The sequence below is a fragment of the Fulmarus glacialis genome, unplaced genomic scaffold (assembly GCF_000690835.1).
Source record: "Fulmarus glacialis isolate BGI_N327 unplaced genomic scaffold, ASM69083v1 scaffold2687, whole genome shotgun sequence".
In the NCBI taxonomy this organism is placed as follows: Eukaryota; Metazoa; Chordata; class Aves; order Procellariiformes; family Procellariidae; genus Fulmarus; species Fulmarus glacialis.
In genome coordinates, this window is record NW_009222392.1 from 1 (window position 1) to 58,244 (window position 58,244).

General features: G+C 37.9%; 1 protein-coding gene across 1 annotated transcript; it reads right to left on the minus strand.

The window, feature by feature from the left end:
- Window positions 1–2,841: 2,841 nt before the first annotated feature.
- LOC104079389 (estrogen receptor-like) lies at window positions 2,842–48,000 on the minus strand. Its single transcript, XM_009581420.1, has 3 exons — window positions 47,372–48,000; window positions 17,030–17,220; window positions 2,842–3,101 (listed from the first exon to the last, which is right to left on the minus strand). Exons 1-3 carry the CDS (start codon window positions 47,797–47,799, stop codon window positions 2,842–2,844), a joined length of 879 nt encoding a protein of 292 aa, XP_009579715.1. The 5' UTR covers window positions 47,800–48,000.
- Between the last annotated feature and the right edge of the window lie 10,244 nt (window positions 48,001–58,244).

Consider the following 58,244-nt stretch of genomic DNA (forward strand, 5'->3'; position numbering starts at 1 on the left):
TCAATAATTAATATCAGCTATTGCTCAGAAGTTAAATGACAGATAAAAGTCACAAGTTAGCAGCTTTGACAATTTATTAAGAAACCTCAGCTAATTCAGTGCAGAAGGAAAACTGAGTTTACATTTAGACAAAAGAAAGACTACAGCTGTTTTCCACTATGTCTAAAAGGTATATCGTCATAAGCAAATAGTGGTGATAGATATAGAAGTGAGATATGACACAACAGAATATTTTTCAAATGTATGATAGAATTAATGCCTTTAAACAAGACCAATCCTTCAATATGAACAAAAGGAGATTATTTAAATTAAAAGATTCAATCAAGAGAACTATGAATTATTAGAGAAAAATGTGGACCTTGTGAGTTAAACACAGCACTACATTATTCAAGTATGTTGAAGAAAAGTGTTATTATAAGACACCTATTAAAACAGAACAGCTTAAGAGATCTCCTCAGAGAAGATAAAAAGCCAACCAAAAATATTTTAAAACATTTAAAAATTAACACTAATCAGATGGCATACCCAGAATATTCACTTAACCTTTACTTTCATCTGAGAGAAGTGTGACAATTATCAAGCACTACCTAAAGAAAAGGATTTCTTTCTCCCACAGCTACATGGACAATATGGGATTGGTAATGACTCCAGCAGAACCTTGAAAATTTTACTTCATCCTACATTAACTTTACCTTTCTTGAATACTTCATCTGCAGGCATGCCAGATTTATAAGCTGCAACTGAGGGATGTTGAGAAATTTTTCCCAGACTTCATAAAATAAATATTCTTAAACTCTTGCCTATGAACCAATAATGGACTTCAGTGCATTATTAGTGGTCCTATAGGAGCAAGCAGAATTTAGGCACTAGATGTCCTTGTCTGTAAATTGTGAGCTTAGTATAAAAAAAAAAAAAAACCCCACAACCAAAAAACCACAACATTGACTATTTTTGAACTGACGGTTGCTGTAGTGACTATAGAAACCTTACAGCATTGTAAAAGGAAAAATTGTAAAGTCACAAGACTTTACTCAAGTGAGGGCCACTGTATGAAAAAAAATTTCAGAACATCTATATTACAATGAAAATGTTAACAAAATTGCAGTCTTTTTTTGGACTTCTTTAATCTACAGAATGCTAGTTGAGAAACTTGTGTGCAATTTTTATGTGATTGAAACTATTATGTATGGAACAGTGAAAAACCTATTACAACATGTATCTTAGAGAAGAGATATGAAAAACATCAAACTGGTACAGTGGATCGTTAATTAAATACATATGAGTATAAATGGATGGAAATGTGCCAAATGAAAGATGTAATATCATCAACATAAAACATAATGATATATCTTAACTATGATCTGCCATATGTACAAGGGTCAAAGCTAAAGCTGCATGGCAAATTTATGTATTGGATTTTCTGATTTTAGTTTGCCTTATCTAAATTTTATCTTCTCCAGACTACAGCTGTGATACTAATTATATACATTTTACTTTAAAGAGTTCTAGCTGTATACACCAGGATGTTAAGACAGAAACAAAAAAACCCTGAATCCATAAACTAAATCTTATGAAAAAAATCAGTTACTGTCTTAAGTGTTAGAACTAAAAAGAGATTTGACACCTTCCTCCCGCTTGCATCCCAAAACTGAGATTAACAAAATCAGTCTCAGCTCTTGCCTAATCCTTGAGTTGAGAAAAATGCAGATTCAGCCTCAAAGCGCAGCAACAACTGACTAGTTTTCCTTTACTAAAAAACTCTTTCTCTCAAGATTCCCAGACTTGGCCTACCTTGACCGCACAGACTAGACTTATAAACAAACCTTTGTTGTGGGAAGGATAAACGTGATGAGCTACTCCTCTCTCTTGCCCAAGATTTTTTGTGGAATAAGCGTTAGGTGTGCCAGAGAAAGGGAGAACCAATCTGTAATTTAACAATTAGCTCCTTTCACACATAAGATACGGGTTCTCATCCTTTCTCTTCCGAGCACTCACTAGTTTGCTAAATATTTCTGTAGAAATAGATTTCAATAAAGCCAGTGATTACTCTTTATTAATAAAAGCAATCTGAAATTTTTAGTAGGCTACAACTTTATGATTTCCTGTTCTGAAATAGTCTTAATTCTTAGGAGCTTGGCTTTTTCAAAAGGATTAAAAATAGCTAACTTCTGTCTGCTTTTGACAAACATAAGGTCCTGTAATATAGGGGAGAAAGGCAGGTATCATGACCGATCCAAAACTATGTTACAAAAGAACTCTTCCGTCTAAGAACACACCATAGCAATTGTTCAGTATTGTCACGTATTTCTAATTTTGCCTCCAAAAGTTAAACACTGTGTATATAAATAAAGTAATTTAGTGCTATTCCACTTCAGCCTAAGCATTCAGTGTCTGATTCTATGATTCTCTGACATCATTATTACATAAGTATGTTCCAAGAAATTGGCATTTATCTCAGTTTTTATAAAATGAGTGAGCCTTTAGTATTTTGGGGTTAAATTAATTCACATATAAAATATGTGTACAGTGCTGGAATAGAGGAATTGACTTTCCCTTCCAGAATTCACAGAACAAGTATTACATATTCAGAAGTTTCTTTTAATGAATATGGACTGATCTGAGGCTACCAGTGCTTTTCACGCTGAACTGCAAAATGCTACAAAATCTTGGGTTAAGTTTAACTCATCATGATCTGGAGTCTACCACGAGAGACCAATAAAATAATGAATTAAAAATATTAACAGAAGAATCCTAACTCTATCAAAATCAATGTTCCTATTAATTTTGATGCAAATTTGGGCAAGAATTATAGCATGGTATTTGGGAGTTTTTACTTTTTATTTAATCGTTCTTTGATTTAATCCACTTCAGCTCAATAAAATTAGTTGCCTCCTCCTTTAGGAACCATATCAGCTGTCCAATGAAATTAAAAGACAGGAAGGCAGACACCGATGCTGAGGATTTGTTGATTGCTGTGTACATACCACCTTTCATCATTCCCACTTCATAGCATTTTCTTAGTCGGCAAGCCTGGCAACTCTTTCTTCTGTTCTTGTCGATGGTGCACTGGTTAGTAGCAGGACACATGTAGTCATTGTGCCCTGTAAAACCAGAGGGAAAGTAAGGGTACAGTTATACACAGACATAACAAAACTGCCTACGATATGCTTTCTTACTTTTCGTAAGTAATATGAATACTAAATACTTTTGAGTATTTAGTACGGCATCTAACATCTCCGGAAGAAGGTAGCGTTACTATCATAATCTATCATAAAAGTATTGATACGGATAGTGAATCTAACATCTATTCACAATACATTTATTCACAAGTTCTTTAAAAGTACTATTAAAAACACAAATTACAACATCTGTAGAATAATTAAAATAATGAACAATTAAAGCAGTCACAAAAGAGGATAGGTTAATATGAACAAGTCCCTTGACTTCCTTGCTCTTAACCTGAGAAATACAATGCCATCTGGTGCGTGTGCCTGTGTTGATGTTTAACCGATAGACTGCACAAAACGGTTAGAGGTTTACAGAATTAAAAAGGCTTATGCACAGAACATTTTTTGGTACCTACCACAATCTGGGCAGTTAAGAAACAAATGACAACAACGTAAAATAGAAGCAACAAACTTTAATTAATCGTATCTCAGGGATAAATCAGTCTCTAATTCCAATTGCATGTCTACTGATATATGCAAAAACCTTTTGCATGACAAATTCTTAAATTACCATACCAAACCAAGTTTGGTACTGGTACCTTTTCCTTCAGAGCTCCGCTTCCTCATTTATTACCCTCTACATCTCAATTCTTGTTACAAGCATTTTCAGCGTACCATAATTTGTTACTGCCAACAAGCCTCTATTCCAACATTCTCTTTAAAAATGTGTGCTTAAACCTGCTATAAAACTATTTTCCAACCATAGACAAAGTTTAACAAGGACAAAAAAGACTATCCAAAATGATCTTATTGGTGCTCTGTATTCATCTAAACACAACTAAGGTACAGCACACAACGAAACAATTTTACTGCAGAACTGTTTGTTCTTTCTTTCAGGTCAAGGGATCAGCTTGAGGTAGAGTAGGGTGGAGGTTTGACAGAGGCCTTGGTCTCATCAAATCATCTATCCTTGACTAGAAATTAGAAAATAGAGTAAAAATTACTATCAGATTACACCAAGAACATCTGTTCTTTAATGCTACGTAACTGGGATCCAATCAAAATAAGCAGCCAAACTGTAAACATGTTAATATGGTGACAGCTGACTACACTGCCCCAAATAGACAGAATTATTATTTTTCAGCTCTACTTGACAGAACAGTATAATACTGGAAAAATCTGAATCCACAGGCTTTGCTCCAGGACTGCAGTAAAAAGGTAGAACAGAAACACTACCTCAACCTCAGCATGAAAGACCATTTTAATTTTCAGTTCCTCTGGTAGGATACAGACTGTTCTATATCTGATTCAAAACATTTCACATGTAAGGAAAAAAAAGTCGAGTCAGAAAGAAAACAGCCTCAACCATAACAAAAATGCAATATCTACAGGGAAAAGGAGCAAAAAGGGAAAGCCATGTTTTTAAGAAAATGCACTTTTTTTGGTCACACTAAACAGCAGAAAAAGATTGTAGCACCTGACCTCAATTGCCAGTCTTGTCTTATAAGCCAAGCTCTGAAATAGCATGAGAGAAAGACAGAAAACTATAATTACTCTTGTTAAAAACAAAGACTTTGACAGAGTATCTGATCTTCTTCCTAGTGAAGTTAAAAGGTAAATTCACAAGGGGAACGAGAACAGGCTCTGAATTCAGCAAATAATTCAGAACACCATTTAGCTCTCTGTAAAATAAGCAGATAAACGTTCCCACGTAGGTCAAAGCTGAACACATGAACAAGCTTACCACTTTTGCTGGACTGGCTGATGATCATAAGGTTCAACTCTTAAAAAAAAAAAAATGACAGTATGCAAAACTCAAAAATCAAGTGGAATCAATATCAGCAGGACAGCCATCCTTTTTCACAGTGCTTATGTGGGTGATAACATTTTCTTTTGCTCTGAACCTAGATTTCCTTATGCAAACTGCAAATTTTTGGGAATAGGCATTTGGTTTGTAGAATAATACATAAAATAATCCTATTTGTGATAGAGCTACAGTCCCTATTGAAATTAAAATGATTCATATTATCATATTTTTACATTGAAAAGTTTTACCTTAAATATACACTATAAAGGTTAGCATAATTAGTCTGTTTTCATGCGCATGACCTGCACCTTAGACAATCCACTCTTCTTTCAAAGTGCTTGACAGACTTCACAGAATAAAACCTGTAAAATTTTGAACGCAAAAAAGGAAAGATCTGTGTGTGAGGGGCATGCTTCTTCAGATTACAAGTGCCACAGTAATGTCACTGTTTAGACTTCATATTTGCTGTAAATCTGGGAAGAAGATAATGCATTTAATGTTTCTCATAAGTTTTGGTTTAGTTTAACCAACATACCTTCAGAAGACTGGAAAAGATGTAAGCAACAAGAAGAAATTGTTTGATAATTAGAGTATACAGTAGAAATGATTATCAAATTAGTCAGGGAAGAAGAAAGAAACCATGGGAAGAAGGAAGGCAGGAGCCTCTCCTGCTTCTCCACAATGCCATCTGATTTCAAGTATTCAGTCACAGGAAGTGAGGAAGGAAGTTTCCTTTGCAAGGCACAGATACAGGCTAGGGCAGTCTAGCTTGGGGTGGCATGGAAGGGAAAAAGGTAGAAGAACACAATTAAAGAATAGGTAACATGCAAAGACAATTGTCTTTTAATTATTCTACCTTTTATTTTATCCTTAACGCTCATGTCTCAGCAAAATTGATTCTGAACAATCTGACTTACTAGAAGGGATTTCTCACGGGTAGGAATTATCAACGTAAGAGTGGGACACATCAACAGGTGCCCAGCTGCCCTGCACTTCGTTTTCATGGTATCCAAAGAGTAATACATGCTAGAAGAGAGGCTAATTAGGCCATTTGGATGGTTCATATCACAGGAATACCGAGAGGAAGAAATGTCTTCAGTGATCACTGATACTCGTAAAGGGAAGCACATACCACTTGGACCTTGTGGTCTTATTGGGTTTTTTTAAAATAAATTATCAGATAACCTGCACAAAATTAAAGGCAGTGAGTTTAGTAGGGTAGACCCCCTACTTTTAATCCCCCCATATGTATGACTTGCACTGTCATGAGCCACAAAGGAAGAGTTTAAGGGAGCTATTGGAGGAGCTAGAGGAGGGATAGTCTGTTTCTTATGATATCTCACACATTGTACTTTTTAAAACAGTAAAAATAATATTAAGTACTTTTATAGCACTTTATCATATGCTAAGGTCTTTCCAGAACAGCATGCAAAGATCTGGCTCTTTTCACAAAACACTAATTTTAGATGTGACAATCTGTATGATGACCAACAGTGGAGGGGGGGAAGATGAGGAAGCAAAGTGTCAACAAGAAGATAATGGCTGAAATTAGGATGATTTTGAGTTTATTCCAACCCAGCCTGTCATTGTCAGAGCTTTTTCTTACTGCACATGCAGTCTGACTTTCTCTCGTCACCATGAGTCATGTGGCTAGTATTTATATTCAGACACTCATCGCTATCCATCTAAGGGTTCTCAATATAGCTGTGGTGTACGCAACAGCAGCTCATGCTTGAATCGGAGTGGGCAGATGGTTTATCTGTGGGGGCTTCAGTCAGCAGAACACTTCATATTTCTTTAAAGTTAAGTGTGACTACAATCAGCAGAACATTTAAGCATCTGTGTACTTCTAGGAAGTAGTCCCAGCACAGTATATATGGTTAAAGTTAAGTAAATTCTTGAGTGTTTCACTGAATTGCAGCTTTGAAGAGCGGAGTGCATTTTGTCCTTGAACAGCAGGGATGAAAATTGGGGTCATATTAATACATCAACAGCAATTAACATAACACAGAAACATTTTTTTTCCTTAAGTGTGTAAACAGTTGTCATATTATATTCCAATAACCATCAAGATTAGCCTGTGGGAATGATTAGTTTAAGCGGTACAAAATTTGTACAAAAAAATGAACTAAAGAAACCAACATGGCGGCATGCCAGCTTAAGAATGCTTAATGACAATTCTACAAACCCAACAAAGGAACATTTTTGTCAGGTGAATTTTGTATGACATCTAGACTGACGTAGTTGAATTGACTCATCATACATTTCAAACAAAGCCAGTAATAATTATTAATCTTTTACTAATATGTGCTTTTCCTTTAATTATTTTTTTATTTTCAATCCTCATGTCACACAAATTTCTTAAACTATTCTTTATCTATCTTCATAAGGTATCTGCCAGGTTAGCCATTCCCTGTGGAAGCACCAGGTCCTTCTATGATCTTATTCTGACAGTGAGATTAGCAGAATTTCATACACGTAGATGAAGGGAAGGCTAGAGTATAGACTTTATCCACACCTTAAAGTGCCAAACAAATAATGAGTGGGAAGACTGCAAACAAAAAGCAAAACCTTGGAAAGAATAGCCTCAACAGCAAATTGAAAGTTTTCATAAATGGTAAAAAGAAAAAAAAATAGCACCTGGACATTGCATATGCTAACCCAGTATGAACAAATAAATGCTGAATGTAAAATAAAAACTTATACAAATTTTAAATTAGAGTGCCCCAATAAAACTGCACTGATTGATTTTAAAATCTCAAAAAAAAAAGAAGGTTATGTCTAATTCCTTCATAAGCATAGACACTCAACTTCACAGCTTAATTACCCTCAGACAAGGTCTTTGGATTTGGAACTTATGTTCTCTTAGCAACTACCCAGCACTGCTGAGAAAATTAATCATTTTCTGTTTTTAAACTAGCAAGACATTACCACATGTGACAGTAAGGAAAAGGGCCTATAAGACTGTAAAACATACTTCCTTTGCTTCCAGTGAGGAAGTCCTCCTTCCATGAATACCTTGGAAAGAAAGATCACAGAACCACTGAAGAATGAGAAAGGATGAAAGGTTAAAATCTATATACTCTGTATTATGTCCTTCTGCTGTGTCATGTAGCTCCCACACTGAGTGTTCACCTTCTAGTGGAATCTTCTTGCCTTCATGTACGTACAGCACTGTTCACATGAGCAGTTAATTCAAGCCAAATGATTATGATACTAACTTTTTCTTTAACCTTTCCATATACTATTTCAGCTAACAGGAAAAACGAAGAAAGAAGAATGAGAATGGGCATTGCATGAGGATACCAAACCTGCTGCCATCTCACCAGTTTAATAACGCATGAACATACACATTGAGAAAGGATGACATATAAAGGGTAAAACACTATTTAACTTTATAAATATATAAATAAAAAATTATATTTTCTACTCCAGCAGATAATTTCAAAGTTTTTATTATTGGCCTTAGTCCTAAAATTTCAATTGATGTTTCATCTACTACTTCAGGATTATGATACTATGTGCAAAGTCTACTTCTACCCCAATTCCATTCCCATCTTTTTTAATTTTATACAAGGTAACAAAATAGGAAGTATATTTTTTCCTCATGACAAGGAAAAAAAGATGCCAATCCAGATCCCAATCTCTACAAAATCTGGCAAGGAGTGTGACATCTAGTTTCTGTTTCCCTATCTGATAAATCACAATTGTTTTAAAGCCTTGGCACGTGATTAAACCAACAGCTGTGTTAAAGGAAAAACTCCCACAATGTATTACTCACAAACATCTCAATACGATCCCCCCAGAGAAAAAAAGCATTTTCAGAGAGTCATAGGCACGCCATGGCTATCTGATTCCCATAGACTTTGAATGAAATCTCTTATATTTTTAGCTTCCCAGTTTATTTGAGCTAAAATGGGAAGGGGTGGAATTCTACTACAGAAAACTCCCACAACTAATATAAAGAGGGCAAAAAGTTAAAAATATTGCAAATTACTCTTGTGCACTTAGAATCCAATCAATTGTTAGCAACAAGAAAATTGGTATAACTCTATTTTTATTCCAGGTATAACATCAGGTTTTGGATTGTGATGGGACCTATTGAGTAAGTTTAGCTAGCCTTATTTTATATTTGGATCTTTGGTACCTGAGTGTTTCCTGGTATCATAAAGATTGCAGGGAGCTGTAATGTATTTGTCCTCACTGTACCCCTGTAAAGGAAGTGCTGATATTTGTATTTTATGGAGCCGGGGGGAGATGGGATGGGATTCTCACTGCGCAGAGTGTGCAGTGGACGTGGGCATTTCTAAGCACAGTGAGTTTTCCACATTGAAGTCTGTGAAACTGAAACTGTAAAACAGTCAACTCCTGGTTTGTTAAATTATTATACTAATCCTTAACATCAGTATTTTCTGTCTATGTACTACATTCTCACACAAAGTAAAACCTAGTTATGCTCTTCTTTCATTTACTGATATATATCTGTGCTCCTTGGTTTGCTCGCTTATACCTTAACATTATCCATGCTCTATGGAAGATTCATCCATTTTATAATCAGAAGGGTCAACAAAGATAACAGCCTGTTGTCCTGCATATCTGTAGCCACGTTTTAGAGTGGGGAATAAATGTGTTATTTATAACAAAGGAAGTCCAACTATTTCAATAATTTGTGACTAAATTAAATCAAATCTTTGAGAGAACTATGTAATCTTATTCAAAGAATTCAGACAATGAGATATTTACCACATCTGTTACTAAATTATACCAGCGGTTAATTGCCATGCTAGTTCTTTTACAGTAACTCTGAACTAGTACACATACTTCAATAAAGTTTGTTAATAGTCTCCTATTGGAAATAAATTATGTCAAAGATCACTTCATGCACTTCCATTACATTTATCATTTTAGTCATCTTACACAGTTCTCTCTAGTTTGATTTCCACTTTTCAAAAGTGACTGCAAAGGACAACTTAACCTACAGAAGATCTGAAAGTTCGTGGGAGTGAAACTTATGGAGCCAGTTTAAATCAATAAACCCACCTGAGTTAAATGAGGTTACAAAAACATATTTCCCTTCACACTCTCTAAAACCAAGTGGAACAGTTAAGCACTTTCCTGCTGGACGAACAAACATGTTCTCTCGTAATTTGTAAACATAAAGCTCTTTTTTTCTTTTTTTTTTTCTGTGTGAATATTTTGAACTGCTTACAGGCTCAGCCCTGAGCTAGGAGTAATGTGAGTTTCTAAATGAAATATTCATTAAATACTTGCAACACAAAATACTGTTTAAGTTTTTTTGTCGTTCGATATGGCACAACAATCATATTCCAAAGGAAGTAAAACACCATTAAATCTAATAATACAAGATACGTTAAGTACAGCTTCTAAGGGCTAGGAATTTTGTCTAGGAGGTGGGAAAAGCTTTAGACTTGGCAGAGGAAGAACCAGTGACCATTTATAAAATCAAGTAACAATTGGTAAAGTGTTCTCTACCTTCTGGTAAAGAGTGTTGCCCAACTTCAGAAAGTCTTTCAACATTGCCTGGAGTGACATTTCATATATCAGCTAGGAAAATATAGTTTAGATGATTTCAGAAAACCAGTCTCAGGGAAGAACTATCAAAGTTCATTGTTACAATGGAAGCTGATATTGAATGAGGCTCCATAGTGTCTGTCCTGGATCCAGTTCTATACAGTATTTTCCTCACTGATGGCTAATGGACTGGAGTATTTATTTTATTAAATGTTATTCATTTGTAGATGACATTTATATGTGTTAGAAGGACAGAGACTACTCTGCTATTCAGACAGAAATAAATCTGAAATAAATGTCAGGAGTCTACAGGATAAGAATTCTAAATTATCTTGGCAAACTGGAGATAGCACATGGGAAAAAACAGTACAAAAGTAAGGACCAGTACAAATCACTACATTGAAATGGGAATAATCAGATGCACAAAACAAGATGGGGAAGAAGTGGTTTCTTCTCTAGAAAAGTATGCTTGAGTTTATTCTGCATTACACACTGATTATGACTGGACAGTGTCATGTTTCTGTAAATAAGGCAAACATTACAGTGTGATAGATGTAGACAAATACCGCTGGCTGGGCTTGTAAGGTAATCCTATTGCTCTGTTCGGTACTTGTAAAGCATCACATAGAAGGAAATCATGCTTCAAGAAAAAAAGAAAACAGGACAGGTGGAGAATCTCCAAAGTAGGGCAACTAGAAGATTAGAAGTCTAGAAAACAAAACCTATAACAAAAGGTTGAACAAACCGTGTTTCTTCCGGTTAGGTAAAACAAAATAATTTTTTTTTTTTTAAAGTGTGATAGCAATCTTCCATGCTTTAAAGGTTGTTGCAGAAGGAAAGCAAACAATTTTTTTCTGTGGCATGATAGACGGGAAAATAAGTGATGAGCTTAACCCTCAGGAGGGAAGATTCAAATTTCATAGTAGCCTTCAAAGATAAGGAGAATAAAACATTGGATCAGGCTACATGTTTTTAAGAAGCAGTTCAATAAGCATATATAAGAAATTGGCAACAGTTGATCCTATCACAGGACAGAAAGATGAACTAGAGCTCAAGGTCCACCGCAGCCCTATGAATTGCTTAGACCATGAAAAATAAGGAAGTATCCTGGATGCAAACATCTTAAGTCACTGCCACATCCATGCTGAACGCAGCACTTAAAACTTGCTGGAAAAGTACCACATTCAAAATTGCCTTACCCGGAAAAAAGAGGTATTGACTCTTGCCTTTCAATAACACCCAAGTTCCTGAAACAAGATCACCATCAATTAGACTGCTGATATTAAAAATACACATCAGGGGACAACGATCAGAGATGTGTTTAACTCAAGGGGCTCTAGAGAAAAACTACTAAAAACAAAAAAATAAATCAAAAGCAGTTTCAGAAGAACCTGGCTGACCACAGGCTGTTAGAGCAGTCCCAATGATGTCTAAACCCTGATAGACTTTCCAAACACACATTTTCTAGCCTTCGAACTTCCAACAGTCACCTACCTCTCAAACTGGAACCATGCATTTTCTACCCTGAGACTAGATACCGGTCTGCAGCCCCCTGTTTATTGGCTGTGATTACCTCTGCTAGTCTCACTTAGGTTCATGTTTTGTAGTTTTGCTGGACAACTCATAGAATCAGTGTACAAGCTTAGTCTTATTAGGGAGTTTCTGTCTTCTTGGCTGCAGGATCTGTGCAGCGTTTGCAGCTGTTATCAAACAGATTACAAAAATACCACGAAAACAGAAGACAATAATGGAAAGTTAAAGGGAAGACCTCAGAAACCTCCCAAATTGACAATATTGCAATTGCTGCGCTGCAGCATTACTTAAACACCCACTTGTTAAGCGTGTTTTACCGGTGAAATTCTCTCCAACTCAGACGAAAATATGTATATATTACCACCACTCCTAGAATTAAAGTTTGAACTACATACTTTCAACAAAGTACAGGTCTGTCGCTGTGAAGTTAAAACAATTGATAACACTCAAAGTCTACTGCCAAAACTCTCCTACTTGATGGTTAGGAGGCGTAACTTAAATAAAATCCATGTTCAAGCCACACAACTAAAATACTTCCCAGCTTCAAGAATTCCTGCACTTCGCAGACTACTATATCTCTGTGATCAAGACATTAATGGCAGGCCTCTGGAATCCCTCAGCAAGGCTCTTCATCCATTCTCAGATGCCAACCTGTTCTTGCTGGATTTGTACTGCCCCCCATCATGCAGTAATTCTTAACTGAATATTTGTGAAATATCCCAGATTTTTGTCTGTGAGAAAAGGCAGAAAAGATGCACCTGAAAAACATCAGAAGGGCATATGGAGGAGGCAGGGAAATAGAACTGGGGATTTCTAAAATACTTCAGCAATTCTGAGATCAAGATACCCTCCAGTGTAAGGAGTTACCCCTCACTTGTTCTGAATCCCTTGTGCTCCCACTGGCCGTTCTCAGCCCCACGTATGTAGGCATTTGCTGAAAGCTTGTCAGAGGCGGTAAGAGTAACTCCTTCCTGTCCCATACCCTTTGTTTGCTATCCAAAAACCAAGAGAATATAAAAGGAGGGGGAAAGAATGTGTGAGTCACAAGCGGATTTTTAATTTGTAAATGGCATTTGTAAGGCTGATGTTGAAATACTTCATCCAATTCTGACATCTAAATTTTAAAGAGGCTATTATGGGTGCCGGGGGATCAGGAAAGGTGCAAAGACAAAGGACTCAGAAGATAGAAAGATATACAGCAGGAGATTGAAACATTTTAGTTCACTTAAGATATCAAGGTGATTTGATTGTAACAACTTAAGTTATAAGAACTTCCCACAGGAGAGAGATACTAGATACTAAGTCTGGTTTGTGGATGTGATGTAAAAGCCAAAGCAGTTCAAATTAGAAAGGTAATTTTTCAGCAGATGGGAGCACAAGTCATTAGAATAAGCAGTCATTGTAAGAAAGCTCTTGAGCCCACAGATCAAGGCTGGGCATCTTCTAAAAGATTTACCTCCATCAAGTTACTGGGCTTTGTACATGGATAGCGTAAAAAGTTTGTATTGAGAGAAGACCAGACTTAATGATCTAATGGCCCTTCTTGGTCTTAAAATCCATAAATATTTTAGTAGAGAAGTACAGTGTGCTGTGAAGTGACTGCTTTTTATGCTTCTGGATTCAGGTCAGTTGACCAAGTACACTCCTGAAGGCTACATATGCTGGACAAAGAATAAAGCACTCTTCTATCACCAAGCAACACAGTGTTCTTGGTGTCATATGATTTTTCTCTCCCATGAAACATTATACATTAATATCAGTCTGCACAGAGTTTTCTCAAAACAAGGTCCCAAATCACTTTTGGGACATAAACTAACAAAATAGACTGACATGGACAGTTTCAGGAGGCAGCTGAGATTTTCCACCAACAATCTGTTGTTTAAACAAAATTGAGCAGTTGCACATATTGACAGACAGTTACTAATTCAGGTTGCCTTTTAAGCTTTAACTGTTTGACAGCAAAGGACAATAACTTAGATTTAAAATTCACAAAATATTTCCAGAACCATTCCAGCTCCCCTGGATAAAAACGAAGCTATTCACCTCCACCTCGGGTAAGGTCCAATGCAGATGTGAGTTTTCACAAAATTTAAGTATATACTTATGCAAGTAAGCATAGATATCTCAGATATTGCCGAGAATAACAGATACACAGGGAGGAAATGGATTACCCCATACAGCTTGTTCATTGTTCGTGTCTGTACCCACTTTTTCCTGTGGTTCCATTAAGAACCATATAGAATGTTTGACTATAGTCTATTAGGAGCATCAAACTTCACTATAGCAATTGTCCTATGAAATCTCTGATGAGAAGTATCAAAATGACCAATCATCTCTGCATCTATATATGTATTGAGGAATACAGGACAGCAAAGCACAAAAGTAGCATGGTTATCTTGCATTTAAAGAAAGACACACTATAAACAGCAACAAAAATCTTTGCTGAAAACATTCTGTGTTACTTTCATTTACACAAACAAGTCCTGTGTACCTCAATACAGTTTAATCATATGATTCCCAGGAAATTTTTGTCCCTTTTTTAGGAACACGTATCATATATAAATGCAGATATAATAATATTTAGTCCACATATCCTTCTACACATACACCTACACTTTAGTAGTATTCATTCCTAAATATCCAATCATAACCTCTTTAAAATTATTACCATCTGCATGGTAAATGACATGTTTTCTCATGTTTTCTCATGTATTCTCAATTTAAAAATTACTGTCATTTTCATAAATTGGACACGTGTCTAATGAGAACATGTAATTGCTGAGGTAGAGATCTTTCCAGATCCAGTAGGAAATTCAAAAAATCCCTTAGTTCATCAAGACTGGGTACCTATGACTTTAAAAGTCCTTTAGAGGACTCTTCATATCATCTGTGATCAAATGACCACAATTCTCTCATAAGTACTTATATTCTAGAATTACTTTCTTGATATTAGTGGATGTCATTTTTTACGATAGCTGTGAACCACAAAAAAGGTGGATCAACTGGAGAAAGTACAGAGGAGTTTAACAAACGGGATCAGAAGTCTAGAAAGCATGTTCTACTGAAAGAAATGGGTTTGTTTAGTCTAAAAAAGAGAAGACTGAGGAAAGATATGATAACAGTCTTCAACTATGTAAAAGGTTGTTGTAATAAGCCTTCTTCATGCCCACAAGGGATAGGGCAAGAAGCAATGGGCTTAAATTAGAGCAAACATGACTTAAAGATCAAGAAAGGCATTGTACGGGACACTGGAAACTTAAGCTTTAAATTATTAAAGCTTACATACTTAAAAATTATGTTAAGTATATAAATGTAGCAAGACTAAATTTACTAATTAGCATGTACTGTAGCACAAAGAGATAACAGATCCATTGTGGAGGACCACAACATTTGTCCACATGGAGACTAGGGCAAAACCACCCAAGTGCTGACGTAGAACCATGGAACTCAATGAAACAGTCAGGTTCATTTCTTCTTCCATAATGGCCAAAAGCTGAAGATCTGTGCTGTACACTTACTTGATGACTAACTCTTACTTTTGCTTAAGAATATTTCAGTTTTCACTTTGTTGCTGACTTAGTTCAGTTCGAGTACAAGGACTGAATTTCAAAATTCTAAGAATAATTCTGATTTGGTCAGGGGAACTCAAAATGAAAAATAATGAAAAACACTCAATAAGGGAGCTGTTCTCCCTGCATCACAAGTAAATCGTTCTGATGGTAAGAGAAAAGCATTTCACCCTTTCTCCCTCCAGTGTTGCTTATTATTGACCTCTGGCTGTAACCACTCTCTTTTCTAAAAATCATTTCGATCAGTCTGGAAAAGCAGAAATACAAGTAACTATTAACTAATCACTGACATTCAAATCATTTCATCAATGCCTACCCCTCAGCCAATCTTTCACTTTTTTCTTTAAGGCGGGGAAAATTCTGAGCTGAATGCTGGAAGTCTTAACTCACCTCAGTAAGTTACCATGACTACCATGCAACAAAACAGGCAATAATCACACCTTGTGATATGAGGTAAAAACTGTTCCTCACTATGTTTACTTCAAAAAAGGAGTGACAGGAATTTTTGTGCCTATATATCAACCGGAGATTTAAAAAACTATAGAAAGCTAATTAAAGCATAACGCTTTACTACTTTTCTGTTTGGAAAGGAAGAAATCTGTTTTATTTTCTTCTCCAAAATAAGACTTAGATGCTGAACAGTACCTGTATTTTCAATAGAAACATACTTACTTCTTACTCAGTTTAGGAGATGTTGAACAAAGCAAAAAAGTATCCATTCCACAGAGTGACAGGCATTTAAATCAAGAATTATCTTGGTCACAGTAACTAATACTGTTTCTGTTAGATGCCCTTTGCCCCACTGGACACCTTGCACAGTATACTTTTACCGTGACAAGACCATGAATTAAACTGTTCTGTGTACAGTTCAAAGCCCTGCTTTGCTGACAGATAAAATTCTATTTCATCATTCATTTTCAATATTGGTTCTCAAAAGACATCTCACATCTTCAAGGAGCTGAGATTTGTACTGAACCGTCTTACTAATGGAGCACTAAATTAAGATTAATAAATCAATCAACGTGAATTAATCTTCATCTGACAGGGAATTCTCAGAAAAAATTGATTTGGATAAGAACGTAATCGCAGAAGAGAGAGATGCATAGCCTGAAAGAGTGGCCATCTTGATCCAGTATGGATTTTTAAGTTAGATTTCTCACTGCCTCCATGGTCAGACATACCTAAACCAAGGAGAACATAGAGAAGCTTTTCTCCCTCATTAATCTTGGACTAAATAACAACGTATTATATACCTGCTAGAAGCATTCACCAAGTACAGAGCTAAAAATATATGGGAGAGCACAGTAGCTGCTAATGAAAACCAATAAATGTCACTGTCCTGGGCTCAGGATGCAATCTCAAGTAGCTTCACACTCCTCAAGAGTAAAGAGTAAACATGATTCACCTGAAGAGTTTATTACCTTGAATACTCCTTTTGAAAAAAGCTTTGCATCCCTCACAAGACCAGACCCCATAATGGTAGCCTGAAGCGTAGTCGTTGCAGACAGCACAGTACCGGGTCTCCTTGGTGGACTCCATGGACAGGCTCCCTTTCTCGTTGGTACTGGACATCCTCTCCCGGATGCTGTGGCGCCTGTTATCAGAGCTTGGCCTGTTAATAGCAAAAAACAAGCATAATTCTTTCAGTGAGGTTAAGTCTCATCCACTCCTGCAGATTGTAAGAAAGAAGAGCAGATCTAGATTTGAAACAAGAAATGGACAAAAAAATAATCTTTTATCACCTTCTGTCCTGTTCTAGTTAGAAAGGTGTGGAACCAGTAAGATACAGAGGAATTTATCACAAATCAATCTGATGTTATTAGGCATTGTACCTTGAAAAATTAAAAAGCTATTTGATAAATTAATCAATTTTTCTCAAGACATTACAAAGGAATACAAAAAAATCAGCTTTTTTTTTTTTGTACCTGCTACTGTCCAAAGGGTTCAGAATGATTCAGTATCAGTAGGTAGTTTGAGAATCTGAGGCAAAAATCCCTTAGTGTTTGCATCTGAATTTGCAAGGCACTTAAATTATTAAGCAGGCTATTTTCAAGTGTTATTGCCCAATTAGAGGTGAAAACTTTCCTTACATTATCAAAGATATAATACTGCATAAAACAGTTCCTATTCTCATTACAATACCACTTTCATAAAAATTAAGAAGTGGTTTTAGCACGACAAGAAAAGTCAGAAGGTATTAAAAATTGTTGCTGAAGAATTTTTGTTCTAGTAATGTACATGTTACTGGACATGTGCTAGACATACTAGACATGCACATGACCCACACGTGCATGCTGCTGAATGAAGACCGAACAAATCTATAGTGTAAATGGCAATGAATTCACATCTAGTGAATCTGGTAAGAGGTTATTATGGGTAGCTGCTGCAGGCATGGCAAACAATATTCAAAAAGATGAGAGGATGTGAAATTACCAAGGGAACCAGCAATGAACTCTGGGATTGCTCCTGGAAGGCAAACAGCTCTTGCAAAACGTGCTTTCCAGTAAGAGTCTGCACTACAAATTGTCCGGGAGAAAAATACAATTGGGTGTGACAGCATCAGACAAGCTAAAGCATGAAGAATCTTACTGTTTAGAGTAATTATCCACTTACCATGCATGTTTTAATTGCTGATTAGTAAACAGGTGGCTCTTATCTCCCCAGAGTCCCAACATTTTCTCAAACAACCATATCCTGGTTTTGAGCGTAAGAGGCTGGGGGCTCTCTCTTTCAGATTTCTCCCTACATACCTAATTTTGCCTTATTCCCTTCTTCAGCGCAGAAAAACTTCCTCTCTTTTGATGAACCAAGGCATCTAGCACCAACAACACCTTCTTGCTCCAAACCAATACTCCCCAGCAGCTTTCTGGTTACTCTACGTATGCTCAACCATCCTCTTTCATCTAGCCAAAGTTCCCTGACATCTCCTGCTGCAGTCCATCTCAATGCCCAAAAGCTTTCTACCAGCCAAAGCCACCTGGACTCTCTCACATGTGCTGCCAGCCATGACCTCAAGACTTTTTGTATATAATTTCTGTCCCCGAATATGATATATTTTCATTGAACAGCTTTGAATGAATATCAGTTATTAGAGAAACATGAGGCCATGTTAGATGCTACTGGCATCATTCAGGAAAACTGCATTTTTTAAACCTGAAGTTCTTTAACAAGCCTTATATACCAGCTAATTTTGAAAACTTTTTTAAATAATTTTTGTTTCCTTGGGACTTGTGCAAGACAGAAGAAGCTGCGAATGGTGATGTGCTAACATAGCACAACTCTGGCTGTTTACTGAGATGGGAAAACTGGAGAGCGTCACAATTCTGACAACATGAGTTTAACAAAGTAGGCAGGGAAAAAAAAACCTTTCACATTTCAGATGTTAAAAAGTGAAAAGGTGAAAACAGTATCATTAATAAATCGTTATGGATACAACACATACATGGTTCATGTAGCTACCTTTTCCAACCCACCAGCTCTAGGTAGTTTTTTTATTCCTCTCCAGGTCCTGAATATTCCTTTGAATTTGCTTTATCTCAGTGCCTCATTTAATTGACTTCTTTTTTTTCTACTGAGCACTGATCAAAGCTGTTGTTTCTTATCTTCTCCACCCCATTCTCTCCTGCCTGCAGCTAGATCACCTAATCCATCCTCTCAGTATAACTTTAAATTAACCACAGTGTGACTTTTTTGAAAAATATACTTTTAGGTGTATATAACTACAAGAATGTTTTAAATATTTGAAGTAAATCAGCAAGCAAGCAAAAAACTGTCAATATAATTTTAACAGCAATAGACTAGTCTGTTAGCTGTACATGACCACCTGATAGATATTCACAATTTCAGATCTTTTTTCTTTTTTTACAACTGCTACAAATATGCATGTTATACAAGACAAGGTTCACAAAATTATTTTCGTATCAATAAGAAATAAAAATAAATTACAGTTTATAAAATTTTACCTTTTTAAAAAGGCACATTAAAAACAGTAAAAGGAAGAAAATGTCAGGTTCCAAAACAATTACATATTTTTGTAGGTGTGTAGTAATTTTCTGACACTGCACAAACACACACGAACTTACTAAAACAATCCTAGTTTCTTAGCTGGACACAAAAAACCCCACTTCAAGTAACAGGTAAAACCAAAACAGAGTAAAGAAATACCAAAAAGTATCAGTCATCATTCAGTCCAGATAATTTAAATTTTCATCTTTTCAGAATATTTCTCTTCACTCAGATCAACACTAGGCTCACAAATACATTTTTCTTAAAATTGTATTTAAGAATAATAAAAAATGACTGAAAAATAGCCTGAAACAACAACAAAAATGCTTTTTCTATCTAGAGAAGATAAGAATTCTCATGAAAAACGTACGCTGCAAAGAAAAAAAGGTGCTTAAACACTAACAAGGAAGGTGGTGTAGAGACAGACATATTTTGCCATGCTGCTTGCGGGGAGTCTGTCCCACAGGTTCTGTCCATCCTCAGTCACTGCAGGAGGGCCACTTTTACAGAGGGAGGCTGCAGGCAGAGGTAATGAGACAGCTCGCTCCCTGTAAGCACACACAGGATCCACGGCACAAGGGATCACAGACAGACAGGGGAGTAATGCCACCGTTCACACCTGCCCATAATGCCCCTGCATTTCATATTTGACTTAGACCTCCATTGCCTTCCTGCACACAAACTTGTTATATAGAAAGAGCTCTATAAATCTGTTAACGCAGACCTTCAAAAAGCAAAATGAATCCAAAGATGGCCTTGCTGGCTTCCCACCCTCATCCCCCTCCCAAAATCAGTGCCACTCAAGCACCACTTTGAGCAAGATTTTGTAAACTGGCCTTGCAGAGCTATCACATTCAGGCTCTTGTGAACCACAGTGGGAAGCACACTAAAATCCGCGTAGCCCCATCCTCCCCAGAAATAACATCCTGCCACTCCTTTCCATTTGTACAACAGAAATGAAAACTGGTAATAAATAAACTTTGGATTATCACAACTCTAGTACTTATTAGAGGAGATGGGGAAGAAATCTTTTTGGGAAAAGAGTATTCCAATAACACAGAGCTTGCTAAACCAAAATAACTTCTCAAATTTCATCCAGAAATCAGCTGCTAGTTAGTGCACATCACAGACCACTGATCCTGCGTCCTGTCAAAAAATAACAGTCTGTTTTTCATCCAGCTTTGTTAGGTTTCAAGGGTTAGCCTTCTGGAGAACATAGTGCAACAACCTAACCCAACTTTAATAACTTTGGCAAGATCATCATTCCCAAAATACAATAGCAGAACCTTTTCAACAATCGCCTTGGTAATCTATGTAGACAATAACAAAAAAAGACCAAAAGTTCTTGTCAACTATGTTTACCAAAGTGAAACACAAATCAAAAAGAAAGAAAACCCCAGATAAAGCCCTCCCTCCAAGGCCCCCACCAAAACAGAACAGCTTAGAAAGCAAAAAATCCTCAGGATTTTCTGCTCGTTTCCAAATGTAATAACACAGCAAACATAAAAAGGAAAGTGTTTTGGAACCTACAGAGCAGGACAAACTTGTCTTCCACACTCACTTTCATGTTTTTCCACCTATGTCATGCTGAGTCTGCTCTTCAAATAAATGTGTTAGCAAACAAGACACCTCTGCTTTCAACATTCACTTATCACCTGCAACTCTGAATCAGCCAAGTGATCATTAACCCCATGTTGACTGTAAGGTAAAAAGAATGTGTACCTGAGGGAATTACAGTTTTGTAATGTAAACTCAGTTCTTTACATCACAGTAATCTGACTGGCAGGCAGGATGAATTTAGGATAACCCACTGTACACAATCCACCCAACAGCAAGGTAAGGCCCAATTTATTCACAACCCCGGCTTTATCTGAAATAAAGAGATTTCATAGGTAGGAGGGCTTAAGGGAAAAGTTATTTAAGCAGTTAGAGACACCTTGAGAGATTCTAGTTTTCTGAGTTTACTTTCATACAAGACACTTTAATCTGCAGCTGCTAAATCTTTCTTAAAAGAATGGATGGAAGTTCTCAGTGTAAAAAGCCTCAAAACCAATGGCCATTTCAAATGCAGTCAAGGTCTAGCACGCATGCTTTTCCGCACATTGGACTTATAACACCATTCTACTATTCAATGTGAAATTAATTAAATTGCTGTTAGAATGTGAATTTCCATATGGGGCAAAATATTTATGAATGATTATTTGAACAGAATTAAGTGCTTGAAAATACTTAAAAGACAACTCAAGGAGAAGTACTGCAATAGGAATTACTAAGTATACAAATAAAGAGAAAATTGCCAAGTACATTAAGTGCCTCAAAACCGTACTCTCAGAAAGTAGCTCCAATGAATCTGAAAAAAAATCATATGCCAGCCAAATGAAAATGTTGGCTTAAAACTAATATCCCAAAATGCCCAGTGTTGTAATTAAGCTAAATACAACTTGACAATGGAGAGAGAAAGTCTTACACAGAGTTGTATATCAAACAGACAGAATCACAGGGTATTTTAGGCTAGGCGGGACCTCGGGAGGTGGCCCCATGCCGAGCCATCATTGGCACAACATGGGCTACAGCAATGAGGGTGGGTTCCAGCAACGGGACCGGAAGGCGGCATCGCTCCTTGGCTGATCCTCCACCAGTGATGAAGATCAACTGGAGCTCACTGTGGGGCCCACTTGCGACTGATTCCTGATCCATGGCTCTGAGCATGTTTCACTCACACAGCTAAACTCTATTCCTCCCCAAAACAGGATGGTTTCATCTATGCTACCGAGGGAGAAGGACCCTTGCATAGCTCCTGCCTGAACCATGCCCTGGGAGAGGATTACTCAGCCAGGCCAAACCGTGCCTGGGAGTGTGAAGCTATTAAGCAGTGAGAGCCATCGTGCTGGTGTTTGCACCCACGCCCTGGCCTTGTTTAGGTAACTAATATAGATGCAGGCCTTTCTTGCCCCACTATCCTTAGTTTATTCCCTGATCATCAACAAGTTAATGTCTCTGGCTGCAGCATCAAAAATGAGGGTAATAAGCATTTCTCTTAGACAATGATGATGTCCCCTCTAGCTTAGTGCCTACCTCACTAAACGTGACATTTAAGTTCATCTACAATTTCTATATGGGATAAACATAGCTGTGAAAGTCTGTCACTCCTGGGTGAAAATAAGCTGTAGGATGAGAAGGAGCTGCCTGCTATTCAGATCTCTATATGGACTGCATGGCCAGCCCCTTCTCTTCCCTCTCCTACAGCCTTGCACAGCTCCCTGTGCCTTCACAAGTCTTTCCACCAGGGGAGGTACAGAGCGCAACCGGGAAGGCCACCAGAGCAGAGCTGCACAGCAGCTCCCTCGCCATCGGTGACAACAATGCGGGAGAAGACCTTCATGCTGGAGAAATGCTCCTCTGGTCGCTTCATCTCATTCGTTTTATGGGTTTGCCTCATACCACCTCTTCTCCTTCAGGGTGAGTGCAGGGACACCTAAACAGGACTATCTGTGTAGAAGATCCTAAGCTAGTGTAGTGAATGGATGAGGTAAAGAAATAATTATCATAAAGGAGTGAGGAGAGACAATATGAAGAACTACTTTAAAAATAACAGAAGATATATGTGAAAGCCAACTAAGAAAAAAAATGGCAAGGAAACCAACTGAAAACAGGGCAGGCCTCGGTGCAGGAAAAAGAAAAAAAAAAAGATAACTGACAGGAGAGACATTTAAGAAAAAAAAAAGAAAAGAAATTAAGTTATGTGAAAGATTAATAATAAACTAATCTTAAAACATTTACAGTATTTCAGAATGTATCAGAAAATGTATTTTATAGTTAGAAGACACTGGAATGTTTTCTTTAGAACTAGAAAAAAATACAGTTTTATTTGGTAACTAAACTAAAATAACTTAGGAAAACTAGCTCAGTATTGACCAAGAAATGGTACTGTTGAGGACAGGTTCTGTCAACATGAAAACAAAAGCATATCTTCTTAGGTCATCAAAACTCTTATTCAACATGAAATTAAACATTTCCTTTGGCATGAATTTTATCATCTTCCTTCATCCTTAACTCTGGTTAATCTTAAAATGAGTGATTGAAATACTACATTTGGATATGCCAAAACTAAACCATGCCATGTGTGAAGAAAAATCTCCTCTAAAGCTATTTGTTAAAGTCAGTATAAATTTGCACATCCTTTCAGTCCCTTAAAAATTCATTTTTAACAATTTTTTTTTTTTTTCTCAGATCTGTCACTAATATTTGCAGACTGGATTAAACTCTGGAGAGGTGTGTCTATGCCCAGTCACTGTGCGGGCTGTGGCATCTCCAGCCCTGGAGGTTCTATTGACGGGAGGGGAAGGGAGCCCAGGCTCCTCATTCAGGTGCTTAATACCTGCATTTGGATGTTTTCAATATTTCTCTCTCCCATACTTCCACTCCTGGGATCGGTTTTCCATGGTTTATAAGTGCGAGCTAATCATTTTGCAGCTGATCCCCTTGACAGCATAGAAGTTTGCCCAACTTTCTGAAAAATATGGAAGATTTTCTTGGGGATGGCAGGGGGGTGGGGGTGGATTTAAAAGACGAAAGAGCCCAATCTATTTGTCAACAGGTCTGAAATTTAAATTCATACAAAAAAATCTTTGGAATAAATACTGAGAAATTGGTTCTGTCTCATTCTATTTCTCAGTGCCGTTGGAATCTAAACTAGAACTCATTTATTTTCCTTAGTCTTAAGAGAAGAGTGGTGGTGTAGCTGTACCTCACAGAGTAGCCCAGAATTCAAACAGTTCTGAAGCAATGGCAATTTTCTGGTTTTTTTCTTATGCACAGAAGGTTAATAATTTCTTTCTGTACATAAGGTGAATGCAGAAACACCCACACACGTTTTATATGAATATACAGTAAAAGAAGATTAAGATTTTAAATACAGCACATGGCTGAACTGCACCTTGCAAATGCAACTGAAACCTTCATTTATCCCTCCTGTGCATATGTATCTTATCTTTAATTATATGATCATACTTTTCACAGGGCAACAGCTCATCAGTGCACAGAATAAAAAGAATTTATTAAATGAGCAGCTATTGTGTCTTTGTTTATTTTCCTTTACTGACTGTTGAGTGTCTGGTGACTTACTATCAATACACTATCTGAATTCAGCTATAGCATCAGAACTAATTTCCTTCCAGTATTTCCTTGCCACTATAGCATTTTAGTGGTTGACAGGTGCTAATGAATGTATTTTTCCAATACTCTTGTGAGTTCAAAGGATAAAAAATAGGCTGCGAGAGATTAAGGTCAAAAGAATATACTGAGTGATGTGCAGCCTGAGTTTTTTAAGTACCCACCATTAAATAGCATTTTGAATGTTCAGGGTGCTACTTCCCTTGTCTGCAATTGCAAGGATAAATGTTCAACACTTACATAAATCAGACTGTAGGACTTCCATTCAGCACAAAGAAAATTACAATACAACATGAGACTACTTGTGAGGAGTTTAAATGATTTCTGAACTTCACAGAAGCATTTGTGGCAGAATCAGACAGATAATTTAGTTATTCAGGCCAGCAATCAGGTACCTTCACATAATACTTCTCGAAATTTTTGCCTCATTCTGTTTTTTTAGCTACATGTCTTTGCAAGAAATTAGTAGAGACTTTACAAACAGTGACATATTTCACTATATGAGCATGACTTGTTCCATAGTTGATCCTTTTCATATATTGAAACAGCAGTCCACTTATGAAAACCTTATAATTATGAAAATAATTATTATAATAATAATCACAAAGGCACAAAGGGACCAAATAAGGTTTGCACGGGTCACCTTAATTTGGGTTTATTAGAAATACAAGTTTGCAAATAATGTTTTTTCTGCGTGTAGCTTCTCACCTTCTAAAGAGGACATCTAGAAAAACAAAAATGTTATCCTTCTGCTTTATATTTATAGACAGCAGGGCTGGGACATGTTGGTGCACCTCTCACTTGCCTTAATGCAGCAGGCGGTGGCAGGAGCTCACTCTCATTCCCGAGCAGCAGAGGAAGGATGTCAGTGATACCTGCTTCCAGCTGTAAATACTGACACTACAAGTCCTTTCTTTTACTCCAGTTTAGGAGAAGAAGTAAAAGCTAGTAAATACACAGAGACTGCTGCCACTGCTGTCAGTGGGAATGTCTACTCTGTCCTCCCACCACTGTTCTTTGGCAAGTGCTCTCGCTTGACCCACCCAGCTCCTCTTGTCCCATTCTGACACTTACCTCCACCTTTGGGCTTTTCCTTCCCTCTGTACCCTTGTAACCCAGTCTGCCATGCTTATTTAGCTCCCGTTAATCTTAATATACAATCCTACTTTCCTTTGACCTGCCCCACCAGTTCCACAAGCATATACTGAGATTTGTAACTGAAGGACCTTAGTATTGCCATTTGTTGACTGCATGTAACTCATTAATCATAAAAGGACAAAATTATATATATTTTTTATCAAGGCTGAACTTAAAATGTCTGAAATTCTGTGGTGAGCAGCTCATTATAAGTGCTATGAACTATCAACAAGAGAAACTATGATGTTTTAAGTCAGTCCAAACAGAATTAAAATATTTTAAGGTTAAAAAACAAAACAAAACAAAACCATCAACACAAATATTTCTTTATCATACCTTTAAAACTATGAAATTTCATTCACATATAGGGCCTTGCCTTATATGATTTGTACTTCTGTCTTTTCTCCTCTGGACTGGGACTGCACCTCTTATAAGCAAGCCTTCATCACAGTAACCACTCCCATTGGAGCCTTGAGGTTCTGTGTGCCAGGACGCTTTGCCCATGGGATAAAATGGGGGCCAGAAACACGCCTTTGAAGAACCAATTGAAAGATGCCATGTAAGCCATAATATGTGATAAATGCCATAATATTTCTTGCCAGAATTTCACTTCTGAAATAAGAAAAAACATTGTCGTCTTATTAATGTTTTGAAGACTATTGAAATCAGCACAGAAATCTAGTTTCTGCAAAGAAAAAGTTCAGAAAAGAAAATTCCTCTATTTTAATTTTCAAGGAAAAAATTTTCATTTTGCAGAAATCCCAATTTTAAAAAGTTTTGACAGAAAGATTCAAACACCAAAACATTTCTTTTCATGCAATACACATTTACAAAGAAATAAACATGCATATAACAAGCAAAAAGAATCTACAGACACATCCAGAGGGACAATTCTGCAGGGTTAACCTGGTGCAGAAGTTGCTGCTAACTCTACCAGTAGTCAAAGTGCCCTGCAGTCTCGATGTGAAAGTGACATGAACAGACCTACAGAAATTACATACTCTGCAGTCACTACATACTACCATTCAGTAAAGCAGGGACAGAGTATTGCTTAAAAGACTGTATATCTAGACCTGCCCCACAGGAACTTGTTTTAACTTGCCCTTACATTTCCAATGATTAAGCCTCTCTCTGTGGGCTGTTTGCTGCTTCACTACCTAATGTCCAGCCTAAGTCCTCTCTGCTGGAAATGAAGCTCATTTGTCCTCAGCTATTTCCAGTTAGCCCAGAGAGCAATTCAGTCGCTGCCCTCTTAGTACACATTTTCCCTTTGTAAGGTTCCTGCTACACTACCTCTCAGCCTCCAGCCTTCCTTCCAGAGTCTCCTCTCTAATTCTCCCATCCTCTTGCTGCTCTCATAAGGACTTTGCTTGCCCCTTAGTGGGCATAAAACTCTGAAAGAGGCCTTGCCAGTCTCTCCTAAAACGGCGTATTGACCTGTTCATCGGTTTTTCTGTTCACAGAATAAAATTTGCCTTTTCTGCAAAAGATTACTCTGTGGACTTGTATTTACCCCTTGGATTGTTTTTTGTTCTGCAGTTCTTTTCCCTACTCAGTAATTCCCCAGTTATTGTACTTGTGCATTAGATTTCTCCTTCCCAAAGGCTGGGCACTGCACTGACCCTTAGTGAATTTGAGAAATATTTAATGTTTCAGATTCTGATGTGGTAAGCAGCATTAGAAAAACGTCCTCTTACATATTTACATTTCAAGTGGCCCACTTACAGATCTCTGCTGCTTTTAACAACTGGCAGATACCATTTGCTTATTTAAAAATTAAGAGTACTATTTTATCTTTGGAGTAAAATCTCTGCAAATTATTATTTTGATGTATCTTTTGAATCCATGATCACTGGATGGTCCTCCTACTCCTTAAGGAACAATACTAGTGAAATAAATATTTTGATCCAGTTCCTCAGGATCCAAAATAATGTTTCTCAGGGTTTCTCTGCCCATTTCTACCTCCTGCCAGGCACAGTTTTGCCTGGGCACTATTTGTCTCTGACACCATCTATGTCATTCAGTGAGGCAATCCCACAGACTCTGGTGTATAAAGAGTCACATAATCTGCGGAAACACCTTAATCCACTGTCCAAAAGCATGCCAAATTTGATGAAAAAGCTGCTGACAGACAAAGTGCCTCCAGGCACCACATAGATATGATTTTCTGGCAGCAATACCGAGTTGGTGTGTGGCTGTATGGCTCTGGGGACAGAAGCGTCCTGAGTGTGGCAATCAGCTGTGCCCACAAGTGTGTCAAAGTGGAGGGCCCAGCAGGCAACCACTCTGGAAGTGTGGACACAGGACATCTCACTTTAGTGTAAACAATCTGAAGAATAAAATATGTTTGAAAATCTGGAAGCATGAAAAAAACAAAAGGCCAGCTTCAGCTGACAATCTCTGGTGTATATCCTCTACAGCTTTCACACTTTTAGAAATATCTAGTCACCCTTGTCTCCATTAAAGTTATGCTAAGACTCAAAGACTAAGCTGAAAAGTTGTACCACCGCATTTCTTATACGAGTCTTAGAACTAAAATACGGCTTTTGTGAAAAAGCTGAAGTTCAGCCTTTCATATAAGAACATAACACATCCAGAAGAAGTGTTTCCTCCAGGTTTCACTGTTCCTAGTGAACTTCCTTCAGAATTACTCAGTCACTAGGCTATTTTTTCCTTTATTTTCTAACATTCAGATAAACTAGCACAATCCTACCATCTGAAAGGAAAAGGTTAAATGCACTCAATAGATTGGAAAAGGGTGTTTCAGGAAGTGCTGTCAGATTCTTACACTTACCTCCTGACTATTTCAAAGGTAAATGCCAGCAAAAACACAGGAGTCAGTCATAAATCTTCCTTCACCGTGCCTTTATAGGACTTTTATGGGTTCATGTGTTCCTTTTATTCTTGGGCAAACCCTCTTTCCAAATATTTCAGATGCCCACATTAAGACTGCAGTTTAACGAATTACTCAAAGCTTCATTAAATTCCTAGGAAAATCTTTCAATGACCAACATTAAACAAGACATTTTTAAAGAAAAATGCTTGAAAGATATAAATGTTGTCCTTTACACCAACCTCAAAAAATATGTTAAATAGGAATGCAAATTATATAAGACAGCATTGCAATTTAGATAACATTGTTTCAAAAATTCCAATCTAAACCAATCTATCATTTCAAATGGCTATTTTTCTTTAAAATGACATTTTAAACTGAAAATGTGACTTTAAGGGGTACACTGCATTTGAAAATAAACTTTTGAAATGAAACACTGGTACAGCCACATATGGTCCCAACAAAGAAATCAGAGGGCTCTAGGCCACAGGAAAATAAACCCTGGTGAAATAAAAGACTACTTAAAGAAGTGCTTTTAAGCTCATCAAAGTGCATGCAGACCTCTTGAACCAGCTGATATAAAGCATAGAGAAGAGACAAAAATCTTTTCCCAAAGAGTTTATCGCCCAGGCCATCTACAAGGCACTCTATGCCAGCTGCTAGCAAGAATACCGAAAAAAGAGTAGGCAGAGGTGCCAAGCCCAAAGACATGATATGGGCAGCAGGGAAGAAACTAGGCACTTGGGAAAATCTGACACCTGCATGTAAAAATGCTTGTGTACTTGCCCCAGAAGATGTGGTTTATCTGCAGTTCCTTGTTCTTGCCCCAAAACGGTAAACCCTAGGAAGAGAGCCTCTGCAGTTCTTGGACTAACAGTGCACAGCCTAGGGCCCAGTGAAAGAAAAAAAGAGTTCCTAAACATACGGACCCATTTATGCTTAAGCCAGTTTCATCAAACCAAACTACTAGTATGTGGGGTCCGCGCAATCCCAGTAATACAAGCATATTAATTTCCTCGCAGGCCATGGCTAGCCTGCAGAATCAGCAGCAGTCCAAGACTGGTACAGCAGAAAGCCAGTCCAAGACTGGTACACTGCATGTTGTGGTGCAACACTTGCCTGACAGCTGAAAAGACAGAGACATCAGTCCTAGCTGATGCCCACGTACAAGGAATATGCAGCCCAGAAACTCAAATATGACTTGAAAGTCATATGCTTGAAAGCATAACAAGTGTAACAGATGGGACAAAAGCACATGGCTGAGTGTTACCAATCAAGGACAGGTGACAAAAGCATGACAGAAGGCAAACAAATAGCCTGTCTGAAAACACATCATACCGACCCGTCATCGCATGCAAGAAGGGCTGCATTTCACCTGCAGAGTTGGGCTGCTAAAAGTCTTCGCAGCACTCTAGTGCTGTCAGACCAACAGAACACCTGTGCTTTCTAGCGGGTTATATACTCTTCTTCCTCTGTTAAGAAAAATTAATAACAAATTATGTCAAGTTTCAGTCTTGATAGGTCTGGACCCTAGTAGGGAAGATGCAGACCTCAAAGTAACATGCTTTAGTTTGTCCTTTCAGTCAAAATGGAGGCAAGACGGATGCACAGAAATATGATGCTGAACACAATATGGGTAGTTTGTGGGGAAACATTGCTCCAGCTGAGGTGCTTGACTCATACTTGTCCTATGGAAAGTGCTGAATTCAACTTTGCATGCCAATTCATTCTTTGAATATTGATGAACAGTAAACCATACGATAAACACGTTAGAGTTTGAAACAGAGCAGTGAAGTCCGGCAATGCCATGTAGCCTAGTTTTTAGGTGTGTGCTAGCTTTATAAGGCCAGGCCCTGTTGAGTCACAGTAAAATAAAATATAACTTATCTATTACGTTTGTCATAGAGGATCTCTAGAAACAGAAAATTACATATGCTAAAAATATAGTTGAAAATGTAAGAAATAGAGAATAAAATTGATAAGAAATGGAACCTGAACAGATTGTTATATAAATGATACAACTTGAGACACCCCCACCAAACTGATTTTCAAACTTATTTTAAATTTCTTAGATCCTACAGCTCTCCTTCCCTTCAAGGAGAGCCGTAAGTGTTCAGAACCTCTCTAAGTAACCCCTAGACATCACTTCTGAAAATTTAGTGTTAAAGGCTATAAAGGCTGTCATTTTTCTTTATGTCCAAGAAGCAGTAACTACAAACTGCTGCCAGACCAGGCAGTCTTGCTCTCCCTCCATTTCTGGCCATAGACATTTAGGCCCAGAGATGCAAATTAATGCTGTTCAACACACAGTCCCAAGACTTGAGGCAAGGGAGGAGGCCAGAAAATGCAGGGTGAAGAAGGAAGGAGCCCAACTGTGTGGTCACGTTGGCTTACTAATGCAGGCACAGGAACCGTGACCAGAAATGTGACAGGGTAAAAACTCTCTCAGGGACAACTTTCAGTTGATCAGACTAATGGTTAAATTACAACAGTATAAAGTACTAAAATAGCAGATTGAAAAACTGGACTGTGTTCTTGACCTCATTCCTCTCTATCTTCTCTTTCCTGCTTGTAGACTGCAGATATTTCTGTCTTTCTTCATGTGCAGGTGTCTCAATCATCAGTACTAACCAAATAGTAAATAGTAAGTTTTACGTATCTACTTTATCTAAAATATCCCAAAGTAGCTAAATTATTCATTCAGATAATGTAGGCAGATAAATTTTCATATGCTGACTGTGTAATCAATAGTAAGCAAGGAGAACAGGGCTCATGAAAGGTAGGAAATACATTCATGTAGCCAACTGCACATAATACATGTTTGCAAAACTGCTTGTTGACATATTTTTGGGGTAACTTACACAGCAATGTGTGGGAAATTAGGTCTGTGAGAAATCCGTACACTTGCCTTTGGTGTTGGTGATAATTTTGTTTCAAGACATTAAGAAGTTGCATTTTGTTTTGGCAAATCCATGTCATCTGTTTGTGACATTTCTTATTCCTCATAGCAAGAGAGAATAAGCTCAAATGCTTCAGAGGTGCCACAATATAGCACCTCATTAATCTTCTCACTTTCTATTGTTGGTAGGCAGTAATTGCTCCCTGCCCTATAAATTACAAAGGAAGGAAAAAGTCTATTAGATAGACAAATTCACGCAGAATTGAAGGTACAGTATTATGGATACAGCAGCCGCACTTCTGTCATGACATTTAAAAACATATTATTACCTGTTCAGATGGGACACACATAATACCAGTGTACTAGACACGAGGAACCCCTGCTGAATCTTACCTTTTTTTTCTTTTCCAGGTATGCACGCTTCTTATAAACGAAAGGGAAAAAAAAAACCACCCAGGTTTCAACTTCTGTTTGTTGCATAATATTCTCTAATGGCTACCTATGGCAGAAAAACCATCTATTTACTCATTTCTAGCCAAAATATTCTCTGTTGCGTACAGTTGAATGTCGGAAGTGGATGTTGCACCCAGCTTGTCACGGCAAACCTACTAACCCACCACGGGCCAGCACAAGCCTCGGCAGGACAGCAGCGGCTCAGTGGAGCTGAGGCTGGCGGCTGACCGCAGCACATCCCTCCTCTGCTCTGGGAAGGCCGGCAGGGTCCGATCACGGCCACTCAGCCCCTCATGGCGTTAGGACTGAGCAGTAGCCAGCAGCTATGACTCACCTTTCTTCAAACAACCTAACAGATTTTGCATTTCCTCACACCAAAATGGTCCCCAAAGTTTCCAACACTCTGTATTTCAGACATTACTCTTCCTGAAAATGATCTGAATGAGCAGCAGGTTAGGACACAACACCAGGCTCTCATCTAGGCTAACTGTGGTATAAATATGACCAAAATTAAAGCTTGATTTTCAAACAGTCCATGTATTCCAAAGTATATCAAAAGTATCCTATAAGACAAATAGGTCGATATTTTAATTATTGCCCAAAGGCCTCTATTCTTTGATTTACCCCTGTTTTGGTTTTAGTTTTGTTCTAACCTTAATAAAAATATTTTGAAACGTCAACAACATTTTTAAAATTGTACTGTCTTTCTTCATATGGCTCCATCTAGCATCTCAGGTACTTATTTTTAATTCAAGCACGTAGCATTACGTATTCAAGCTTGAAACCATAGTCACTTGATTTCACATACATATTTATATAGATTTGCAGATCACCAAGCTAAATAATTCTAACCAACAACAGTCTGTTGCCAAATCTGGAATCCAAAACCAGTTTCAATCAGGTTATCTTGGAAAGTATAATACATAAAATGGAAAGATAAGCCAACAGTGCAGAGATTCTGACTGAAGATTTCTTAATTGTGTCTTCATTTTCCAGCCTCAGCACTGCTCCACAAATCCCAGTGGGAACTGCCACACAAGACACATTCTTGATTCCTGTTTTCACTTGCTGATAAAAGGTGGAGAACCCGTTGCATTCCTACCCAAAAGCTCAGTTCCACACTCTGGAGTACACATGCCAAAGGAATTGAACAACGGTGCAAGTGTATGCGCAGCAGCAGGCTCTGAAAACGTAAGTACACGTAACTCTGCAACATGGTGTGTAAGAGAAGGCCTGCTGCTGCACATGTTAGTGAGTCAGAAGATGAGAAAAAGACATAGGAAAAGAGAGATATAGAGCATCCTACCCTGATATGATGCAGCTCTGCAGACCCACAAAAATCCACCAAACACAACAGGCATCAACTCCCAGTTGAACTTATAATGTATGAATAGGTACCTGCAAGTAGTTTTTGGTTTAGATTTGATACGTATTCAAAGCACCTTCTAACAAATTATTTGGATTCTGTTTTGTTTAGGGAGACAGGAGATATTTTTCTGAACTTGTCAGATGGAATTCAGCTAAACCCCTTGATATATATGCGCAGATGCAAAAAAGCAAAAAGGCATATTCTCAGACAAGAAATTGAACTGGCTCAAGTTTTGTTGTAAGAGCTTAAGCAATTGTTATTACTATTTTGAAAAAAAAAAAAAAATTAAAAATGGTAATTTCAAGTTTAACAGCAAGACTCCTAATGCAACATTTTATTTCTCCTTTAAAACCCATCAGTTCCCCTCAAAAATACTCTGTAGTAACTACAAGGACGCAATAAGGTAGCCTTGCTAAATTAATGAATCACAATACTTCAATCTTTTGTTATGGACGCAGTATGCTCTCATCATTACAAACTCATTTGGTCAGAAAATACAGTTAAAATGGGCTTACAGATCAGATCTATGCAAAATCATATTCAGTAGGAATTACTCTTCTCTAGTGGGGTGCTAATTCAGTTCAGTATTAGACTTCAGCTAACAACATGAGGATTAATATCTGATCTTCTGTGTAGCTGAATCTGTACTGAACTTCAAACTTATATCAGAACCTCTAACTGCAAGTATAAATTAATTTTTTTACTGCATCACCTTGTACAAGACTTTTCCTTCTATACAGCAGCTGTTCACATGTCTATGGTACAAACATAGCACCTCACATCCTCAGAACATCCAAGGATTAAACAGGCAAAGAAAATAGCTTTCAAGTGCTGATAGTACCAAAATAGGAATCTAAGGAATAAAAGTAGCTCTTCAATTAATTGTTCCCTGTGACGATTTTAGTCAGAGCCTAACATGGACAAAAAACCTGGACAGTACACTCCATTCATTTCCCAGTTACAGAAATACCTGTTCTAAACATTTCTATAGTGATTCCCACATAATGATTCAGAGTATGCAGGAAATAAAACCTCCATTCCTTGACTATGCTGAGATGATTGAGGTGTATAGTAAAGCTACTGATTTCAGATTTATTAAGCACTGAAATACTTTACTTCCTTTCCATTAGATCCATATTTCTTTTTTTTATTTCTATTTGGCATATTTTAGTTGGACTAACTTATGTCTAGCATTACACATTTTAAGGAATATCAGTCCTCACAAAAAGTGTCTTGAATATCTCTCATACTCAGAGAGAGAAAGTTGCAATGAAACCTCTGATTTTGAATCTGGGATTCAGAATTGGCCATAGGACACAGACCTTGTCCTTATTTTTTAAAATTTGCTCCTTGATGTCATGAGAAAAGGACCAAGTAGTTGGCAGACACAGACCTGAGGAATTTCTCTGGTACAAGGAGACTTTTCCCAAGTAATCTGGTATCAAGTCTACCCTACAAAGACCACCTCCAAACTCCATTCATTTTAGGCTGCTACGTGACTTAAACATGGCTCTCATCAGAAGTCATGAAGCGGAGCTGTTGGAGACCTGTTCTCACTTATTTCTTACCATATCTCCCCTGTAATAAATAAGACAACTCATTTTGCTCTGCTTTCCTGGGGTTTAGTTCTGGAACAACCTGGAGGGACAGCACAGAAGTGGGGCCAGTCTCTTAGGCAATGCAGCCTTCAGGTTGCTTGCCATTTCCAGACAGATCCACATTTGTTGACAATAAAGTGAATTAGAGAGAGTGGAAACAAGGCATGTATGAGTCAGAAAATGGGTCATATATGAAAAGAGCTTGAAGCTATTAATACCTCATGTTGCCATTTAATAAATAATAAAGAAGCTGGTGTTAGCCATACAGCAACGTTTTAGATCTTGAAAAGGCAATCTTGGCCTAGGTAATTTTCTTAAATGCTTTTAAAAAAAAGGGGGTGTAGACAGCATTTACTATTTGCTTATGTACTGATTTTTGTACTGAAATGCATCTCTCCCTCTGAAGAGCAAGATCTTCAGTGTTTTGCTGAAGCAAAGCAAAATCCTTCATCTTAAGTGAGGAATACAATGAACTAAGAGTTGTATCTCAGAGTTCATGTCAGAAGCAAATCAGAGAACATGAAAAACTGGTACATTAACCCCTTGCTTCTGTGCAGTCATCCTTTATCTACCTATGAAATAAACAAATGCAAGGTAGCTGAACATACAATTCCATATGAGGCCCGAAGTGGAAATATATTTATGCTGTATTTTTTCCGAGAAAAATGCTGGGTATGTGTGTTTTAACAAGCCTGTAAACCATTTTTGTTCCATTTCAGATACTGTGTTTAGTAATACCATTGCTAGTTTTGAAAATCATACTCACTGACTGAGCACCTACTCAATATTTTGGATGTTTTCACCCTTGCTCATATGTAGCCTCATGTCTTCTTTCTTATTCAAGCCTGCTCTGAAAAGAGTCTTGTCGATTTTCCACATGTGATTTTCAATAGCACTCTTCATTATAACAGTTGGGCACCTCACAGACACCAATGAATGTTTACTCATAGGGGTTCTGTGTGGTAAAGCAGTAGCATCGTCATTTCACATGTTAGGAAATTAGGCACAGAGAGAGAGAAAGATATATGCACACAAATTTAGTTCTGGCACGTTTCAGCTTTGGGAAGGCCGATGTTACAATCTTATTGATGTAACTTTATTATATTTTCTCCATGCACATGAGAAATACCAAGGCTTTAAAGAAATTAAACAATCAACACCCAAAGCAGGATCTCATTGAGTCCTGAGTGGCAGTTGGTGTTTCAGGAATGATGGAAGCTCATAGCTACAGCACAGACCTCTGCCACTTGGGCTATTGAACGAACAAACAGCTGGGCTAATCCATTACCTTCTGGGTAAATCTGTAATAGACAGGAATAAAATGCAAGACTTGCACATATCTGTTGGGAGGAAGATTGTTTTACACAGGCCCAGCTCCATGTTCCCTGTTTCTCTCTGTCAGCCTTTTTATTTCCCCATGCTCTGCAACAGGCACTTGCTCTGTTTCAGTCCTGTTTATAGCCCCTGTCGCCAGTGCAAGTCTCAATCCCCAAGTACCTTTAAATTCCACTCTTTATCTCCAGCTCAGCCTTCTACTGGAGTTTCTCCTTCAACTTTACTTTTCTGGTCCACCCCAAACTCTTCCAGGTCCTTATACAATATCTACTTTCTCCTCCTCCCTCTGTTCTTCATCCGTGTTCTGTCTACCAGTTCACAACAGCCTGCTACAGCACCTCACCAGAGATTCAAAGTTTCTACCTTACCAGACCCGCCAGATTTCTTCACTGGCCCCATGCTGTTCTTCAATGAGACCACCTTTATTTACTCCTCGTCCCATCTTCCCACTCTGCAAGCTTAGTTTTTTACTGCGTTTTGCTGCTGTGACCCTTGCCAAACTCTTCAGAACTAGCACAGGTGAAGCAGAAGGACACTAAAAGCAGAAGAGAGACCATTTTTCGCGTTCCCAGTGTAGTGAGATGGGCTGCACAGACAAACTATAGGGTGGGTGGAAAATGACTGGACTGCTGGTCTCAAAAGGTTTTTATCAGTAGTTCAAATTTGGCCAGGTACTAGTAGCATTCCTGTGCAATCAATACTGAGGTGAATATTTCATTAACCACAGAGATGAAGGGAGAAATTGCACCCCTAGCAAGCTAATGACCAACCGATACCAAACTGGGGGGAACGGGGCACACAGAGTGGTATATACGCTGCAAAGCAAAGCTGCCAATTAGAGGAACCTCAACAGGCTGGAGAAATGGCCTAACAGGAATCTCATGAAGTTCAACACTGGAAAATGCAGAGCCATGCACCTGGAATGGAATCATCCATGCAGAAATACAGAAGGGGCTGGAAAGCAGCTCTGCAGAGCATGACCTGCGGGTGCTGGTGGACAAGTTGAACAGGAGTCAGCAGTGTGCCCTGGCAGCAAGGAAAGCCAAACACATGCTGGGCTGTACTAATATAAACATAGACATGAGGCTGAGAGCAGAGCTTGTTCCCCTCTCCTTGGCGCTTGCAAGACTGTTTCCAGTTTGGGGCTTCCAAGCTGAAGACAGTCTTTGGCAAACTGGAGCAAGTCCAGTGAACAGCCACCAAGACAAAGAGGGGGCTGGAACATGAGGAGGTGTTGAGAGAACTGAATTTGTTTAGTCTTCAGAAGAGAAGGCTAAGGCAGGATTTTATTGCTGTCTTCAACTATGTAATGGGAGACTTTAAAGGAGACAGAGCCAGACTCTTCTTGGAGGCACACAGTGAAAGGACGAGAGATATCTGACACAACTTTGGGCAAAGAATATTGTGATTATACATTAGGAAAAAATTTTTCACAGCGAGAGTGGTTCAGCACTGTTACAGATTGTCCTGTGTGGATGTGGAGTCTCCATTCCTGGATATTTATAAAACTCAACTGCATAAGGGCCTGAGCAACTTGATCTAACTTTGAAGTTAGCCTTGCTTTGAGCAGGATGTTGACCAGATAATCTCCAGAGGCCCTTTCAAACTTATATTACTCTGTGATTCTCATCTCTCAGTAACTTGCCTCAGCCCACAGTAATAATTGCAGAGAAAGTCCTGTTCAAAAACCATGCAGCTGTGTGATGAAGCAACCTCACACAATCTGTTAGAGAAGGATACTTTTGCAGTCAAGTCAATATAGAATCACTGGGAGAGGATGGAGCACGCATGACACGTGAAATTTCATATAATTTAGCTATCGAATGCAAAAAAATTCCCACTGTGAATAGTGAGATGCTTCAAGAGTTTGTATCTTAAATTTGAGTAGGTTTTCTGGGGAAAATCAAACAAAAATAACCCTGATTTGACAGCATCCCCCCACTACCAAATATCAGAGCTATATCTACAATACAATGGTGTCCAGGCCATCCAGTGAAAAAGTTTTGGGGTTTTTTTGCACGAGTATGCAAAATTTTCTTTTCCCTTCATGATACTTTGAAAGTTGAGCCATTTTTTGTCAAAATGTTAAAAAAAAAAAATTACCTGAAACAATCATCTAACACCGAAAATATGAGCCAAATCTGGACAACATAAGTAACCAAAAAAGAGAGGAACCTAGGCAGACTTAATAATAAGCAGCGTTAGCCAAAGCTGGACAACATAAGTAACCAAAAAAGAGAGGAACATAGGCAGACTTAATAATAAGCAGCGTTACTAGAACTGTCTATAAATAAAGTGGAGTTTTACTCCAGGGTGTTTAAAAATTTCTCTGCAGAATCAGATTTATTTCCATTTTGTTTGGTTTTTTTATTGTTTGGATCAAGAAGAAATAGTAATAGTAACAATTTATCGGTGTGCAACCTGCTTTAACAACATTTGACTCCTTAAGCTGCAATATGCCTGGCAGATACTCTTAATACCTGCCTCTTACGATTGTACTGGTTCTGATATTGTTGCCATTAAAACTTTCAGCTATGTTATTTTATATGGGTTTCTATCTCACCACCTTTCTCCATGAACCTAATTAGAATGCTCTCAGATTTTTAATATTCTGCTTAACCACCATTTCCAGGATTTGCATGCTTTATCTCTTATTGATACCCTTGTAGATGAAAATTAGGATTACATTTCTCATAGCACGGCAAGACAAAGCTATAAATACTTTTCAACCTATATGTTCTAAATAATCCAAAACATGAAAAACTATTGCAAGGTAATAAATGTGCTACGGTGGCTCGGCTCATATGTTGGCAACATACACATTTTTTCCTTGCTTGTGCTTATCAATTTGGCCTGAAGGAGGAGTATCATTTTACTGCAGAATGGAAGCAAACAAAGTTATTCTTTGACATATTAGCTCCCCAAAGATATCTAGATTTGGCGCACAGTCTCAACCATAGTATTCTTTGCCACTGCTACAGTTTCCTGGATACAAGGATTCTCTGATATGTTATTTGAAATGGGGATCTTGCTGTCAAGTTCAAGTTGTAACTAATAACCAAAGCAGGGAACACTTATTTGAATTAATTTTCTATAGACACCAGCTGATACAAGTTACTGAATAATAACTAGATACAGCTTGATCAAGATAGCTCAGCAAAACAAATGTTTTAAGAATGTTTACTAGCTTTATAAACTGAAAACACAGATGACAAGGTATTATGTGACATTTTATTTTTGCCAAAGATCAGATTTTATAGTACTTGTCTTCAATAGTAAAATTAAATGACGATTTTTAGAGTTAGCACCTTCCAAGCTTCCATCTGTTCACAGATCAACTTGAAGAGGAAAAAAAAGTAAGTTTCTAAAAACTGGAATATTTTTCATGGATTTATGAATTAATAGATCTTGTCTCAGAAACTTGAATTACATTTAAAGTGAAAAAAATTAAAAGAAAAAGGGAAATAGAAAGAAAGCAGTAGGTATTATATATTCCAATTTAACAGGGCTATATGTAAAAACTGCAGTGGAGGCTATCTGGAAAGTATATTATGAGTTTCCTAGTCTTGTGATTTAAGATTTGGGGCCTAAATCTTATGCCACATCTTCTCCTGCAGCTGCTGCTTTCCGCACAGCATCTTCCTAACTATTTTTATTTAGCATGAGCTGAGACTTTTCCTGTGAGGCAGTAAATTTCCTTTCCCCTTTCCTCCTAGCTTTGACGCTCCCTTTGTAGCATCCTAGAAAGTTTTCCACAGTTGTGTCTTAGCAGCACAAATCAGTACTGAAGTAGGTGATCAAAGCAGTGTTTCTGCATGATAGCAACTAATAAAATAAGAGGGAGAGAAGACTGGAAGTAGCAATTGAATTGGACATTTGCACCACAGATTGATGAGACACTGAAAAAAAATCTTCAAAGGAGAAATTTTTCCCTAGAAAACCAGTTGAAAGCAGTTTCCCTATTTGGATATGATGATCAAGATGGAAAAATACACTGCTTACCTGCATAGTTTATGAATGAGAAGTGAAATGCATGGGCATTAAATGCAGCCCAGTGCTGCCTAGACGCTCACTGGTGTATCATCCTCAAAGGGAGAGGAAGGCTCTCCCCTGTGGCATTCAACAGTTAGTCTACACAGACGCTGCTGCCTGGGTCCTGGGGAGGTAAGTTTTGACAGTTGGCAGCGTTGTGAGACAGCAGCACGTGGAAACAGAATGTGACATATTCCACCCATGTTGTCTGATTCGAGATGGACTGCACCCTTGAACAGTCATTGTAGACTGAAATTCCACCCACTGGATGTGAAGTGGCTACATGCATGGCTGTTCACGGTTGGTCACCGACTGCTTGTTTAAGAAGTCTTCTTAGATGCTTCTGACTTTCAACCTTGACCATTATTTTTTACTTTTACGAATGGTTCCCATGCAGTGAAGAAAAGGGAGGCGTCTTTTCTTATTTATATAGATCCTGGCCATTGTGTCATTAGTTAAGACTATCACTGCAATGGTTGGAAGACCACTGAAATTGTTATGTATGTCTATCATATAGGATATATGTTTAGGACAGTCATATTTAAGCTCCATGTTTTCTGAGGACCATATTTCCTTTTTCTAGTAAAAGGTTAAAATAAAATGCCCAGATCACTCCTGAATCCAATATTGTTATCAATACCTTGTCAAGGAAGAAGATTATCCTGCAGATTTATGATCTTCTTGTCTTTAACAGGTATCGCTGTAAATATCTGGTAGGTTAAATCTGACAAGCAGTATCTCACATGTTCATAGTCTTGCAACAGAAGAAATATCTTGAGTCACATGATGTAAGAACCCTCCCAGCAACTGGAATCTGAGCTTGGCACAAAAGCAGAAATGCCTTGCCTTGTCCAGTATCACATTGATCAGGGTTCCTAATGAGCTGTGGTGAATGATGACCTTTTGCTGTTCACTGGAAAGGCCACCCAAAAACATAGGGATAGTGTACAGCCTCAGATGTGATGTCTGTCTGTACAGCCAATTTTCCAAAGAGCCCCCATAATGAATGCAATGAAATCAATATTTTAAATGAGAATGTTGAAGAACAGCATCTCCATTCTAATCTCAGTTCTGATGCCTGAATAGATAACAGAAAACTCCCTGCAGACAGACCAGGGAGTCCACAATTAATTTCAGTGTTTCATTGTCAACAATATCAAATTATCAAAATTCTCAAAATCTCAATTTTTTTAGGAGAAGTGGATGCACTTCACTTGCAGGGCTCTTCTCCTCTGCATTTGTTTGGAGCTATGCCTTAGCTCTGGTCAGCCTTTCTTGTTGGTTTAATAAAAAAATGCTGGCATTTGATGTTCACTTTGCAATTGCTGAAGGAACTGGTGCCAGCAACTAATGCTTTCCCTATCAGAGCAGATATGGCCAGCAGTGTTTGTTGTTTCAATAGCCTCAGAGCAACAGTGATCAAGGCCAATGACACAGAGTCAATTCCGTGTCTTCCTCTCAAGGGACATAGTGCAGTGTCTATCTGAAGGGAGATTACAGATGTTGACCGCTTTGACTCTTTAGAAACAGGAGACGTATGGGTGGGATTCATTTCACATAACTTTCAACACCACTGGGCATTCATCTCCATTCAGTAGATATCTGTACCAGAATGAGTCACTTGAGCCGTCTTTTGTAGTCTAGAAAGAGAAACTCACACTTTTAGAGCCTAATGCACCTGGTCTATTTTAATCAGGTACCTTAGAAAGGGACAATGTGTGTGTTCACAATTCCTATTTCTCTCTGTGTCTCCATAGACTAAGGGAGTCCATGTGAAGGTTTGATGCTGTTGTCCATGCCACATGCCATTTGAGGTGTCCTCACTGACACCCACCTCCTACTCCAGAAAGGTACAGCCACACAGTAGGTCCTGTGTCATATCTGCTAGACACATCTGACGTTATGGCCTCTCACACAGCACCAGATGCCTAAGGAGTAGAAAACTGAATCAAGCCCTAGGCGTCTATATTTAATCAGATGAACCCCGTCAACCCAGGCTGCCTGAACAAACATGTTTTTAACCACAAGTTTTAAATCCACATGGAAAGGACACATGGAGCACTTCCTGAACCTGTGATTTACACAAAAAATACATCTGCTAAAGAAGTGAAGAAAGATTTCTTCAATAAGAAGAAAACTTTGGAAAGGAAGCTCAGAGAGAGCAGGTGACATTCATCTCCCTACCTTGGCGGAAAGGAGGATAATGAGCAAGCATCACAGCCCCCTTACCCTTTCCACTGCTGCCTGGCCTTATTCAGGGGCACAACGAGGCACAGAACACATGTGCTCCTCAAAAATCTGGGTTGCTGACTTCATGGTGCAAGCACACTTGCAGCAGGATCCTACATCAGCACACTCCCTAAGAAAAGCTGCAGAAAGAGCAAAGCTGGTATGTGCAAGTCCCTCATAATTGTAATGTGTGAGTATCTAAGAACATTTAACAGGTTTATCTTTACAACACTTCTATGAGATAGGATAACTCCATGTTTTCCTATCTCTTTCACTACAGTCATCTATTGCTGTGAAATTGTCAGGGATATCAGTATAAGCTCTGAAAACAGGAACACTTTGAGTGTTCAAGAAACTGCCTGAACACTCGAACTGTGTTCGAGAGGGGACCTTAGAACAGATCGATGCTTTAGAGAAAAATAAACAACAAAAAAACCCCAAACAAAACACTACGTTACACAGTACTCCTTCACATTATGGAATACCTTATACTGCACAAAAAAAAGAAAATATACCTTTGAATTTTGCATTCATTGTAACATTCTTTTAATTTTAAAATTTGGAAAAATCCACTTTGTTTAGAACTCAGCATGAATGAGTGAATGAATCGGACAAGGTAAAAAAATACATATTGGGTTAAGTAACGATTTTTTGGACTGATGGATTTATGCATTACAGCAGAAGAGGGATCGATCTACATTTGCAATCATTCTCAAATTTAGCAAGCTTTAAAAATTAAAGCTGTGATCATATTGATTGGAACAACAGCTTTAAAATGATTCAGAGTCATTTTCAGTATGATAATTGGGACTAAAGCTAAATAAATACTTTATTATATTAATCTAAAGATAGATCCTGAGGTCCTAGAAGATACTCACAAACTAGCCACTAAAAGTGAGGGAGCAATGAACGATTTTTCATCTGGTATTTCTGTTTGTACACTGATTTGCCCTGCCTCTGTCACTCACCACAGACTGACAGACTACTCCCTCCTCAGGTAGCTGGTAGGTGCAGTCCATTTTTACATGGGTATTGGCCAAATTTGGAAGCACCACCAAACACAGGCTACAGACAGCCTGAAATACAGGCATGATTTTACTTCAGATCTGAGAAATGCAAACTCAGTGGGATGACACAGGGACGTCACACCCTGGCAGAACAAAAAGGATTCATCTTTGCTGTTGCTTGTAGGAATTTACTGAGGTAAACCAGCTACTGAAAGGCTTCTTAGTTTTTCCCTGAATGAATAAAAAGCACAAGGAAATAACCAGAAATGACCAGAACTCAAACTTAATAGTTAAGAACAAAACAAATCTTTCAATTAATTTACTGTAATATCCATGAGTACAAAATTTCCTGTAATAATAACCATTACTAGTCAGCATTTAATAAAAAAAAATACTATCAAAATGATTAAGAAAAAAAATATAGTGAGATTTGAAGAGAATTAAAAACAGAACTAGCGCTATGTCTTTACCCTTTTACTGGAAGATACAGACATTGTAAGATAAGGGAAAGGTATTTAATTTGGCTCCCTATAAAAACAGCCACAAGGTCAGACATAAAAAGGGTCAAGTTAAAGACAGCACAATTTGAATTAATTAAGCCCCTTCTTTTTTCTCTGATGTCCCATGATTTAGAGACTCCGGAAAGGAGGAGATTGGTATATTTTTTGTATTCTTTACAAAATCATTCTTTTCTTTATGTATCATTGTCTTCTCCAGCTAGATATAGAAGCCTGTCATTATCTTGCAATAAGAGACAAAGCCTTTTGGAAAAGGAAACAGTATTTGAAAGAAATAAAATATAACTTCAGAATTAATACACATGTAGCTACACATGTGTCTATAGTCAGCAGATTCTGAATACTTATTAACAAAATCAAATTACATTAAAAGTTTTCCTTATCACATATAGTAATTTTTGAGTTTTGTGACTGAAGATTTTTAACATTTTATCGAAGTAATAACAAAATATAATTTCAGCTCCAACCTACAATGATTATTTATTGTCCTAGCCACTTGTATCACTGAATGCAGCATCTGCATCTCAAATCCAGAGTACAACAGGATGATGCAATGCAAATATTTCTGTCTTACAAGCCAAACAGCACAATTCTGTTACACAGAAAAGTAAATGAGAATTGCAGAGGAGTCCTTCTGGATCTTAGGTTACATTACTTATAATAGAAGCAGGCAGCCATATCATAAACTGATCATGATCCATTTTAAATTTTGTTAGGGCTTTTGGATTGAGAATTTTTGCCTTTACCATTCCTACTGTAGGTTGTTCAGAAACTCACCATTTTGGTAGTTAGACATCTTCCAATATCCAGCATCAATTTATTCATTGCCAGATTACACTGCCCCATGCTCTCTTTTCTCCCATAACCCAATTGAAACCAATGAGATTAGCCAAATGAATAAAGTAAATTGGAAATTCATGCTTCATAATATTTTTTAAAGAACTTGTTCTTAAACCCTGTGATTAAATATTTAAATATTTCCCAGACACTGAACACCTATTCAAAATATTTTTAACAGAATATTGGTGATTGGATTTGTGCCAAAACACAAGAATAAAGACCTAACATTTAACGTTATGAGGGTGATAACTTTGTAAATACAATCTTGCAAAAATGAAAAGGAAAAAAAACAAAGCTTTTATCAATTTAATTCCAAGAGTACTATGCTTGTTAACAAAAAGATAATCATAGCAAGCACTTCAATACACATTTCTTATTACCACATAAGATGCGCTTTACAGAATTATGGCTGGAAGGGGCCATTAAATCATTTGTATAACACTGTATGCAGATAAACCACCCACATATCCAAGATCATAAATTCACCTAATTACTGCTGCCTTAAGCCTCATCAATTGCATGTGGCTAAAACACATCTTCAAGGGAGACACCCATCCTTGATCAGAAACGTCAGGAAATGGGGAATCCAACACTGGCCTTACATGTTTGCTCCAGTAGTTAAAAAATTACGTTAATTTTATTTTGAAGTGTCTCACCTCAATTCACTGTTTAAAAATAAAAGGACATTATTTCCATTGTTCAACTTCTGTTTCCAGGTGATTCTTGGTTTTGATTCCTCCTGAAGTAAAATACCCCAACTACAGTACATTTTCTGCCTGTGTATTTCAACTCCACAAACTCACTACTCCACTGTTTACATATCTAAGGTCACTTACACACTTTTCACCATAGGTTTGCACTGGACGTTCATGTAAAAAAAACCCTTTAATCAAGCGCAAAGTGCAGTTTCACTCTCAAGTCACTGGTAATCATTCAAGATCTTTATGCTCTGACATGTATTCACTCTTCCTAGAGGTATTGTATTTGGTTGCACTAAAATGCATTTTGTTTGAACCAATTCAGTTAACAGATCACTGGACAGTCTGATATAACCGTTACCTATCATTTCACCAGCCTTTATTCCACCTGCTCCCCAAAATTAATTAATCATTTGCAAAAAGTGCAATCATTATCTGGTTTTTTGGACCAGATTCTGCTATCAGATTCTTAGTCAGGCTGAGATAGACTGTCTTTAAGAACATACGTTGCTGTTCACAGTAACATGTTATATTGTGCAAATAAGTCTGGCAGAGTCTGGCCCTCAACAGGGAAAAAATAATTTTCTTTTATTTTTTCAGAGTCACTCCATTTCTAGCAAACTCACCTGTATCTCTCAAATAAACAGATACAGACAGATTTTAGGGAAAAAAATTACATCTAACTGTTCACTTTGTTTCACTGAAGCCCAGTATAATAAGCTGATGCAAAACTATGCTATCAACACTGCACAAACATTAATAGTGTGGGTATTGGTGTGTATGAGTATATTTTCTTGGAAGCTACAGTTCTATAAGTTTCTACTACTTACTTCAAAAACTATGTTAATGTTTTCACAGATGACAATAAATATTTAAACCAAGGAAAATTATTCCCCCCCCTTCAAAGATACTTTTAACTTTCTATTCCGGACAAAAAAAATAACCCTTCTATTGAGGGACAAAAATACAAAAGCCCAAAAATCTTGTCTTTTGAAATGCAGCATGCCAGATTTAATATGGTTAATATAGATCACCATCCAATGAAAAATGCAGGTCAGTACGTACACAGCTGTTAGTACAGCTCATGAAGGTGATTACTGACTCAAATACTGTCACTGAGTCAACTCTAACAGTTTCATTAGGAAGGATATTGTGCTTCTGAACTACTTCCTATATAAGCCACTTCTCACACTGTAAAAGAAGCCAGAGGAGAAAAATCCTCTTACTACCAGCTAAGAGCTGAACAAACAACCACTCAAACCCAGAAATGTGTGATGATGGCATTCTGTTTAGTATACTTCAGACGTAATTCTAATATATTACAACAGGGAGGTCGTTTGCCATTCTTTAATTAATTACGATTTCATGTTTTCCCAGGAAACAGTTATACTCATTATCCAATTTGTTTCTCATTTACGTACAGTTTTCAAAATTTACAGCTTACAGTCACAGTGAGCTGTGAATGACAGTTTTGTTTTATTCCACAGTATTTTTTATGGTCTAAATATCGTGGGTGATTCAATTAAATCACACGGTCCTTTACACAAAAAGAAAAGATTAGGGCATACAGATTTCCACATTCTAATTTTCTCAGTTCATCTGCTTAAAGAAGAAAGAAAAATTATCTGTAGCATTTACCTGTAGAAGGCTGGAGGAGCAGCTTCCCTCATCCCAAAGCTGCCCTGTTCGTTTTCAAGGTAATAGGGTACCTGTTGGCTGTGATGATGGATGAAGGGTGAGAGCTGGGGTGCCGTTTGCAAGAACACCACTGGGCTTGGTGGGACATTGTTCAGTGAGTGAAATCCTGCCAGACTGCTGGACCCAAAAGATTCGGAAGTAGGGGCATAACTGAGGGTGGTAGAGCTGTACACTGGAGCCGTAGTAGCAAAATCATAAGCGGCTCCTTCTGGGTAGTTAAAAACTCCTGTCTTGTTGCTCTCCACATACATGTCGCTGAGCGATCTTTCCAGGGGAATCTTCAGCTGAGGTCTGCTCAGTGTCTCCAGTTCAGTGCCTTGAATCTGGTGCAGCAGGGTAACTCCAGAGGTTTTGGTGTGAAGGGTCATGGTCAGTGCTAATGGCAGTGAGCAAGGAACATATCTGCTTTTACTGTCAACAGCGAGATCGGCAGCTGGCAGTCCACCTAAAAAAAATACCAGAACCTATTCTGAGGCTCAGCAGAAATCATAATAAAGCAGCACTACACAGGTATTCCTCTAATCTCGGCCAGGAGGAGGATACAAACAAATGCAGAGGGAGCACTGAAAGCGCACATTCTCTCTCTCTCTCCCTCCCTCTCCCTCTCTCTAACTTTTAGGAACTCCTCATCTACGCTAATATGCATTACAAGGTGCTGGCCACGAGCCAGGAGCTCTTGCCTTGTGCCGACGTTGGTTTAAACATCACTTCAGAAACAATTAGGTTTGGAGTTATACCAAATAATTGTCCCTCTAAATGTTACTTCATTCTTACTAGTCGTTTAATTTTTCACTTCAGGGTAGCCAGCGCTCCGCAGCAACTAACGGGAAAGAACACTGAAATCCAACCAGGAAGAGTAGTCCAGTGGTCAGGCAGATTACTGCCTTTTATTTCCTCAGCAGGCTCCAATCTATCTGTGCTTATCTCTCCTCCTGTTTGATTCATTTTCATGTTTGCTAGAAATATGTAATGTGTACATTGTAATGACCCTGGGTAGGACTACGCTGTAACTGAGATAGGGCAAAGCAGAATGTGTGTGTGCAAGCGCGTCCGTCTGTGTCTGTGTCTGCGTGTGTGTGTGTGTGTGTGTAATGAGCCTCAGTCAACGAAACTAGCTAACAAAATTAAAGGGGGTGTGATGTCTATGTAGAAGAAAATATTTATAATACACTTTCATCAGTAATAGCAACTTGAAATTACTAAAGTGTAACAGTAACATTAAAAAGCAAGGAAAAGCTTTAGATTAGCCTAAAAAATTCTGTCTTTTTTAGGCTGTAAAATGATGAAACAAAGCATCATTCAGACTTTGCCACAGGAAGATCCTAAAGGTTCGGAAAAAATTATTTGATTGCATGACACGTGAATTGAATACAGGAAATTCTTTTTCCTAGTCCTGTGAACGAAAGCTCAGCAAACTTCAATTTTGAAATCAGACTAGAAAATCAAGTAATCTAAAATAATCAAATGGGATCGGCTTTATATAATAAATGTATAAATAAACTGAAATGCCTCTCAAAGTTATATTTAGAGAAAAAAAAAAAAAAGGGAAGAGAGAGAACATAATGAAAAGGTGTGGCATGCATGCTTCATCTTGCAATCTCATTCCATATAATTTTAACTTTGCGCAAACCAGTTCTCCTGAACCAGCTAAATGAAAACCTCCAGAAACTGTTTCAAGCTCTCTAGCTTTATTGCTGTGGTCTGTGGTTCAGTCAGTGAAATAGGTTAATGCTAACTCTAAACACATTAATATATGGGCTCCAGTTAGTATGCTTTGAATACTAGCGAAGTCTATGCTGTACTTAAACAACTGCACAGTTATTCGGCTCAACCTTCAAAAAACCCAGGAAACCAAAAAACTGAATATGCAGGTCACTAATAGCTTCAAGGAAAGTTTACTAAAAATGGTTTTGTTTTAGTAAAAATACAACGTTTTCAGAACTTCTGAAATAGCCAAAGTTATTTATATTTGCAAGATTATTCTGAAGCAATATACATTTGTACCTCCGCAGGCGCACAGCTAAGACAGCAACACACACATAAATATGTACTTGATAGATTTCTTCACCCACCCAGCCACCCTCCCTGCCCTGTTCAAATTTCAGATTGTAGACTTTGATCGAAGAGATAAGCTTGTTTAAATAACACTGGACTAAACATGTTCCCATTTAAAAAAATAATAATCAGACAATCATACCCAGCAGTTCAGAAAGTCTTCGAAGAGTTATTCTGAAAATATGCCAGACAGTGTGAGAGAAAAAAAAGAGACCGTGTGCATGTTTGCATAGAGTGGGCGAACGTGCATCTGCAGAGACTCACAAAACAGCAAGCAAGCATAGCTCTCACCAGCCAGTCTGCTGGGCTACACAGACTGAAATGAATGGCAGTTACGAGTTTAAGGTCAGTCACTCTTATAGATTTCATTTCGTGCTTCGGTAATACATAGAAAAAGCATTATCTCGTATTAAACTGCATAATCTGAGAATTAATGTGAATCTGCCTGCCATAAGAAGTACCCACTTCTACAGTATGCTAAAAAATGGACTTTAAATTTTTATTTAAAGCATTATCCAACATGTATGCTATGTTAGAATTACTATCTTGACATGCAATAAAATGCTCCAGTATAATAGTTATGAAGAAGATGGAAGATATAAGTGTGCACACAGAAAGTTGACTTCTGAGTGAGTCCTGCGCACCCTCAGTGCTCCTTGCATACAGTTTTGGAAAACCTCATAAATTATTTTGGGAGGGTTGTGTGTTTCCAGGGAGACAAATATTTAAGATTTCCACCATATGCAAACAGTATTAAAACACACTGTAGGGTTAAGTAAAAGAACCATCACTTCTGCTCCATACCATTTGAACTTGGGACCCTATAAGCAGCTTTCCACAAGCCAGTGTGGAAAGTTACAGGCCTGCCCCCTAAAAGGGCGCAGAAATAGATGGCTGCAGTATCCCTGCAGCGCACAGCCTGGTACACATTTCCGAAGGAAAAATGTGAGTGCCACCAACAAGGTCTTAGGGGCTGCCTGGGAATCCCTGTAATGTTTGGCTTAATTTTTCAGTGGAAGACGAGCGAGAGAGCAAGAAAGGGCAAGGGTGAGGCAGGGGGTTAGGCAAGCCAAATCCCATGAAGAAGTTGAATTTTTGATTTGTGTATACTGCAAAAAATCAATTTTTGATTCTGCATGCTATATGTGGGATTTTTAGATATTAAAAACATATGAAATGCAACAGATTATCAGAGGGGGTTATTTTTCTTGTCCTGCACGGTGATGACTATCCTGCTTGCTCCAAATTAACACATGCTGCTAATTCACCCTGCTTTAGAGATAGTATTAGATGCATCTGCTTGTGGGCTCACCCCCCAGAAAAATGAGACCTAAGTTTCTAAAACCTGGTCTTTGTGCTTAAAGGCCAGGACTTACTCCACCACCCAGTTTAATCACTCTGGTTTTTATCAGAATAGATAATAATCACTCTGATCTATTAGATGTCAGGTTTTACATGTTATGAGCACAATACAGAAATATGTACAGGATATAGCAGTAATATTTGGTACTTTTTACCAGTGGACACAATGTCTATGCAAAAATTTGGTTTCGCTAAATTCCACTTCATGTAAGCCTTTAAAAATATGCAGTTCTCGTACAGAAGGGCTTGCCTCGTTCACTGTGTATTTTTTAAAAAAATCACATGTAGTAACAACAGAGAGTAAATAAAAGCATGAATTGGCTGCAGCATCTTCATTTCCACTGCTAGACAGAAGGGTTCAAAAAAAACTTAGTCAACAGGAAATCTACCTTCTCAGATCTGATATTTTCTCCACTAATGTGTATTCAACTGCAACTAAGATGCCCTATGTATTTCTCTCACCTTAATGAAGGCCTAATATTGGTTTGGGGTTACCGAGCACATACTACAGGAGAAAGTTGTCTATCCCAGTCTTCCTCAGATGCCCATAAAAAATAGAGGGAAACTGGTTCTACAAAATCTGAAGATTTGCTAAATTTATATCAGGTATAGATTTGTTTTTTTGCTATATTTCTGAAGTTTGGGAATATACAAATAATTAAGCTGGCTTTGATCCATCCAGATTTATGCATATACGGTATGTATGTATATGTTAAAATAGGGAAGAAACAGGAAGGAAAGAGAAAGTAACAATTAATGAATACTGAAAAAACAGGAGGGGACAGTCCACTGTGACTGAGGAGCACCACAGACATGTTGGCAAGGAAGGTCAAAGCAGAAATTGCTTCTTCACACACAGTGATTTTTAGTGAGACTGAGTCAAGAGATGAGTTTCTGAAACAGTGAGGATTCAGACACTGTCCTTCTCATGGAAATGAGAAATGAATTGATTAAATGAATGCAAGTGACTGATTAAATCCTGTGTTCTTCTTTTTAAAATGTCAACCGTTCTATTTTCCTTTTCTAGATATGCCAGAGTTCCAGTGCACAACTCAGATTTTCCAGAGTGAGGAATTTACTCTAAATTACACTAATAAAATACCAAATGTAGTAACATTAAAACTAAATCACATTTCAGTGGCTCTGTGGTTAAATTAGCATCATTTACAGCTGAAGAATATTTAGACAGGTTTCTAAAGGCAAACTCTGCTCATTTCGATTCATTGATGAACAATTTGCTTCTAGTTTTTACATTTCTGTCTTTTTTCTTTTTCTTTTTTCTTTTTTTTTTTTTTTTTTGTTGACAAACAACTAGAATGATCAGATCAAGGTAGCAGAGTCATGTATAGCGCAGTTTGGCTCAACTGGACCATCAGTCCAACACCCTTACCAGCTACAAACAGGAAGATACTGAATCAAGTTCAGGTTTCTTACCATAACAGACAACATGAACATATTTTCACTTCAAACCTGGAACAAAGCTGGGGAAGAAAAAAAAAAAAAGAGAGAAGTAGCCTCCTTTCACTGATTGCAAATAATGTGGCACCAGCAAAATGGACTCAGAAAGAGAAAAAGGAAAAGGATAGATAACAAAAATTGTAGAAAATATTACTCTAACTTACCTAAATAACCAAAAGAAGTTTTGGGGATTTCCAGTGCCATCAGCAATTTTCTATTAACTAAAAGTCCTGAAAGCCAGTCAGGGAATGGTAACAAAATAAGTTCAGTTATAGGGAGATTAAAGAAAAAGAAAAGGAGGAAGAAATAGCCTGAACAGATTCTTGATTCTGGACAAGATAAAATAGCAGTTTGAGGGAAAAGGAGATGAAAGTAAAAACACTACACAAAGACTACTCAAATTATAGGAATCTTTAAAGATAGCAAAACTCCTAATCTTATAATGGGCTTTTTTCAGCACTAGTTTTAGTAAATATTCCAACAAAAAATGGTAAACTCAGAACTTAGAACATATACTATAAATTTTCCATAAACCTGCTGACAGTGAGAGACCATAAACTTCGTCGCTTTGGTTCCACAGCTATAAAGATAGAAGCTTTTTTTAGCTGCTGTAATTAAAGAAGAATCTATTGCACATAACAGGAGGAACATTATGTTTTTCCAAGATTCCACTGTAACATTACAGAGAAATTATGTTGTGTTTAGTCCAGTGAGGAAACTCCTCAAGATAGACAGCTGGAGAACAGCACCATCTACCCCACTGCTTTATAAATCTTCTCGGGGGGAGGGAGGGGGGGGAAAAAGCAACACCCACACCAAAATTAAAGCCCTTGATACCATTAAGCAAAGCAAGAGGTATGCTTAAAAATTCCTTAGGCTCGTAGCAGAGATAAGTGCTTCACCCTGTTATTGGCACTTTTTAACATTTAAAGTTTTATAAGTTGATATGAAGATATATACCTTTTTTTTTCCCCCTACACCCAAATAACTAACCAAAACCAGCCATGGCACCAAAAGGCTGGGCCCAAGACTTTTAATTCTAAATTTATGTTTTAGGTTGGTTTTACTGTTAAAAGGGGAGCTTCTGCTTTCACATGTCAAATGTAAGGAGAGAATTTGGGAACATTTGCTCAAAATAGTTCTTATTCCAAACAGAGAACTATGGAATACAATTATTCCACACATATGTTTATTAATTTACAACATTTAAATATACCTTCAGTTTTACCTATACTTTGTGTGAAAAGATCTATTACATATTTTGAAATTATCTGTGTAATCAAGTGAAAAATTAGGCTGGGATGTCAGCATAGCTTTTTGGTAAAGTATTTTGGTAAAGATGTTTTAAATGTTAAGGCTTTGTTTGCAGCTATTTATGATACTATCAGATTTTAGCCATTCAGGTTGAAATTTTACATGTCAGTGGTGAGCTCAGACAGAATAATTTGGAAATATTTGAGTCAACTGGAAAGAAATTTTTTGCTCGTCCCTCCTTAAAGATTTCTAGAAACCCTTTTTTGAAATGAGAAACCCTTTTTGCTGTAGCAAATGAACGTTTTGGAACAGGAACTTTGAATCTGGCAGGGAGCTGAAACTGTGTGTCACAAAACTGCCTGTTGCTGTTCCTCTGAGACTCCATCCACATTTGGCCAATTTTTCAACCCTTGAAAAATAGCAAGTTTTTAAGTGTTAAGATTTCTAAATGCTCTCTCCTGACTGAGCCTGCTCTCTCCTCTCTCAGATCCTAGTCCTGACTAGACTGGGCACAAAACTTCCCAAAAGGGTGAATGACATGCTACCATCCAGACTAATATAGATACAGAAAGTTTTCCCCTTTCATTACTCTTCTGGGGCAGAGTAAGAGTCTGGGCTTAAATGCAGATTATTGTGTCAGTTATAATACTGAATTTCAGTCCCCAGATGTACAGACTGAATTCCCTTTCCTAAAGGAGTAGAAGACGTCCTGTAATATAACTAGCTTGTGCATTTCTTCAGTTTTTTGTACCTAAGAAAGATGGGAGAGGATAAGACTAAATAATTGTGCCCAACTCATACAGAATAAATGACTTACTACATACATAAAATCGGCCAAAATACCTGAGTAATCTGGAAAAACTCAAGAGATATTAGCAAATACTGATGTTTCAGAGAGTTAGCAGATGTTTTCACAGAGGCAGAAAAATAGAAGAAAAAAGACATTTTTCTGCTTTCGTACACAAAATGTTAACTACTTGTGAACAAATAAGTTCACTGGTAGAACAGTAACAATACTGTGATTTAACATTAAGCAACATTCCCTGCTTAATCACAAACACAACATCTTAACAGACCATTTCTCATGGATCTAGCTTCATCTAAAAACAAGAATGAGCTCTGAAATGCAAAACTGGAGCTTAGTATCCCATGTTCATATTCATTTGTTCTGTTTATATCAAAGACAAATTGAATGGAGTGACTGATCACCATGAATTAACGTTCTGAAAACAGCCTAGCAAGAAAACTTTAAAAGTCTTCAGAAGGAAGACAGCTTTGTATCTATTGAGGTTGGCTTAAAGGTGAGGCATCTTCAAAATGATCAAACATTACCATGCCTGGGCTCCAAAAAATAGTCAGAAATGAGCCACATTCTTAATCCCATTTATGAGATATTAACAAAACTGACAAGTTTTGTTTATGAGATTCAAGGTGTGAAAGCTGAGCACAAAATTTCAGCATTGCCCAGCTAGGTAAGACAACTGTTGTACAACTTATTTCTAGTTGCCAGAGGACAGTTTGAGGAAACAAGTGCTGAAGCAAGCTCCTTAAATCTAGAAGTAGGATATCTTGGAGGAGAGATGTGGGAATGGTGTGGGCAGAGGAAGAGATTTGTATCTGAATGAACTCTTGGAAACCCCTGAAAAAGACTCCTTATAAAAGCAAACCTGCTTCCCCAACCTGACAGCATAAGCTTTGCACAAGAACTGACCCTTTAGGCATGGGTGAAGTGTGTCTTAACTAGAAGACAACATGAAGAAGCCTCTCAGATACCATTATAAATTTGTAACTGTGATACCTGTATTCCACATTTGTAAATTCTTTATTTAGTTTAACCTTGAAGTACCCTGGGGTGATTTCAGGCTAACTGGCACACACCCTAGTATGCCATCCCTATAGAAGAGTAAATCTTTAAACTGATGAAGTACCATTAGTACAACACAGTTCTTCAGATCACTTAAAAGGTAGGTTGTACCGCTGTTGAACTACACAGACCAATTTGAACGTTAGTAATATGGGAATCTATGTGGAAAAAACATCTTCCATATATCAGAATTAATCCAAAAAAATCATCTTTTTGACATGGAAGAATGGCAGAGCATGTGGAACACATATAAATATTTTTCTTCCCCCTGCTTTTGCCCCCACCCCTTCCCCCAGGGTCTTCCATTATTTCAGCTGGTTTGCTTGGTGGATGTCAGCTCCGTTTGCTAATCAATCATATTTCATAATTAACTGGCCTCACTCACAGTGTTATTTCTCAAGACTCATTTTCCTGCCAAATGCATGACTGTGTACTGAGCAACAAGAGCCTTTCAGACTTCAGGTTTAAACATGTGCATGCAAGTGCTCTTGTGCAAGTGCATACATGGGCATGCAAAATATGCATTCTCCTCAGGTAAACTCTGAGCTCTCTCCTCTCAAACACTGCACTATAAGACTACTTTTTTCATATCTCTTGCTGTAGTTTCAAGTTACACTGCAACTGACACTTAAAACAGGTCCAGCTCTATTTTTTCAAAAGACACATTTGCTAACAGATGAAGAACTAAAGAGAAACACAAATGCTTGGCCATTTTATAACCTCCACACTTAAAGAAGAGGCCTCAAATTAGGCCTATCAATGTGAGACTTCCTGTTACCCTTACTCCTTTTTGGGTCTCCCAGTACAAGAAGCAAATCCGGAGGCCCCAAGCTTGTCAGGATATATAAGGACAGCCTCAGGTAGCAGGGCCTGCTCAAATTGTAGGAAAAAAGGCTCGGGTAGACTTTATTGCTATCTACAACCATCTGATGAGAGAATACAGAAAATACAAAGCCTGACTCTTCTTGGAGGTGCGCAGCGACAGGCCAAGTGGCAACAGGACACAAGTTGGACTATGGGAAATTCCAATTAGATATTAAGTATAAATTTTTTACCACGAGAGTGGTCAAATACTGGAACAGGCTGTCCAGAAATGCTGGGAACTCCCTGTCCTTTGAGGATGAGACTCAACTTTGAGTTCAAGACTCAATTGGACAAGTCCCTGAGCAACCTGATGTAAAAATACTTTCTTTGATCAGGGGTTTGGACTAGATGACATCTTCACATCCCTTCCAATTTATTCTATGTTCTATGCATCTAATACACAGATCTGCAACAAAATACTCAGAAGATATTAATTACTCTGATGATAGTCTATTTCCCCATTTTCCACAGATGTCTGATTTCAAGATCCCATTTCATGGTTTCAACCCATCTGCTGCTCTTTCATCAGGACATCTGCCTTTTTTAATTTGTCTGCTATTTTCCTAAATTAGATAGGAATTAAGGAAACTCCATGAGCAAATTCACCCTTCCCCTCAATTCACCTACTCACTGGCCTGATCAATATATTAGAGTCTTGGTTCCCTACCATAATCTGAGTTAGGAAGGAAAAAAAAAAAAATCTATTGGCCTCACTGTACTTTCTCAGCATTTCTGTAAACTGCTCCAGTCCTTATCTAAAATACCTTTGCTGCCCATTTCCCCAGTAATGGACCTACCTGTTCTCAGTAGTCAATGGCACGCATACGTTTGAACACGCACCAAGACTGAGGCGGTAAGTAGTCAGACATCTTTTGTGGCTTCCACAAAACAAAACCAGCTGTCTTTTTTGATGGAGATGACTGTCTTCATCAAAAGACTCATTCTGAAGTGTCATTGCATGGGTCTAGTTCCCTCTGTCAATGTTTTTCCATACATACATAAGATGCAGGGATGTAAACAGTACAGTAAAGTGACCAGAATGTCCAAGAGTTTAGAATGTAGAGCCTAACCCCAAACCAGAAGAGAATGTAGAATCAATCTTACGGCATAACCTAGTTTCTTCACTTTATTTCTCTCCAGTAATGGTATTCAAATATACTATGTTTGGTTTTTCATTCACACATTCACATTCCTTCCTAGAAGCTGATCCTCCAATTGAAAGGTCCTTGTGGTGAGTCTAATGCTATCACCTCAAGGAGTTATACTTATTGTGACCATGAGGCCAAGATAACTCTTCACCCAAAAGGCTTGGAAAAGTCTCGGTGCTTCAGCATCCCATTCTTGTCTACCAGCTACTGGTAGCAGAAGTCCCTCATTTTCTGGGCATCTTCAGAGAATTGGATTTGCTTTAGTTATTACACTAATCATCATCAGTATCATCAGTCAATCTTTTCTGCTATTGCAAGCACAGCTACATGTACCTGTGAATAATCATCAGCCAGTGCATTAAGTCCTATTGCGTACCTTAGCTTCTCTCTAACCAGTTAGAGATTATCACAGAGCCATTGGACTGTTGCCAGTGCCACACAAGGAAGGTGTGTCAATTTACCTCTGGGCCTATTCTCACAAACCTCAAGTCCAAAAGGAAAAGTCCACAAGGGGTATCAGTAATCAGTGTTGCTATAAATTTTCCTGTATTCGCTCCTTGTCAAGAACTGGCTTGTTATTGCCACCACCGGTCCAGCAACAACTACAGCCACATCTGAGTGGCTCATTGCTGTCACTGGTCATCCATCTAGCACACACTCTAGAAAAGCACAGTCAGGCAGGAAATGTTCATTAAAAATGATCATGTCCATCAGGGAAGGTACTGGCTGCACTCATCCTGTGCAGACCGCAGGCGAAACAGCAAATTCAATATTCTAGAGAGAAAAATGTGGTAGATGTTGTAGGGAA

Coding starts and splice junctions, on each gene's coding strand:
- LOC104079389 (XM_009581420.1), bottom strand. CDS start 47,799: ATGACCCTTCACACCAAAACCTCTGGAGTTACCCTGCTGCACCAGATT. Junction 17,221..47,371: donor GCTCCTCCAGCCTTCTACAG/GTAAATGCTACA, acceptor TGCTATTAACAG/GCCAAGCTCTGATAACAGGC. Junction 3,102..17,029: donor TTTCAAAAGGAGTATTCAAG/GTAATAAACTCT, acceptor CTGGTTTTACAG/GGCACAATGACTACATGTGT.